Source organism: Haliotis rufescens, unplaced genomic scaffold (genome assembly GCF_023055435.1).
Source record: "Haliotis rufescens isolate VD_foot unplaced genomic scaffold, xgHalRufe1.0.p SCAF_8, whole genome shotgun sequence".
NCBI classification, from domain to species: Eukaryota; Metazoa; Mollusca; class Gastropoda; order Lepetellida; family Haliotidae; genus Haliotis; species Haliotis rufescens.
The window spans coordinates 44,726,312-44,798,400 of record NW_025964372.1 but is presented as its reverse complement, the minus strand read 5'-3'; the positions used below and the strand labels follow the sequence as shown (position 1 = coordinate 44,798,400).

The 72,089-nt window shown below is 42.1% G+C and overlaps 5 protein-coding genes across 5 annotated transcripts in view; all 5 read left to right on the top strand.

Moving 5' to 3' along the window:
* The window catches only part of LOC124143597, an 18,596-nt gene extending 18,175 nt beyond the window's left edge, over window positions 1–421 (top strand). The window contains exon 4 of the mRNA XM_046512623.2: window positions 1–421. This exon is cut by the window's left edge and continues 194 nt beyond it. The gene's annotated coding sequence lies outside the window, so the exon portion shown is untranslated.
* Window positions 422–16,090: 15,669 nt separating this feature from the next.
* LOC124143541 lies at window positions 16,091–19,670 on the top strand. The gene is made up of 2 exons (XM_046512540.2): window positions 16,091–16,303; window positions 17,981–19,670. Exons 1-2 carry the CDS (start codon window positions 16,210–16,212, stop codon window positions 18,367–18,369), a joined length of 483 nt encoding a protein of 160 aa, XP_046368496.2. The 5' UTR covers window positions 16,091–16,209; the 3' UTR covers window positions 18,370–19,670.
* A 33,064-nt stretch (window positions 19,671–52,734) lies between these two features.
* On the top strand, window positions 52,735–55,422 carry LOC124143539 (tripartite motif-containing protein 3-like). Its single transcript, XM_048388979.1, has one exon. It carries the CDS (start codon window positions 53,163–53,165, stop codon window positions 54,150–54,152), a length of 990 nt encoding a protein of 329 aa, XP_048244936.1. The 5' UTR covers window positions 52,735–53,162; the 3' UTR covers window positions 54,153–55,422.
* Window positions 55,423–61,183: 5,761 nt separating this feature from the next.
* On the top strand, window positions 61,184–64,750 carry LOC124143538 (E3 ubiquitin-protein ligase TRIM13-like). Its single transcript, XM_046512537.2, has one exon. It carries the CDS (start codon window positions 63,297–63,299, stop codon window positions 64,332–64,334), a length of 1,038 nt encoding a protein of 345 aa, XP_046368493.2. The 5' UTR covers window positions 61,184–63,296; the 3' UTR covers window positions 64,335–64,750.
* A 2,712-nt stretch (window positions 64,751–67,462) lies between these two features.
* On the top strand, window positions 67,463–69,257 carry LOC124143540 (tripartite motif-containing protein 10-like). Its single transcript, XM_046512539.2, has one exon. The coding sequence runs from the start codon at window positions 67,496–67,498 to the stop codon at window positions 68,444–68,446; it is 951 nt and encodes a 316-aa protein (XP_046368495.2). The 5' UTR covers window positions 67,463–67,495; the 3' UTR covers window positions 68,447–69,257.
* Window positions 69,258–72,089: the final 2,832 nt, after the last annotated feature.

Below are 72,089 nucleotides of genomic sequence, written 5' to 3'. Positions count from 1 at the left end.
CACACTTGTAGTCCAGAGAAGGCCGTCTTGAGTGACATGGAAAAGCTTTCTGCATGGTCCGGACGGACGAATCTGTATATGGGGAAAATGCCATTTTGATATGAATCAATGTTTTGGAATAAATATTTTTTGCTCTTTGAATAATGTCTATGGATTAATCTGTGTGGGCGTTGTTGTAGGAAGATGAATGAAGACTTTTGTTTGGCTTACTGTTAGATATAAACCGCTCTAACCTGGCGAATTATTACAATCATCAAAGGGAAAGTGCTTTATAATGAACGCGCCTTTCTTGACAATGCCCTCATAATGTATGACTTTGTAATATAAAGTATTGTGCAATTTAAACTCGTTCTGCCTCTGTAATAATTCATGCGCCGCTGGTAAAGTCGGGAGGGCCAATAAAGATGTGACGTTTTGTCAATGTGTTTCGTGTTCACATTTTTAACATCCATAATTTGTAACTGTTTTTCTGTGTAGTTGCCTGGGAGTATTGATATTGAAATCAGACAGTTGTGTTTGAATACCAGTGTGTGATCGCCGTCTTTATTTGATTTCATGGTTGTGATGTCTACCTTTGTTGAACATTTTTGAGAGAGATGTCGATTTGTTTGGGAAAGAAAACTGTTAACGCAGTGAATCTAATTAAAGAGTGATATGCTGGGAGTAAAGAAGGACTAGGAGATTACGAAAATATTTGAATAAAATAGAGTTTGAGTGTGAGAGATAGAGTGTGTGGGTGTTGGGTGGAGGTGTGACTGTGAGTGAGAGAGAGAGAGAGTGGGTGTGGGTGTTGGGTGGAGGTGTGACTGTGAGTGAGAGAGAGAGAGAGAGTGTGTGTGTGGGTGTTGGGTGGAGGTGTGACTGTGAGTGAGAGAGAGTGAGAGAGAGAGAGAGAGTGTGTGTGGGTGTTGGGTGGAGGTGTGACTATGAGTGAGAGAGAGAGAGAGAGAGTGTGTGTGTGGGTGTTGGGTGGAGGTGTGACTGTGAGTGAGTGAGAGAGAGAGAGAGTGTGTGTGGGTGTTGGGTGGAGGTGTGACTGTGAGTGAGAGAGAGAGTGAGAGAGAGAGAAAGAGAGAGAGTGTGTGTGGGTGTTGGGTGGAGGTGTGACTGTGAGTGAGAGAGAGAGAGAGAGAGAGTGTGTGGGTGTTGGGTGGAGGTGTGACTGTGAGTGAGAGAGAGAGAGAGAGAGAGAGAGAGAGAGAGTGGGTGTTGAGTGGAGGTGTGACTGTGAGTGAGAGAGAGAGAGATAGAGTGTGTGGGTGTTGGGTGGAGGTGTGACTGTGAGTGAGAGAGAGGGAGAGAGAGAGAGTGTGTGTGGGTGTTGGGTGGAGGTGTGACTGTGAGTGAGAGAGAGAGAGAGAGAGAGAGAGAGAGAGAGAGAGAGAGAGAGAGAGAGAGTGGGTGTGGGTGTTGGGTGGAGGTGTGACTGTGAGTGAGAGAGAGAGAGATAGAGTGTGTGGGTATTGGGTGGAGGTGTGACTGTGTGTGTTAGAGGGAGAGAGTGTGGGTGTTGGGTGAGTGAGTGTCGGACTTTGTTCTTTTAAAACAACTGGCTAATTAGAACAAGCTGGAAAATATTTCTTGTCACGTTTTACACACAAATATCGTGCACTGGACATGCTTGACGTTTTAAAAACATAATGCGTTGTGGGTAGAAAAAAAGGTCTGGCTCTATCTCGTCCCGGACCTTCTGAACATTACGTGGTTGGTCCTTTTGTATATTATATGTTTAGTTGACTAATCAACCTTTATAATCATACTTCCAATTATACAGTAAACTAGAAATACATTTCGCTTGGGTATAACAGTTAACAAGACACATTGGCTCGGGTGTTTATACCATGCTAAATAAGTACGGCATAGTGGAAATCACCAAGACGTATCTTCTGATCTATATGGTATTGGCAAATGGAAGTGTTATGATAATATCTGCGTGGAAATAGGCGATCAGATCTAATGGGTTCTAATGGTTGGAGTGATGAGATGGTGGTGCAAGAGGTCGTTAAATAGGTCGGGGTCGAAATCGAAATTTTCATTTTGCAGCTCACGTCACTAATATCGGGTAAAACCATCTCTGTTGGTGTGAAATGCGCGAATTCTTCGAGCCATGCTTCTGATGAGTCGAACAATGTCTGCTGGACAAATGTTTTCCCACTCACCAGTGATCGCAACAGCGAGTTGATTGAGTGTGGTGGGTGGATATTGAAGTTGACGTGTAAGGTCTGCCAATGTCGCCCAAGCCATGTTCAATGGCGTTAACAGAGGACATATTCAGCTGAGTTATACATCATACCACACTTAACACAGGGAATATTCAGACGAGTTATACATACTAACACACTTAACACAGGACATATTCAACCGAGTTATACATACATCATACCACACTTAACACAGGAAATATTCAGCTGAGTTATACATATGTCACAACATACTTAACACAGGACATTTTCAACCGAGTTATACATCCACCATACCGAATTAAAACAGGACATATCCAACCGAGATATACATCCACCATACCACACTTAACACAGGACATATTCCGCCGAGTTATACATCCATCATACCACACTTAACACAGGACATATTCAACCGAGTTATACATCCACCATACCACACTTAACACAGGACATATTCAACCGAGTTATACATCCACCATACCCAGTTAAAACAGGACATATTCAACCGAGTCATAGATCCACCATACCCAGTTAAAACAGGACATATTCAGCTGAGTTATACATCCATCATACCACACTTAACACAGGACATATTCAGACGAGTTATATATCCACCATACCACACTTTTCACAGGACATATTCAACCGAGTTATACATACATCATACCACACTTAACACAGGAAATATTCAGCTGAGTTATACATATGTCACAACATACTTAACACAGGACATTTTCAACCGAGTTATACATCCATCATACCACACTTAACACAGGTTATATTCCGCCGTGTTATAAATCTGTCACAACATACTTAACACAGGACATATTCAACCGAGTTATACATCCACCATACCCAGTTAAAACAGGACATATTCCGCCGAGTTATACATCTGTCACAACACATTTAACACAGGACATATTCAACCGAGTTATACATGTATGATACCCAGTTAAAACAGGACATTTTCAACCGAGTTATACATCCACCATACCCAGTTAAAACAGGACATATTCAACCGAGATATACATTCACCATACCACACTTAACACAGGACATATTCCGCCGAGTTATACATCCATCATACCACACTTAACACAGGACATATTCAACCGAGTTATACATCCACCATAGCACACTTAACACAGGACATATTCAACCGAGTTATACATCCACCATACCCAGTTAAAACAGGGCATTTTCAACCGAGTTATACATCCACCATACCACACTTAACACAGGACATATTCAACCGAGTTATACATCCACCATACCCAGTTAAAACAGGACATATTCAACCGAGTTATACATCCACCATACCTAGTTAAAACAGGACATTTTCAACCGAGTAATACATCAACCATACCACACTTACCACAGGACATTTTTAACCGAGTTACACATCCATCATACCACACTTGACACAGGACATATTCAACCGAGTTATACATCCACCATACCACACTTAACACAGGACATATTCAACCGAGTTATACATCCACCATACCACACTTAACACAGGACATATTCAACCGAGTTATACATCCACCATAGCCAGTTAAAACAGGACATATTCAACCGAGTCATAGATCCACCATACCAAGTTAAAACAGGACATATTCAGCTGAGTTATACATCCATCATACCACACTTAACACAGGACATATTCAACCGAGTTATACATCCACCATAGCCAGTTAAAACAGGACATATTCAACCGAGTCATAGATCCACCATACCAAGTTAAAACAGGACATATTCAGCTGAGTTATACATCCATCATACCACACTTAACACAGGACATATTCCGCTGAGTTATACATCCATCATACCACACTTAAAACAGGAAATATTCAGCTGAGTTGTACATCTGTCACAACACACTTAACACAGGACATATTCCGCCGTGTTATACATCCACCATACCACACTTAACACAGGACATATTCCGCCGTGTTATACATCCACCATACCACACTTAACACAGGACATATTCCGCCGTGTTATACATCCACCATACCACACTTAACACAGGACATATTCCGCCGTGTTATACATCCACCATACCACACTTAACACAGGACATATTCCTCCGAGTTATGCATCTGTCACAACACACTTAACACAGGACATATTCAACCGAGTTATACATCCATTTGACCACTTGCACACACCCCTAACCCTAACCCTAACCCTAATCCAACCCTAACCATTATCTACCACGAGGCACAGAAACGATCAGCGTCATATTAAACGTGTGTTTTTGCAATCTCGGAACCACCTATTTATGCATGTGCAGATGGATGTGACCCTGCATCAGCTTGACAAAGCTTTCCTGGCAAGCTACTTATACACTGAGGTTATTAGCCCAGTGCATTTCTGTGTTGTAAATATCCTGCATAAACTATTTTTTTCTCTTTATTATATAATGTCATTACTAAGATAGTGGATGTTTTTCATGGAAATACTGTTCAAGAAGACCTGAGTCATGTGTGACCAAGTCCTCTGAGGCGCTGCAATTCGCTGTGCAGAGTTGCGGCCCTTATATACACCAGACACCTATGATTGTGTTTTCAAATCCAATTTCGATCCGATTATGTTTCTAGGTTTGTCAGCACCATACCCGTGCTCGTGAGTTTCACTGAAGTGGTAAACATCTAAGACCTGCATCACTTCGGGCTTTCCGCCCACATTAATAAGCTGGCACGCCGTCATATAACTGGAATACCGTTGAAAGGGTCTTTAAACCCAACCCACTCACTCAAAGTGGTGTTAAACCAAACTCTATAATAGCTCTATAATAGAAGTTGAGAAGATGAGAACTTAAGATGTCCTTTATCTGTACATTCAGAATGTAAGTTCAACACTTAGAGTTCTACTGAACTTGTATAACGGCACACCACCTTCTCCTAGGAACATGTTCAACAAATGCCACAACTGAAAGCTAATTTCCGTACACATACATATCTACTTTACGCGTAACATTTCACTTATTGAACTACTTCGGATGTTATACATGAATGAACGTGTCCGTTGACCTGTATTATATAGTGGCTATATTTCACAATTTACATGTCAATGCCAAACACCAGTGGCCTAAAACACGATCAGTTATAGACATTTCCGATGACGCCCCGACGTCGTTGAATCATGGCACTCAACATTGCAGACCTCAGTGAGTTAAAATGTTCCGATATATTCCACTGGACTTCAACAACAGATGGAAGGACAATAATCAATGGGGAAAACAACGTCATTGTATGACCCCCTTGAAGTTGACTTCTGGTTATGGTTCGTTGTGAATAACAAAGACCTACTCGGGTAGACATTAAGGCAATTATTTTCACATTGTAGACCGACAGTGACTCCTAACAAGCAATGTAAATATAATATCAATAAATCAATGTTATCGAGTCTCAGGAACAGATACCATTGTATCGTGACAAACGCTCCATGCGCATTACCACTGAATTGTCAACTACACACCATGAAGCATGGAGATGGGACATGTGGTTATTGTGTGAGAATGTGTACGACCCAGTTCATGTTGCGGTCACAAGCTCAACCGCCTACGATGCCTCAATTCGATGTGCAGAGTTGCATCCCCTAGGCGCACCAGAAACCTATGAACGTGGTTTCGATTCCCGGTTCGCCCTGATTATTTTTCTAGGTTTATGAGCACCATACCAGTGTTCTTTGGTTTAATATAAGGAAAACCTTCATTCCATGATACATGGAGCATTTGTCACGAAACGTGGTGACCAGAGATATAGTTACATCACTACCAGCTTCCTGACAATGCCATCTGCAGTTTACTGCGAAAACAATAGGTGAAGGGCTGAACTTTGACAACAGAACATTTAGGCAAGACGTAGGCATCCCCATAGGCACTCAGGTATCAGGGAAACATGTATTTGCCTTTGCATGTGTTTGTGACGGGTGGGGCAGGATACGCTCACTGTTTCGCGAACAACACCTGATATCATCACTAATTGACAGTGATTCATAAGCACGTGCAGCACACATGCTTTACCAGAGATTTCAGATGATTACGGAAATGGTTTGGTCGCTTTTTATTTCCCTCAAATGTGAAAATCTAAGACCTGCATCACTTCGGATTTTTCTCAAACTAAATAGCTACGCCACTTTTAAAAATATTCTTCGTCTTCAAAACTCCAAAACTTGCATCTTTGTTTTGGGCTGCTTACCCAGTACTATTAGTTCAATATCAACTGGTTTGTCACAAATCCAGAATCAATGTCACGCACATGATGCTGACCATGGTTGATGCTCTCTGACATGGATTAGTTGGCTCTGGTACAGCGGTCTTCTCTGCTGTTTTGTTCTACTTAATAACCACTGAACTCATTTTAAAACCAGGCAATGCAGTTATCGTGTAATCTGAGAGATGTGACCATGGCTGACTTGTCAGCTCGGGATTATTACTTGGTTTTATGGCTGATGTCCTTATATTGTCCTTAAGCTGTCCGTATATGTCCGTATGACACGTTCCACACTCATGTTTGGGTATTATCCAAATGGAAAGCCGATCTTGATAAACGAATGGTGCGTTTAAGCGTCTACGTCAACACATTATTACAAAGCGTACGAATTAGGTTATGATGTTTGTATTTCGAATCGATACCAGGTATTAATGTGATTACATATGGATCAGCTTTTTTATTGGAATATGCAAAGATTATGTGTATCTGTAAACAGTCAGTTTTGTGGAAATGAGGTGCATTATCGGCCAGCCGTCAATTAGTTGTACAGAGTTACGTCCCTTAGTCGTGTCAGGAACCTAAAGTATGATCTTGTGTTCGAGTTCATGCATTATCTCCAATAACATTAATGAGTTCACGTGTAGTTTTATATTGTTTTGTTTCGTTTATTCGTTGTTTATAGCCGCACTCAGCAATAATCCAATGTATTATTGTTATCATGTAAGCTAGAAATAAACGCTATGTTTTCACTGCGGAGCTGCGCATTTGGTTCCAAATTTACTTTAACGCGGTTACCTAGCTGTACATTGAAACACAGTATTTCCATCTCTTAACTCATCCAGTAACTATCAGTGACCCATTTCTAGGTTCCCTGCTGAAAGCGGCGTAAAGTATGTGTGTGACCCGTGAAGATCCAGGTTAGAAACCAAAAAGTATGTATGTGTGTGCGTGTTTGTAGTTTTACGCCGCACTCAGCAATATTCAAGCTCTATGACGGCGGTCTGTAAATAATCGCGACTGGACCAGACAATCCAGTGTTTGACATCATGATCATCTATCTACGCTGGGATACGACCAAGTCAGCGAGCCTGAACACCCGATCAATATATTCCCCTCTTACGACAAGCATGGGTTGCTGTAGACCTGGGGGCACGGGTGGCCCAGTCGTCTAAAGCGCCGCGATTCGCTGTGCAGAGTTGCCTCCCTTGGGCACGCCAGAAAACTATGATTGTGGGTTCGAATCCCGGTTCGCCCCGATTATGTTTCTAGGTTTGTCAGCACCATACCCGTGCTCGTGGGTTTCACCGAAGTGGTAAACGCCTGAGACCTGCATCACTTCGGGCTTTCCTCCCACATTAAGCTGACACACCGCGATATGACTGGAATACTGTTAAAAGCGGCGTTAAACCCTACTCACTCACTCACGCTGTAGGCCTATTCTAACCCGCATCTTCACGGTTTCCAACTCTTACTAGCAGTGATACACATGTTGTTATTCAAGTACATCCACCCCTGTTGGGCACGAACAGGGCACGAAAATGCAGAATCATGCCCATATAAACAGCCACACAAAGGAAAGTATACACCAGAAATACAAACGTTACAGAAGGTTATTGAAAACAATCGGCGAAACACTGCAAACCTACTGTCCAAAACACAACTTTGACACCCGTATCAAATACACCCTCGAATAACCATTTCTTCTTTGTTCAATACATCAGGCGTGGTGCCATTGTTTGAATCAAACTGCCCTCGTTATCCCACATGCCAGTAAGTATGGCGGCAGCCATCTTCATATTCTAATTACAGTGAAAGGACTTATCATATTGGTATTGTCCTTATAGATAGAACCAATTTCCTGCTGCCCGGACATTGCAAGACTGTGCCCAATGCGTTTGAGGACTTGGACTAAATATAGTCCTTTCATTTGTAAATCATATCACTTGTATCCGATCCTGCTCGGTTTTCTTCTCGATCTCAGAGTAATTGCATCTAGACAACATGCTGGGAACTCAACGATACGACGTTAACGTCGCTTTTTATCTATGACGTCGTTGCTGGACGTTGCAGAGTTTTACTTGATGTAGGTGGGCTCAAGGATACGCCTACGACTTTGACTCCATCCTTCGCCACGGGAACATGACCTCATCCGGAATCTTGCATGTCAACGGCTAGGATGAGAGTAGAATGTTTTTTGCAAAGAAAATCAAAAGCCTGTGTTGTTATAAGTTACTAATTTGACACGCTTGGCACGTTAGTCATTTAGTACGCTGTCATTTATTTCAGAAAATCTGCTCGACCCCCATGTTTTTTAGATATAAACGACGAGTGGAAGTTGTTTATTGTACAATAAAACCCGGCAGGGAGAATAAACCATGAGGGGCGAAACCCCGAGAGAGCCTCTTTAAGGATGTTGTTAAAATGTACAAGCTTTAAAAATATTTGACCAAATTTTAATAACGATGACTCCCTGAACAGAATCTGGCCTTGGAAATGTCGGACAAGTCATTTTACGAACAGGTGGGTTAAGTTTGGTATTTGCAGCATATTCTCACAATCCTCACGTAGATTATCTGTACCTTTTCTCCAAATACCGATTGTCATATCACTCCCACTTTTGGATGAGATCGTTCGGCCACTGCGTTTTGTCTCCGTAGCATAGCTACATCTATAGGGAAGAACTTACTTGACACTTCCCTCTCAAAGATAACGTCGTCCAAGTTACGAGGGCATGTTCGAATATCCGGAAGTGACGTCATGATAGAACAATGTTTTATCGTGAAATACACTACGCTTCGTTCTTCATTGTTCTTTGTGATTATCGCGTAGCTATCTTATATAGTCTAATAAGATCAGTTTGGCCCTGAACTATTATAGTTGGCCCTGAACAATTATAGTTGGCCCTGAACAATTATAGTTGGCCCTGAACTATTATAGTTGGCCCTGAACTATTATAGTTAAGCACGAAGACGCTTGCGGGGCAAAACTATACGTTACTGCGCTATACATGAGGGTAGAGAAAACTTTATTACTTTCTAAGATGCCGAATTTTAGATTAACCTTGTGTTTATTGGAACTGACTTTAAAAACAAACCTGTAATGAGCGGTGCCTTAAATTGAAAATCCACGAACGGGGCAAACTGACAGGTTGGTCCACCTTATTGCCTGTACCCTTACGTCAAGAGACAAAGGACGTTTTGAAGATAATAAAACACGACTAAAATTGGTAGTTTATGGTTTAACAAAGTCACATTTTATTATCCTTTCAGTGTGTGATTATCCATAACCCCAAGCAGCAATAAGAAGAATTTATATTTACGTTTTCATAATAATTTGCTCAGTTTAATCACGTGACTAGAAACATTCCACAAGTGCATTGTGGGATCGAGCTAACACATGTAAACATACCTGACGTTCGGTGTCGCTGGTTATTGTGAGTTAACGTATTTTCTGTCGTAAATAATGCAACTCTGTTTCCGCCACTAATGTTAGCAGTCTACAAGCCATGAAATACTGCGTGTACCGAGTTTGTTGCTCTACATGCTATCGTAACCGACGTGAATCGACGGCCTGGGACGTGATATGGCGTCGCCGTGGGGCGAGCATGACAGAGGTAGACCAACAGCGGTCGTTCTGTTCGACTGCTGTATGTTGCTAAATGCCCTACACTGAACAACAGATGTACGTACATGTGTTATAAAATCCTTCAAGTGTCCACGGGACCGCCTCCGTGGTCTACTGGTAGAGCGTCCGCCCGGAGAGCGGAAGGTCCGGGGTTCGATCCCCGACCGCGTCATACAAAAAGACGTTAAAAGATGGTACTTGTTGTTACCCTGTCTGGCTCTCGGCATTAAGGGGCTAAAACAAGGACTGGTCGGCTCGGAGTCAGTATACTGTGTCTGAGTAGGGTACTCATGTTAAACTGTGGCATGGTATCTCAGTGGGCTAGCACTATAAATCGGCATCAGTCCGGACTAGTACAAGCAGCCACACAAACACACACACGTACATGCAGGTCGCTATATAAGTGCAATAATCTTGGACGCGACGTTAAACCTCATTACACCTCACCTCAAGTGTTCACACACGTGTTCATAGACAGCGATAATGCCTAGGGCAAACACGCCCGCCTCGGACATCTTTGTGGCTGCTGTGGCACGGACGCTGTGGTTTAAATATATTTGGAATAATCCCGCGGCATGGGGGATGGTTGGCATCATCTTGCCACATTTCTTCCCAGGTAAAAACATTAAAATATTCTACAAGTTTAAAGAAACTATTCACCGATAGTGTGGTGTGGCTGCGCCATCTTGCTTGACAGTAATAAATGAACGATCTTACGAAGGATACGTGTGATAATGGGGGAGGTAATTTCAACAGCGTCAGCCGATTATGACGTAACTCAAAAAGTGTACTTTATCGCAGGTTAAAGTACAGTCGGCGTTTTTGAACTTATAGCGAAGCATCTTCATTTAAATAAAACAAACAGTATGTTATTTCCAAAACTGAACTGGACGTCAAACAAACCCTATGAATGCAACAGCTACTTTGAATGAGCATTGTTTTTCGTCGCCTTTTGCAATATTCCAGCTTCATAAAAAATATGGCTCACACATTGCATGTATGTACGGAATCGAACCCAGGCCAGTTGTGTGACGATCAAACAGTGGATAAACCAAAAGCATTTATTATGTCCACACAATCCACTATCCACAGAGCTGTACTATATCTCTGATTTATTTTCATGTTTTCATAGACAAAGGGTTAATCTGTCACAAAAAGTGATAATTATCACATCACCTGACTCGGCCGCTACACGTAACACTTCCTGAATACTCTTCATCCTTCTCAACAAACGCAAAGGTAAAGCGACAACTGGACATTTGGCATCCTATCGACCACGTCTTTCGCACAATTGGCACGAACCAGTGTATTTCTGAACAAATACTGTTAATTGAATACATGTAAGTTTGTGTTAGTGTCCATTGCTTACTAATCAATGACTTAACACTCGGGGACATTGAAGTTCAAACTCTCCACAAAGCTTGCCAGATTTACATAGTGTATTGATCTATGCATTAAGAACATGGAGGTGTCGTCTGTCCCTGCGTGGAGTATATTAGCAAGTATTGACCTGCGCAAAGGCATTACTAATGGAGCTTACTTCCGGTTTACCGCCCACGACTGAATTCAGAAAAGGCCAGTCTCGCTGACGGCTGTGTGGTTATCATAAATCTATAATGAATCCTTTACTTCATATTGCACTGACACATCCGAGAGCGAGTTGTTGTCGTCAAACAACACGTCGGGAACATACAAGGGGAGACAACTTCGTATGCCTTAGGGTCAAGGTATTGAATTCATTGAAGTAAAATCTTGCTTAGGTGACAGAATGTTTTCTTTCTGATACCGATTGTTTGTTTGTTTGTTTGTTTGTTTCCTGGTTGTTGTTTAACGCCACAGAATTGATATTCCACCCTGTCGGATGCCCGTATGTTTCTGGTGGTAAGTTGTTACCATGTTATGATTAAATTTGGTTGGTTGGTTTGTTGTTTTACGCCGCAAACAGAAATATTCCAGCTATATGAGGGCGGTCTGTAAATAATAGAGTCAGTGATCGACATCATGAGCATCGATCCACGCGATTGGGATCGATGACATGCTTCAACCATGTCAGCAAGCCTGACCACCCGATCCTGTTAGTCGCCTCTTACGACAAGCATAGTCGCATTTTACGGCAGGCATAGGTTGCTGAATACCTGTTCTACTTTTACGGGTCCCATTATTAAAGAATACCATGTTAATATGGTCGCATTGAATATTGAGGCAAATGCAAGCAAAGAAGATGCTGGACATCCATGTCTTCAGTTGATGCAGATAAAGACACAACACCATCCTGTCCATGGCGTTTGTAGCAACAACAGAACACCTTCGTCTGTCGCCAGTGGGCATGTTGACCAGTCGTTTAAAGCTTTCGAATTGCAGAGTTTCGTCCCTTTGGCGCTCCAGAATCCTATGATCTTAACTCGATTCACGCTGATTATGTTTCCAGGTCTGTCAGCTCCATGATGACTTCAAGGCCTAAATGATATTGCTTCCAGGTTCTGTCCACAAACAACAATAAATCAATCAGCTATCCGTGTGTACAAATTATTCTTTGTTGACCTTCACCTTGCATTCTACGCGTTTGTTTTACACGTAGCTCCTGCAGGTACTGTATATGTAATCGACAAATACGCTGACACACGATGGACCAAGTGGGCGACCTCTGACCACACCATTCATGGGTTTCTGGTGCCCAATTCGAAACTGAAATCCCAACAGGATTTGCATTCAAGGTCTGTAGAAGAGGATCAGGGCGAGGGGCAAGGTGTCGGTATTGTTGGTAAGACTGTTGGTGAAAATGTCGGTATTGGTGGTCAGACTGTTGGTGAAAATGTCGGTATTGGTGGTAAGACTGTTGGTGAAAATGGGGGGATGATTAGTAGGCAGGAATTTTAATCATTATTATTGTTGATGGTGTATGGCCCTATTCATGACCTTATATCGCAGCCATGACGTTGTTCTGTACGTGTGTGTGTGTGTACAGAACGCTACATAAATGTTAACTGACATTGGGAGTGTAGCCGGGTGTGCTGCCAGGACAACAGCCCTTCTGACAAACTGGGTAATACAGAAACCTACACAGTTGGGGAGTCATCACATTCTTCGAAAAGTTCTCAGTGCGTTCGGTAAAAGTTCTCGGTAAGCAGCCTGATTATGCCTGCTCTCCCAAACACTCTTTGATGCATTTATTTATTTTAATATGTATATAGAAATAATAATAATGATTCCCAGCTCCCCAGGGAGTATACAGCCAAAGTTTCTGTGAGGCGCTAGAAGGTTAACAGTTACCATCTTATACTACCGGGTACCCACTCACTTCTGGGTGAAGAGCTGACATATTTCAAACAAAGCCACTTGCTTAAGGAGACATTATATGTAACATGTTTTAGTGAGGGACAGGGCCGAAGCACCAGACACTCAGAACGCCAACCGAAACGTCGGACAAATATTATGTTCCAAACATTGAATACGCCAAATTTCAATTCACTATGGTCCAGAGAATGTTTTATCAGCTCCATATTGACATATTACATGAGGGGCGGTGGGGTAGCCCAGTGGTTAAAGCGTTCGCTCGTCAAGCCGAAGACCCGGGTTCGATTCCCCACATGGGTACAATGTGTAAAGCCCATTTCTGGTGGCCCCCGTCGTGATGTTTCTGGAATATTGCTAAAGGTGGAGTAACTTACTCACTCTTGTCTTACAAATTATTTTTAATTGAAACTCCCTGTTATAACAGTGACTATGTAAGTCATTTATAGACTCGTTATAACATATATGTAAGTCTGATTTAGATCTCATTATGAAAGGTGAGGTGAGGTGAGGTGAAATTGGGTTTAACGTCGCGTCCAAGATTATTGCACTTATATAGCGACGTGCATGCACGTGTATGTGTGTGTGTGGCTGCTTGTACTAGTCCGGACTGATGCCGATTTATAGTGCTAGCTCACTGAGATACCATGCCGCAGTTTAACATGAATACCCCACTCAGACACAGTATACTGACTCCGAGCCGATCAGTCCTTGTTTTAGCCCCTTAATGCCGAGCGCCAGACAGGGTAACAACAAGTACAATCTTTTAACGTCTTTTTGTATGACGCGTTCCGGGATCGAACCCTGGACCTTCCGCTCTCCGGGCGGACGCTCTACCACAAGACCACGGAGGCGGTCTCATTATGAAAGAGAGACTATGTACGTGTTATAGAGACTCCACGTGATTCAGTCCAAAAACGAACAGTGCACATTGTTTCAATCGGTATCAGACCCGTGAAGATTCCGGGGTAGAATAGGTCTTCAGCAACCCATGCTTGCCGTAACAGGCGACTATGCTTGTCGTAAGAGGCGACTAACGTGATCGGGTGGTCAGGATGGCTGATTTGGTTGATGCATCTCATCGATCCCAATTGCGTGGATCGATGTTCACCACACGACACACGACACCACATCTTCCCGAGGCAAGAGAGTTAACTGACTATCAAAGTCCAGTTTCCACCCTTGCCGAACTAGGCTGGTATTATGGAGTTAGATTTTGGCTGGACTAACGAGTCTATGCACAGTCCAATTAAAATCGCGCACCGAAATCGAAATCCGGTTCGTAAAGTGTCATGCAGATTTCGGTCGACTGCAGGATTTGCAAAGCATGTGCACCGCTAACTCGTTGTCAACCGATATTTTCTGATTTTTTTCATGTTTTTAATCAAGGGGCTCACGTGATTTGATGCACTTCGCGATGTAAGACTTGTTTTATCACAATATAGATCTTGATTATCGATCAGATTGTCTTGACTGGGCGTCACCGTTTTGTTTGAAGCAAATGCAAGTGATACGAGAGGTTAAACCTGATTGGTCAATAGGAGAGGCATAGAAAGGACATAACTCGTAATAGCCACTGGTGGCGCTACGATCGAGCCCAGGAATTCCAGCCTAGTTCGACGAGTTTGGAATCTGGACTTTTAAAGTCAGTTAACTCTCTTGCCTCGGGAAGATGCCGAGCGCCAGGTTCAACTTGTAAATACCGAGCGCCAGGTTCAACTTGTAAATTCTTGATATGACGCGGGCGGGGATCGAACCAACGACCCTACGCTCTCCGGGCAAACGTTAACGCTCTTCCCGGTTTGGATGATAAGAGTGAATGAGTTACGCCACTTTTAGCAATATTCCAGCACCAGAAATGGGCTGAACACAAAGTACCCATATGCGGAATCGAACACGGACCTTCCGTGTGACGAGCGAACGCTTTAACCACTAAGCTTCACCGCCGTCCCTTATGACACAAGAACAACTGTCGCACTTGTTATCTGACATCCAGAACATTTTATTGCTATACAATCCCGTTTTGGGGCAAGGAAATCAAATTGTGTATGTCTGAACATGAATTAATATCAGACTGTGGTTTACACCTGACTCAGGTCAGTGGGACAACAGTGATTGCCATTATCGTAAATATTGCTTGGATACACTGTTCGATATAAAGTACAGGTTAGGGCGAAAACAGTGACGCTCAGGAGCGTTGCACTAACGAGAACCATGTACCATATAGGTTTCTCCATCTACCCCTCCCACATAACTCGAATATCGAGATTTGTGGTTGAAATTGATCATCTTCGATTATATTTTAATTCAAGTCAAAACCTGATGATTTATATATATTTATGGTCCCAATGATATTCGCTTTAAACGAGTGCGTCCCGGGCTTCGTTACGTGGGGTTCCGACTAATGGGGATTGTGTTGCCACAATGTCGTGCGTGTACTTCGTGGGTCGTTGTTCAAGCGATCATCCACCGGTTTGCCGGTAAAAACTTATCCTTATAAAAAGTATCCTTATACTAAGCTACCCCATCGCCGCCCTCTTCAGTGATACAGATTATCGCATCCAAATCAGCTGTTACATTAGATTATCGCAAAAGCAGGATTATCCGAAATATCACCAAACGGCGTCCCTGTTTGCTCGCGCTGGGTGATTGTCATATACATATCTAAAGTATTGAAAATGTTCTTAAATTCACAATCAGTCCCAAGTGGTACATGTTATTGCTTCGGACTGTAATTGTGGACTTCAAGCTTAGAGCATCCTCGATGTGATACTTCGATATGATTGGTGATGTTGTTGTTCTATGCTGTACATAAAGGTGTGAAGCTCTCATTGTCCAGGAAACGGTGACCGCTTCTTATCTCCCTGTGTCCTGCCTGTCCCTCCACGATGACCACTGTCCAGCTGGTTGCGATTGCCTTAATTCTCATTTCTGGGAATACTTCATCCTCACCCGTGAAAACAAGGGTAGAACTTAATGACGGTGAGTATTCGCCTCTCAAACTTTCACATACTTTCTGTGTTAGAAATCCTCGCAGAATGAGATACGTCTTTGTGATTTGATCTGCAAATACAGTTTTTTCGAATCTTTAAAAAAAAAAATCATTTGTAGTTAATGTCACCTTGTATGATTAACCCCTGGATTCCGGCACAGAAAAGGTCACAGCAACCAATGCTCGTCGTGAGAGGCGACTTCATGTACAGTAAACTACGGTTATAACGAACACGCTTATAACGAACTGTCGGATATAACGAACTACTTATTTTGTCCCGACTATTTGCTGTAGTTATGCTGTATATATGCTTATAACGAACTACGGTTATAACGAACTAAAATTAGTCCCTCAAGTCCCTTTGAGTTCGTTATAACCGTACTTTACTGTATTTAGGGTGATGCTCAGGTACTTGGTTGATTGTGTGTCTTCGTACCCGGACGGCGTGGATCGTTGCTCACAATATCAATCACTGGATTGTCTGGTCATAGACCGCCGCCACAGAGGAATTTTGCGTTTGGCGTTAAACATGAATATACAGTAAAGTACGGTTATAACGAACTCAAGGGGACTACTAATTTTAGTTTGTTATAACCGTAGTTCGTTATAACCATATATATATACAGCACAACTACAGGAAATAGTTGGGACCAAAAAGGTAAGTTCGTTATATCCGTCAGTTCGTTATAAGCGTGTTCGTTATAACCGTAGTTTACTGTATATGTTTAAAATTGTAAAAGCAAAGAATACAAATACATTACCCATGTCACGTGTGTAGATGTTGGTTGGTTGGTTGGTTTGTTGTTTAATGCCGCACTCAGCAATATTCCAGCTATTTGACGGCGGTCTGTAAATAATCGAGTCTGGACCAGACAATCCAGTGATTAATATCATCAGCATCGATCCATTAAAAACTGCAAATGATGTCAATCCTGTTATGTGAGAAATGTCTGTAGCACCAACTGCAGAGATACTTTACCTTTTATTCAAATATATTTCAAAAGTAAATAATGTTACGTCAGTTTGAAAACAAAGCGTTCTGCGTTGCATCAATACAACGCTATTGAAGGATTTTCTTAAATTGTAGCGCATATCATGGTAAACGTAATGAAATGTTTTCTTCGCTATTATTTACACCAAAGTGGTACAATCTAAACTCGGATCACTTCGGCGTTTCCTTCCAAAACAAACTGACACGCCGTGATATATCTAGAATACTGTTCGAAAAGGCGGTAGACTCAACTCACTCACTCATATCCTATGACAATAACGCACAACACCCCACGGAAAACAAATGCTCGTATTATACCAGGCATTTCACTAAAATCAGTTCCAATTAATAACATGTTAGTATACAATGATATTGATATTAGATTCATACAAAAGTTTAAAATACATTAATTGTCCATTCAACAATTAAAACCTCGTAGAACAATGTAATTTTGAAGCAATCTGCTGTACCAATCATTTATGAATCTGAAACGGGTGGTGAGGTAGCTTAGTAAATCGGTCGCTCATAACACCAAAGACCCGGGTTCGATTCCACACAAGGCAACAATGTGTGAAACCCGTCGTGATATTGCTAAAATATTGCTAAAAAAGACGCAAAACCATTGTCACTCACTCGCCGACTTAATCTTAAACATAAATTGTATTACATTTCTTAGGAGCAGATACGCTGCCCCAGTCATCCAAAGATGCGGTTCCTCGACGCACCGATTCCTTTTTTCTTCAAAATGGCAACAGCGACCACAAACGACACTTTGATGACGAACTCACCACAAAGCGACCGACCTCGCCCTCAACTACTACGATAAGTGCACTCAGGTTGTTCCTGATTCGGCAAATCAAGAGTTACCAAAGCGCCATTGATTCAGCCCTGAGGAAACCTCACACTGGTGTAACCACAAATCCAAAATGGCGAAATGAGAATCTTCAAGCCACCGACACAGAACTGAATAACATGTCGGAATCCGAGCTCCACGCCATGCTTGTGAGTATCAGGAATGTATTTAGTGCCACCGTGGGTGACCTGTGCTGCCCCCTAGGGAAGTAACCTGGCGATGTGTCCTTTACAAAACACACTAACATTGGAGGTAGATCTTGGAAGGAGGACGGCATAACGTATTCCTATTTGTTAAAGGAGTTGAGGACGAGAAATGACAGCATCAGTTTCACTGTTAGATGACTGACAAGAACCACTGACATCCTTCTCCCTGTGAATATTACTTTTGTTCTATGAGAAGTTTAAACGATGTGATAACTGAGTATGCAGTCATAGTAACACACTCGAAGTCGCGTTTTGGTTGATATTCTTCATCAGCAACTTAACATCTGTATGTGAATATCGTGTTGGCAAGCCAACAGGTGGTTGAAATAATGAGCATCGCTCAACGCCAACGGGGTTCGAGGACATGCAATCAAACAAGACATCAAGCATGCGCACCCGAGCCGATCCACTAAGTCTCCCGAATAACAAATCATAACTCATATATCATTTTGGTATATGCATTTGTATCCATGACGTTTCCTTGGTGAACATTATACATCCCATGGTAACCCCTGGTAACCATACGATGTCGTGTTATAGTTCCTTTGGTAACTTCATTAAACCGTTGCTATCCTCGTGGTGACGGATTCATGATGTCCACTTTATGAAGACTTTGAATGACATTTAGAAGTGACACACATGAGAAAGAGAATTATGGATGTCAACTTCTATATCGTGAGGAATACAACGTTTCGTAGTATATACTTACTCCTTCAACAGGTGAAGAATGTATGGATGTCAACACCTTTATGATGAGGAACAGAACGTTTCGGAGTGTATACTTACACCTTGAAGGAGTAACTGTACACTCCGAAACGTTGTGTTTCTCATAAAAAAGAAGTTGACATACATAAAGTCTCTTCCTTATCCATTTTGTTGACATTTTTTAATTCAGCATTGTTCCTCAGTTAGCAGACTCGAAAAATGATGTCCATTTGGAGAATATTGTTATTCGTAAACATGGTTTAACAGATGTCTCCAATGGTGACCTCATGAATACAATTTGTGAACATTATAATTTTTAAATCCAACGTTCTTTTGTTGACAAAAGGTTACCGTCAGTGAACATGTTTAGCTCTCAGTGCAAAAGTGGGTGTGGCCAATAAGATGTCCATAACAAAATTAGATATTTGAACTCGCATTTGACCACAAGCGCAACTGTTTGACAAATATCTGTTTTCATCCTGTTGAAACAGTATAACTGTCTGCTTGAGAACGCATAGGGTGCGTGGACAGTAAACTCATTATGTGAGTGACTATGATGTTTTTGTGAATAAAAATGAAATAGACTATTTCTGTTGTTTTGATATAACTGTTCGATTTCTTATTCGATGTGTGCTCAGTTAGAACCCGCATGTATAGTCATATAGCTGGTAAAGATTACAGAGTCAACTGGAGTGGGAGTCCATGTGTCCATGTGATCTGTTTTAAAACCACATAAATATTATATACCCATACATCTCCATGCATGCGAGGAATTAAAAAATACACCCGATCAAAGGATTATTATATATTTCCACAAAAAATAACAATTCATAAAATTGTGTGTTGTGTTGACAATGCTTGCTTCATATCATGTGACTTGCTTTGTTTGTTTGTTTGTTTGTTGTTTAACGCCGCACTCAGCAATATTATAGCTATGTGGCGGCGGTCTGTAAATAACGAGTCTGGACCAGACAATCCAGTGATTGACATCATGAGTATCGATCCACGCAATTGGGATACGTTGACATACATCAACCAAGTCAGCGAGTCTGACCACACGATCCCGTTAGTCGCTTCTTACGACAAGCATGGTCTCCTTTTACGGCAAGCATGGGTTGCTGAAGAGATATTCTACCCCGGATCTTAAAGGGTCCATGTGACTTGCGACCACATGGAGAACATACGTGTGCAGTGCTCTTGAAGCAACTTTTCAGCAGGGATTGGTGATATGTTAGTGAAATAGAAACATGAGATCAATATATTCTGTAGATATTTCGAAAGATGCATGGAATTTGGAGTGGCCGAGTGAAAAGAAGGTTTGGTACTTTACTTGTTTGTCGGGTTTAACTGCTGTAGGCTCTTTGAGGAATCTTGCAGTGGACATCCCGATGCCGAAACACTTGCACACTACTATAATGACGGCACAACGTTCAGCTTGTACAACCTTACACAACGTTCTATAGTTATTTCTTATTATTGTCACACCTTATATAATAACATCATTGAAATACTAAAGACGACGCGACTTACTGTTTTGCAATTTATATAAATGTTGGGCATTGCTTACCGACAAGGTTTGAAAGAGATGTACATGTTATAGGGATGCTATTGTGATTTGAACCCTCTGAATTACTAAACAGATGCGGGCAGGGTAGAAATAATAATAATACAAAATTCTTTGGAATAGGCCCATAAGAGCCTCAGACCTACCCAGGCTAACACATCTGATCTTGTCCTTTTTGATGAATCCAATGCAATCATATATAGTATTGTATTCAATTCTCGTCCCTTTCGACACTAATGTGATGAACAAGATTCAGGAAAAACATGGCAAATATGCGGACCTCGCTTTCGAAATGCCACGCTTCATACCCAAGCACCATTTGTTCTCGGTGCCTTAGGTTTGGTACCTCCCAGTCTGTTGACTGACGTTGGGAGAGTACCCGGGTTTGCTTCCAGGAACACAGCCCTTCTGACAATCTGGGTAATGCAGAAGGCAACAGTGTTGGGGAGTCTTCACATTCTCCTGAAGGTTCTGGTGGGTTCGACTAGGCAACGCTTCCTGGGAGAAGTCCCATTCGCTATCTGGGCTGCGTGTAGAGGGGGCTAGGGCCCTGAGCTGATGGTGAGCCTAACCAGCCTAACTGTGCCAGGATCACCCAAACCCTCTTTGCTGCATTTATTTTATTTAATCTGTGTATAATAATAATAATAATAATAATAATAATAATATAATAATAATAATAATAATGTTAAAGTTGTCTACCTTAAAATTGAATCAGAATGAAAAGAAGAATTTTAAGTTGAAAACAGAATGAAAAGTTAAGATGACACGCCAGACCACAAAAGGGTTTCATTGATAAGTAAGGCACTTCGCCATATCGTTTAGTATACTCGATAATGACTTTGATAACAGATAATGCTTACACAGAAGAGACCTCAAGCTATGGTGACATAATGACGTCATACGATCTGTCCTTGGTACACAAAAAGAGAAACGCACGTGTAGAATTTTATTAAATTTTTGTACCTAATAAAGTCGATATGGCCCCCACACCATGACACTACCGCCACTGAAATGTCGAATTCACGTACACAATGTGGGGCAAAACGCTCACTTCGACGACGATAAACTCGTTGTCTTCCATCTCGCCGATGAAGAAGAAATCGTGATTCATTGATAAACCACACTCGTTTCCAGTTTCTCAAATTCCAAGGCTGTTAGGTATGGCACCAACGCAAGCGTCGCTGTCGATAGATCTGTTGCAAAACAGGGACGATAACTGGTCTTCTGGGGCGGATTCCAGCCTAGCGGAGATGGTTTGCGACAGCCTGGTCCGTTATCCTCCTCAAACCAGAGATGCGTCCTGCTGTCTCTGTGGCATTGCGATGACGTAGGTGGAACAGTCAAATGAAGCAATTCTGTGCAGGGGTGGAAACTCTTGGTCGGCCGGTTCTCGGACGGTCTGCAGTGGAATTGAACTGTGTATATCGGTCCCAAAGGCGGCAAATGGTGTTGTGGCGACGTTGAAGTGGCGTACAACAGAAGACCGCGATTCCCCTCTTTGGATACGTCCTTTGGCGATGTTCCGATCGGCAGAGCTGAGTCTCGGCATTTTCGAACTTGAATGACAAATTATTGGCTTAAGCTTGCCTTTATATTGTCACTACCACGAGTTACGAATGCCATTACTTGCACGTGCATTATGCCTTACTGTTTTCCTCCATGACATTTTTGAACAAGGGTGAAAACAATGCCGTTTAAGACACTGCAAATCGACAATGGCTGCATTTTGACGCACCGTTTGTCGAATGTCAGGCCACACCAACATTTTTTCAATAACACATATCCAATTTATAAAGCGGATGTTTTGTGTAGTCAGGTTCAATGAACTACAAACTACCTGTGCGTTTCGTTTTTGAAGAGTGTAGGTCTTTTATACTCAGGTATTGGAGTGTATAAATCTCGAGGGCATAAAACATGTTGCATTTGTAGCATAGCGAGTGAGTGAGTGAGTGAGTGAGTGAGTGAGTGAGTGAGTCAGTCAGTCAGTCAGTCAGTCAGTCAGCAGCAAACACACCACAATGGACTTAACACATTGTACTGGTCTGTCATACAGATCCTGAAACAAATATATCCAATACAGCCCATGCAAGTCTAGATTACTGAAGTATCAGAAAATGAAGAAAGGCTCTGGACTCCTTCTTATTACAATTTAGAACTATAATTTAACAACTGTTTTTGCTGTAAAAATATGTTCGCATCAGAGACGAGATGTTAGTCTAACATTGTGCATGTGAGTGAGATCGAACCTTGGTCATCAAGTTACACGCCAACGCATCAAGCTACATCGCCCGTGGACCATGAAACAGAAAGGAGAAATGGGAGTTTGTGTTCAGAAAGAATGTTCTGATGATGACAAGCAACGAGGGCCATAATTATGGACATAGCACAGTACTTCTGAACTGGTGTTGAATAACCTGATACCACACTCAGCCTGAAACGAGGACTTTGTTCCAAATGGCCCCACACCGAGATAACTCATATCACGAACCAGTGTCTCAGTTCCCTCAGCGCAGCACAACAGGGAACGTTGTATTTGATGACACGGTAAAATACAATCACAAGTTTCAAAGTCAAACATGTTCGGTAGCGGGACAGAAGTAAACATTAATTTTGCACTCTAATGTGTCTGATAACAGTCAATTGGTACATTGTAGTACTACTTGTGATTATCATAATACTAACCATAATAATCATTTTTGTGCAGGATAAAAGATGAGATATAACTTAATCTATTTATTTTAATAGACCCATGATGATAATGGTTATTATTATTATTATCATCATCATCATCATAGTTAAGGGATTGGGGGTTGGATAGCTTAATCGTTAAAGCGTCCGCTTGTCACACTAAAGACCCGGGTTCGATTCCCCATATGAATACAATGTATAAAACCCATTCCCTTTGTCTCCGCCGGGGTAGAACAGGTCTTCAGCAACCCATACTTGCCGTAAAAGGCGACTATGCTTGTCGTAAAAGGCGACTAACGGGATCGGGTGGTCTGGCTCGCTGACTTGGTTGATACATGTCATCTATCCCAATTGCGTGGATCGATGCTCATGCTGTCAATCACTGGATTGTCTGGTCCAGACTCGATCATTTACAGACCGACGTCATATAGCTGGGATATTGCTGAGTGCGGCGTTAAACAGCAACCAACCAACCAACCAACCTTTGTCTCCGTCATAAGTTGGGAATAATCTCAAAAGCGACGTAAACCTCACTCACTCACCTAGTACATTGAAGGATAAAAAATACCGTCTATTTCTGTTTAATCTTGCTAAAAGCAACGCATCAAGTACATGTGTTCTTTAACGCGTGCGCACTAACAACACAGTGGGGCTATTGTTGTTTATATCTCTGTATCAGACACAACATCTGCTTGTTGAATGAAAGCCAACAACAGGCGAGTCCTGATATGCAAGGTCAAGGTGCAACGCGTGTTGGCAATGACCTCTACCTCACTGTGTGCTATCTAGCCATCTTGGTCATGATGTATATTGCCATATCACACACAGTCACGTTGAATTACCTGTCCACGACATCTCATCAGAACATGTTGTCTGGAATGGCAGCATCACCTGGGCCTGTGCGCAGCGTTAACGTCTGAAAATCAGGCGAAATTAAGCAACGTCGGTGGCGTCTCTCTGGGCAAGTGACTTTGTTCGAAATGTGCCTCTGATCACCCAGCAGTAAATGGGTACTCGGTAGGATGAGATGACAATGTGGTTGTTTCTTCCAGTGCCTAACAGCAGCTTGTATACTCCCTAGGGCGCTGAGAATGATTCTTGAGTGCACACCGATCCACTGACAGGGGTAATAGTAGCGCTACGAGCATGCCCATCAGTGGTGTAGAAATATACGCAATATTATTTTTACCTGTCCAAGACATCTCACACTTTCATGTTGCCCGTTCAATACAAACAGCAACTTCGAACCCCGGGATTTGAGATCAAATTGATTAGATTTCTACGGTGGCCCATAAGGGACATGGAGTCTGTTTTTTCCATATTTTGATATTTCACTCACTTTTGTCGTTACCGTTTGCAAATTAACACGAAAACGAAAATGTCAAAAACTAAAATCAAAATGTCAAAAACAAAAGCGAAAATGTCAAAAACTAAAATGAAAATACAGAAAACTATTTCCACCGAAAATGTCAAAACCTAAAATGAAAATACAGAACACTATTTAGTCTCGACATACATATCTTGATTTTTGCTGATATCTTGACACATGTGTTTAATCTCGACATACCCGGATATATTGAAATACTTGAGCATGTCGATACGTCTAGATATCTCGACACACATGGATATCGCGACACACATTGATATCTCGACATACAACACTATCAAGACTGACATGGATATTTCGACATATACGCATATCTCGACATACACGGATATTGCGAAATATGAGGATATATCTCTCTGGACGTAATGAGTTCATAAGGTCAGCAAGGATCAGATGGTTCATGGTTGTTTGAAACCTGATTCCATATTGTTTGTTTTCTTCAACAGTTTTGAATTTTGGTATTGCTGTGTAAGATGGTGTTATCTAATGTACCATAAGCTATTGGCTAAAGGTTATAGCGGGTAATCAGATATGTACTCGTTCTGTCGAACTTCGACCAACACGGGATTCCACGGCAGCTGCAGATGAGAATTGAAGTTGTTATGCAAGGGAGATAAGTCTGCTATATTTACAGAAGCGGTAGTAAAATGCGTGTGCTTCAGCTCTTCGCTTCGTGGCGGTACAGACGGCGGTATAATTGTTATAGATTTACGTAGATTTGCACAAACACCGCAGACGAAGTACTGGGTCACAGGCATCATAGGATACATCAACACGCATGACAACATCCACAACATCACATCCACACACGCCACTCCCAAACCCACACACACAGCGGCACCCGCAACCGCACCGAGACCCACGCAAACACCCACAACCACACCTACACCCGCACCAGCACCCCTTCCCCACCCCACCCCCACCAACATGCACGCAACATCCACACCAACAACCACGCCCACGCCCACGTCCCACCCACATCCACACACACACACACACACACACACACACACACACACACACACACACACACACACACACACACAAACTAGGGCATCTAGTTCCAAGGTATATTCCTAAATGCTGCTGAGATGATACTGTGTTGTTTACGTGAGCCGATTGCTTGTTAAACATTCGGAACATTCCCGGGTTGGAACGAGATATTACGGGACAAATCAATGGATTTGTATGTTACGTCAATACACAAAGATGTTTGTGTCAAGCATGTCGTCACACACACTTGCGGTCTTCGTATGAGCCTTGATATATTTGATATTGTGAATGAGTGAGTGAGTATGGTTTTACGCCGCTTTAGCAATATTCCAGCAATATCGCTGCAGGGGACACCAGAAATGGGCTTCACACATTGTACCCATGTGGGGAATAGAACCCGGGTCTTCGGCGTGACAAGCGGACGCTTTAACCACTAGGCTACCCGACCACCCCATGTTGTAGATGGAATTATAAACATCAACCAGAACATTATGAAATAACTCATAACACCCAAAATGGATTCAGCGATTCCAGTATAAATGGAACTTCTTTCAAATGACCAACAAAATGCATGAGAAAAAACGTTCTTGTGTTTTGTGTAAAAAACATATCTGTAATGTGTTCAAGCCATAATGACTTCTTGAGTACCTCTTCAACACAACGACACTTGTCCCAGGCAATCAGCACAACTGGTAGTCAAGTGATATTGCTCACATTTTCAACAACACTTAGCACCCAAGGAGGTGCCAAACGCTATTTGTGCATGACGTCATCAGCACCATCAGTTGCCATGGTAATTACTAAAACAGTTGTTATGACGTGGTTTGGGATAGAGGTGTTATAGGCTAATGAAAAGAATATCACCACTTTTCGAGGACACGAGTACTGTACAATACATGTGGGATTCTGGAAATATCTTTTTTTTACATTTATGAGGAGATGTTTTCCTAGCCGAACCCAGGGCTACGGCAGGTTACAAGTGAACTGGGTTTTTTGCTCGACGCGACGACATTGATTAGTTTTGTGTAGGTGTCGGTTGTATGTTGTTTGGTACGACAGAATATTTTAATGGATATCTTTATGTGTAAAATATAACGTCACGTGGTCCTGTGAACTACACCCTGGTCACAAAACAGGCGAAGCTAAGACATATGAATCTACAGTAAACTACGGTTATAACGAACACGCTTATAACGAACTGACCGATATAACGAACTTTTTTTAGTCCCGGCCATTTGATGTATATATGCTGTTTATATGCTTATAACGAACTACGGTTATAACGAACTAAAATTAGTGGTCCCTTTGAGTTCGTTATAACCGTAGTTTACTGTATATGCGTCTTTGGGGGAAGGTTAGTAGTGTTGATGCGGAGAGTAGGTGGCCATGCTCGCAAACTGGACCTCGTGCGTCTGTCAACGCGTATGTTGACGGGGACATTAGCTCAGATCGAAGGCGAAGAATACGTTGAGTCCAAACCTCTTTAGTCGGCAAAAAAACAAACAAATACAATTACTAATAGAAATATGTCGAGCGGAGATTCCAACTCTACAACTACAAGTCAAGTCCAGCAAGCAGGCGTATCCTACTCGCGGCTTTACATACAGGTGCTGTCGGAATACCACACGAACTAACAGTAAAGATGTAAACATATATATACAGTATTGGACAACACTAGACAGACAAAGGGACGATGGCGTTACCCTGGACATGGGACTAATGGGTGTGATGACAGACACGGCCCCGGGGAAAATGGATTAAGGCTACAAATGTCATAAGGTGAAATGCTGTGTTAGACAATGGTATAACTGACCGCTGTTACACATGGATTACAGAAGAAGAAGAAGAAGAAGAAGTAGTAGTAGTAGTAGTAGTAGTAGTAGTAGTAGTAGTAGTAGTAGTAGTTTATTTAAGTGTCACATATCGCTATACACGTTAAAACAGACATAAAAGCATAAAATATGCAAGCAATATCCGGCTATACAGGCCTATAAGACACCAAGTTCCTTAAAATATCAAAGAATTTAGATATATAATATTGAACATATAATGATCGCCCATAGTTATGTTATGATATACGGTATATACATTCTGCGTTGAAACATCACTAACACCATCGCGGCTAGGGCTTTCTGCTAAATAGTCCAGGTTTCCTAAACGATATGTACTCAACACTGTACAAAAGGGAAGTAGTTAAGAACATGTAATTCTTTAAATATAATGCGTTGTCCAGAGTGCTGTTAAGTCACTCTGTGACACGTCCATAGGCAAGATACTCTGTTCGAAATATGCTTCTGTCCACCCCGTAGTGAATGGGTACCCGGTAGGATGTGGTGATACGTAATGTGAGTGTAAACCTTCTAGTGCTTCATAATGCAGCTAATACGTGTATGATTCCCAGGGAGCTGATAATGAAATTTGAAAACACACTGGTCAAATGACGGGTTTTATGATATTGCAACGCCATGCGCATACATCAATGAATGGAATAACAAAGTATAAATTGACCTATTGTTATTATTCCAATAATTAATTACGTGATTACTGTACAATGAATAAAAACCCTCTATAGTATTATGTTTGTGGTGAGTAGGTATCGGGTGGCTGTTGTAATTCACTTTTGAAACGTCTGCACTCGTTATCAGATGCTCTGAAAGTGAGTGTGTCAGTGAATGCTGGGTAGCGTTACAGCAAGCTATGTATCAGCTAAATGTATATCACTGTAAACTGTTCATTACGGTGTCATCGCAAGCAATATTGAATCGGGGCATAACCATCTTGTTGATTTCTGTATTATTCACTAAACATCTTGTTTCGTGTCGATTCCCAAATTGATTCAATACGTCAACCCAGAAATCTCTACGTAAAGGAACTTAGTGTGAAACCAACTAACAACCAACAAATGTGGTAAACAATTAATATTTGTATTACAAAATTTACTCGGTTTACAAATCAACACAAATTACTGCCCAGCAATTACAATGGCAGAACGCAATAGAGTGGTAGTAAAATATTCAAAGGCAGTGGTCAGTGCCAAATCCAAAATACAGTGGTGATAGCAAAAGTGATATTTATATATATTCACCCAGCGGCGACAGTGGTCAAGCTTCCGAGATGTGCTGAGCAGAGAATCAGGGATGATGAGCGATCCTGAAATGAAAGTTGGTCCCGAAGCGATGAAATACGTTAACACTCTACTGTCCCTTTACATACAACCTATCCAGCCACTGGAATGTTCCACACAGTGCCCTCACCAGTCCATCGGCACTGGAACATTATAAAAGTTTCCATAACATACTATCACCGTCCGCGGTATACCGGAACCGAGGTTTACACACCATACCTGCATCTAAATATATTAATTTCCTGACGACTGGTCACTGTCCAAACACAATGCAACGAGCGTCTACCGAGTCCCAACAGAAACAATGCAACACAGCTACAATCCCTGTTAAACAATAAAATACACTGTCATATAAAAATATAAATATGGTTAATTGTATTGACAAATATAATAACAGAAGGGGTATATTAAACCCTGGATAATCGAGGATCATGTAACTGAAACATGGGGCAACAGTTCGAACCATGTGGTGAAGGAAGGGCAATTACTCTTCCCCGACTATTCGCCATTGACACCCAGCAAAACTGTGCTTACAGCGCTCATCAATGCAAATTCTTCTACTGTTATTGAATTTCATGTTTACAACTTTGGTCACATACATGAATGATCATTTATCATTCGACAAATTGTGGTTCCGCTATTGTAGCGACTTGCTGTCCTTATAGGTAAACACTAAAATTCGTTTCTGTATGTGGACATTTTCTTCCGTAAGAAATAGAACATTATATTCGTGGTCATGTCATACTATATTTCCGATACTCGTGCCTAAATAATTTAGACGAATTTAGACACTCGTTTCGTAAACATAGTACAATGTACGACATGAACACGAATATAATATCCACTTTCTATGTAATACAGTCACTGCTGTTAATGTAATACAAATACCACTGTTGACGATTAGAGACACCGCTGCTGACGTAATGCAAATACTATCATTGACGTAATACACTCGAGTAACATTAGACAACGCGGAGGATAACATATGCCTAGGATAACCACCACATTTATTCATAAAGTGCCAAATGATATGCAGATATGTTTGTTTATGTTAGCACTAATACATCGGCAAACCTCTGTCTGAACTTTTAGGGGAACATAACGTAATAGGTTTTGCAAGCAGGCTTTGCATGCATAAAGATGTCATATTTAAAATGGTTCTTGCTAGTGACCTCAGTTGCTTGTTTAGCGGATGATGACACAAGATTATCGGGATGGTTTATCGCGCCGATAACACTACCCATTACATGATAAACCTATTGAAATGTGGCAGATATGTTATGAAACGTATGGCACATTTATGACTGCGATAACGCTGCGATCTATTGCCTACGTTTGATATAAGCGTGTAACGGTATTCAGATCTATTCATACTCATTGGCACGAAGACGCGTGAGGCCATAGTGGGAGATCTTCATGCATGTTTATTTTGGGGTGAATATGTAAAAACGCACGATGCTCAGCACCAAAGGGTCCGTATGACTTTAGACCATCTTATATGATACGAGTATGCCACGGATTATGTTAAAACATTGCATTAGCGATCTTAAAAACAAATAAACAATAGAATTTGGAAATCATATTTTTTGTGAAATATTTTATTTAATGTTTGGTCGGTTAGGTGATATGTAAACAAAGTGAAATATAACTTCGGCTGTTTTTTGTTTGTTTGTGGTTTGTTGTTCAACGCTGTACTCAGCAATATTCCAGCTATATGACGGAAGTCTGTTACTAATCGGGGAGGTCGGGTAGCCTTGTGGTTGAAGCGTTCGCTCGTCACACCGAAGGTCCGTGTTCGATTCCGCACATGGTAACATTGGTGTTCAGCCCATTTCTGGTGCTGGAATATTGCTAAAAGTGGCGTAACTCATTCACTCTTGTCATTCAAACCGGGAAGACCGTCTGCCCGGAGAGCGTAAGGTCGTTGGTTCGATCCCCGCCCGCGTCATACCAAGAATTTACAATGTGTGAAGCCCATTTCTGGTGTCCTCCGCCGTGATATTGCTAAAAGCGGCGTAAAACTATACTCAATCACTGTAACTAATCGAGTCTGGAACAGACAATCCAGTGATTGAGCATCGATCTACGCAATCGGGATACGATGACATGCATGAACCAAGTCACCGACCCTGACCACCTTGGCTGTTTTCAGGTTGTACTGATAAGTAGTCGTAACATTTAGAGAGAATCTGGGCCCAGAAGACACCTATTTGAGCCCAGTTGCCAAGTCCCTTTCACATATTGATTTTGACTTTCTATTACCGGTGGGAAGAAAAGGGTCTTCATCCCGTTTGTCGAAACTTGAGGTTTAGCGGATCTTTAAACCATGTAGTAGAAGAAAAGCGACAGAACCCTTTCCATAATCATAATAAATTATAATCCTAAGTTTTCATAATACGCAATCTCATTAAAATCAGATCTTAGTTCTCGCTACAGCTAAACAACGCTTTTGAGGTTGCATGATTAGAAATCCCGTTCCGACTGCCACTTTCATAATCTGGTAAGCGATGCTTTGATTGGTCGGATGAAAGGTCGTTCTGACGTGACCACTGATGATCTTTGTTTAGCGGAAGCGAGAACTGAGGTCTGATTTTAATGAGATTGTCATAATACGTTTCCGACTACATCATAAGCATGTGCTTATAAACACCATCAAATAGTGATGACACCAGGTGTTCTCGAAAAGGTGAGCGTATCCTGCCCGCTTTGCAAAGGCAAGGCACTGTTCATCTGGAAAATATGAAACAAAACACAATTGGGACATAACAGTTTTTATTGATGCGTCACATTTGGAAATACTCCCCAAATGTCTATAATAAGGTTTTTGAAAGCTTTACTAAATATTCTAACCCTGATCATACAACGTTTGTGCAAGACTGGCTGACAACGACAGGTGCAGCACCACATGTCAATCATACAAGTTAGAACAGGAGTTCGAGTTGGAATCCGTATTGTTTGTAAAACATGAGCGCTGAAGTAAAACGTATTTAGCAACAGAAATAAATGAGTTCATATTTGGACGTATACTTGAAAATAGGTCGGACATCTGTGTGCGTATCCTGTCTCGGTGGTGGCTACCGTCACAAACACATGCAAAGTCAAGTCAATTGTTCACCAATAAACACGGGAACATATGGTACAAGTCAAAACAGGGAATTGCGTCGGACATACATTTTGTCTTTCATGCGTCAAATATTGAAATGTCATCCATATATCAAGCATAAACCTTTTGGACTGAGGCCTTGAATTTCTTGAAAGCAAGAGTTTTATGGGTCTTTGAAATCTCGGTAGAAGGGGCATGCTCGATGGTACCTAAAGAAATGAGACATGTAGACAACAAGGGCTGGAGCGGCAGGAATATTGCTCGACATGAAGGGAAAGTTGACTGTTGGAAAGTTAAAGTCACCCCTCTTGTCATGTCTTGTGGAGAGTGTTTTGTCACCCTGAATCTTTATGCACAGATCTAAATATGAAACAGATGAGGCAGTCTCACTGGTCTCCTTCATTTCTAGTTCAGGTAGGTGAATCAGTGGAAGGGAATTGGCTACGTGATTGTTATTGAACGATATCAGATCATCGATATACCTGAACCTTAAGTTAAACTTCTTGGCCAAATTACCTTGTTTTGACAATCCGATCAGACATTCTTATTCATGTGCATAAGGAAACAGATCCGCAAGAAGAGGATCACAATTGATGCCCATGGATATGCCTACTTCTTGCCTAAATGTCTTACCCCAATTTTTTATCATGATGTTATCCCTGAAGCTGAATTTACACTTCTTGGCCAAATCCCCTTGTTTTGATTTTGCCAATCAGAGAAGAAATGTTTCCTCGTATGCGCACAGAAACAGATCAACAAGACGGGGAGCATAATTCGGGCCTCTGGGAAAATGTCCTTTACTCAAATTTCACAGAACTGTTATCTGTGTGGAAGTCCAGCATTACAAATATTGTTTTCTCAGTAAACTTCAGATGGCATTGTTTTCATTTTTGATAAATTGACCTGAACCTCTGAAGACAAACCACGGTTTGAAACACAATCCCCATGGATCAAGGCATGAGGTTTTTACTTTAGTTTGTCACGTGGGATAGTGGTGTACAAAGTTGAAAAATCAAATGTTTTGACAAGATTGAACCTGGTTTTGAGAATCCACATGGTTTTAATTCCACTTGTCTCAAATAATTTCTGTGAATATAAAGAAAGTCCTTCCTTGATTGTATCAAGGATTATGGTTAATCTTTGAGACAGGGATTTAGAAGTACGTTTACTGGGCCCATTAATATATCTCGCTTTGTAAGGATTTTTGTGGAGCTTTGGAAACCATTACAAAAGAGGACTGGACATGTCTTCAGGTTTTAGAGTCAAGTCAAAAGTTAATAGTATTGATGCAGGGTTTTGTCAGATTTCTTCCTCAGGTAACATACTGGCTTTACGCTGCAAATAAAAGAAACGCAAAGTGATTTTAGATGTATATTTCATGTATGGTATTAATGTCAACAGATGGTAATCGATTGTTCATTGTCCCAGATTCAATATGGCACACATGGAACAGTAGAATGTCAGGATGAAGGTTATCTGTTCTCAATATCTTGTATGACCACCATTAGAGTCCAAAAGTGACTTGGATCGTCGTTCCATGGAAGCAATAAGATCTCGAATTGTGGCCTGGGGAATGTTCACCCACTCTACCTGCAGTGCTTGTGCGAACTGTCGGAGGTTCTGTGGTTGTTGCTGACGTGCTCGCAGTCGTTGATCCAGTGCATTTCATAAATGTTTGATTGGTTTAAATCTGGACGCCTGGAGGGCCATGGCAGGACCTGGATGTTGTGATTCCTGAAAAAGGCTGTTGTCAGTTTTGCCGTGTGATGTTGGGCGTTGTCTTGAAGTAAAATGACATTTTTAGTTTGTTGCATAATGGGAAGGACGTGTGGCTAAAGAATTTCATCCGTGTAACGTTGTACCGCTAACTTCCTCAGAACTTGCACCAAGTCTCTTCTACCGGTGTAGGAGATGACCGCCCACATCATTACACTACCACCACGCGACTCGTCACTGAACCAAACGTGTCTCCATTGCAGTTGTGGCCATACTCTGCCACCTTCACACCATTGACGTCGCAGTCGACAATCCAGGTCCTTCAAAATAATACCTCGAACTGGTCGTCTAGCGCGAATACCATCAACGCTTTAACGGCTCCTCAATGTCAGGGCTGATGTCCTACGCAATCCTGGTACTGCCGTCGTTGCAGGGGTGGCCGTGGTGGTTCTTTCACATAAGTGACGTAGCCGTATGAATCTGTCCTATGCTCTAGTAGTGATATCTGATCGCCCGGATCTGGGAAGGTCCCGTGTTGTCCCGTGTGTCTGATAACGGTTCCACCGTCTTGTGTCCTTGTGAAAACCTGGCTACAGCTGAAGATGATTCTCTTGTTTGCATTCGGCCGATGGCGTTATTCCGTCAGTCGTGGCATGTTTTCGCTGTTCACTTGCTGTAAGATTTCATGGCATGCAAATGAAAACCCAAAAGTTTCTTTTAATAGCCAAACAAGTGATGTTGCACGTGCATGTTACGTTGGTGTGTTTCGGCGCCAGGCTCTCACATGTTGTGTTTTTGTGATTTTTCCATCTTGTCACCAAATTTCTGCAGTACCTCATTCTTCCCACACAAATCAATCCCGATCCTTGCGGAAATTATCAATTCATTCTTGGCATTAATTTGGTATAGATGTCGGCAATACACTGTCAGATATTCACGATTTTACTACTTTTTCGTTTCAATTTTTATTGTTATATAATGGTTGTTATTGGAGTCCTTGTCAGTAGGAACAACAGACTGTTAACGGAGGACAGCCAGACTTCGGATGACAGCTGGCTTAGACAGAATGGGTTTCTTCAATTTCTGATTCCTCTTTTTCAGTTTGTGCATTCTACCAAGGACAACATCACGCATTGACTTAACCCACTCTGAAAGACATTCAACAGGTTCTTGTTCTCTTTTGGCCCATTTATTGGTATATGCTCCGACAGCATCCACAATGATTTCGAAGTTGTGATCCCAATTGGTAGGAGACTGCTTACGATATTTTGGTCCATGTTTGAATAACTGACGAAGATTGTTATTGTCAATAATAGAGAAGCCACCTGTGTTTATATGACCAACAGGATTGTAGCAGTATGATGAGTCGTGGCAGCCACATGTAGTGGAATTTACACCATGAGCATGGGTAGGACAATTCGTGGGAGTAGAATTCGAAATCGAAAGGTTCCAGAGGTTTTACATGTTGGCAAAAACCACAACCAGAGGTGACAAGGCTCATAATCAGGGCAAATGTGAAATTCGAACACATGATAATAATATCCTAGCACCTCTAAGGGACGCAACTCTGCACCTGGACCACCAGTAACCCTAGCTTAAATACAGAAGATTGTGACGAGCGTAGTCCATACATTACCGGACCCTGTTGGGAAGAGTGAGTGAGTGAGTGAGTGAGGTTTTACGCCGCTTTTAGCAATATTCCAGCAATATCATGGCGGGGGACACCAGAAATGGGCTTCACACATTGTACCCATGTCGGGAATCGAACCCGGGTCTTCGGCGTGACGAGCTAACGCTTTAACCACTAGGCTACCCGACCGCCCCCTGTTGGGAAGAATGATACTTTCTTGATTTTCGACTCTTATAATTATATTATAGGAATCATCGAGCTAGTGCATACTTGATGTAAATCATTCTGAACAAATATGATGTCAGGTTTCATTTCTACTGTTGAACGGCCCTAATATTACTACTTAGTGTTCATAAGATAGCAGAGTTTATCGCAAATAAGGCGTGATAGATAAGAATCAAGTCTATCTTGAAATCGTGTGAGGAAATCGTGTATCATTATATTATGCTGCAGTCGACATTACACGCCTCGCAAAAAGTTCGATGTTCGTGCATCAGGAACAACTGTTCGTCTTGCAAGTGCAACATTATGAAAACACCGCGGGGTCATCACTGCTAATCAGAGGACTCGCACGCCAAACAAACCGCAACTCTCGCTTTAATCACCGCGCCATGTGTTGCTCATCCCATCACAGCTTCATAAACAGCTGCTGAGAATGAAGTCCGCGTTTGGTTGAGGAGTTCTCCGAGTGGGCTGAACATTCCTGCCACTTAGGGCAAACATTTATTCTTGCTTACCCAATGCAAATTACCTTCTTTGAACCGCAAACAGTTTTAAAGCTACGCGACTCGTCTTGACTACATACACAGGTCCCCTGACCCTTAGTGACCAATTGCTGACCGGGGTCGGTGTTTGTCCAGTAACCGTAATGCGGCCATGCGACCGCGCATTAAGATAAAAGCTCCAGTTGAGTCTATCGTTATCATTCGCCAACATCCGTGCAAGTTCGGCATACCGGAATTGTACGAGTTATTACGAATGCGACTGAGCGAACATAACGTCGACCTGGCACCTGTCATTAGCGATATATGTTAGTCTGATGGAGCAGGCGGTGGCGCATTTGAAAGGCGAAACTTGTAAATGGGTAATAAGTCAGCACAAGGTACGGGAATGATGTCCGAATGTGTGGGGGCATCAGGACAGGGGTGAAAGGTTTGCGAGGAGCCTCTGAGCGATACATGAGAAGTGTAGAATTACATTACCGTTTCGGCCGGGCTGGGATGCTGGCAGATGGCGAGAGCGGGGGAGGAGAGGTGATCTGTATCTATACATCTATCTACAGAAGGCATGGCTGGCCAATCGCTTCCCCTGCGTTACACAGCCGGCGATATGCATCTCACGTGCTAATTCGAGCATAAGAAGGATACATATCGGTATTATATGATGTATAATCGAATCCCGGTTCGCCTGGTTTTGTTTCTAGGCTTGTCTTCACCATACCTGTGCTCTTGGGTTCAAAGTGGTAAAGGGGGCACGAGTGGCCCAGTCGTCTGAGGCGCAGCGATTCGCTGTGCAGAAACCTATGATTGTGGGTTCGAATCCCGGTTCGCCCCGATTATTGTTCAAGGTTTATCAGCACCATACCCGTGCTCGTGGGTTTCACCGAAGTGGTAAACATCTGAGACTTGCATCACTTCGGACTTTCCTCCCACATTAACATTAAACTGACTCGTCGTGATATAACTGCGTTAAACGCGGCGTTAAACCCAACTCATTCACTCACTCAATGTGGTAAACGTCTAAGACTAGTCCTGCACCATGACTGTGGAATATATTTATTTTATGAAGAAAAAAACAATCTAGATATGTATACAAAAGCAAGTCTAGCCAGCTCTACCTGGCCCTATTCCACATATGAATCAGCATCGGGGAAAATTATTTTCTTTTCTTATACATGTAATTTAGAAATAAAGCTGTTAATTAATTGCTCTTCAAAAAAGTCATTCTCTCAAAGAGGAGATGTAATACTCGCTTTCTGGCGACAAGTTGGATAACGTAATGCTAGTGACGTTGGTGACGTCATGTTTCATAACGTCACAGCTCATTGTCGACGTCATGATGATATTGTAAGATTCTCCTAGCGGTTTTCAAAGTAACCACTTCTTCATTTGTAAAATTTAACTCTTAAATATTCATGAAAAAGATGTTATTACAATTGTGTGTATACCTCTCACTCACGCATGCATAGAGACGTCTCTTTTCAAATCAGTCAGGGGCGGGTGGGTAGCCCAGTGGTAAAGCGTTTTCTCGTCACGCTGAAGGCCCGGGTTCGATTTCCCACGTGGGTACAATGTGTGAAGTCCATTTAATGCCCCGCCGGGCCGTAAGGCATCAGAAATCACCATGAACTAAATCATCCAAGTATGACTGCACGGATGTTGAGTTTCTTGTTGAAATGATCGTCTGTTCGCCCACATGACCTTGTTATTGATCAGTATTCGACAATATCGAAAAACGTTAACAAAAATAATGATTTTGTTTCTAAATAATGGTTCATTGTATGCATATGTACGAATGTCCATGAACGGCTACAGTCTTGAGTCATATAGCTGGAATATTGCTGAGTGTGGCGTTAAACAACAAACATTCAAACATAATTTACGGACCAGCGCTGTAAAACGTGAACACTGCTAACTTTGACGTAAAATAACATTCACTCGTTTCACCCAACGAGAAACGTGATTTATGAGCATCCTACAAGTGGGTTTCACCAAAGCGGTTCACACATGCCTCACATTGGACATTCCTCCAACATCAAGCTGACACACCAGTTATATAACTTTATAACTTATATAACTGAAAGGATATCAAGAAGTTCACGTTTACGATTTTCCCATGGGATTTGTTTGTTTGTTTGTTGATTAACGCCGCACTCACCAATATTCCAGCTATATGACGGCGGTCTGTAAATAATCGAATATGGACCAGACAATCCAGTGATTGACATCACGAGCATCGATCCACGCAATTGGGGAGCGATGACAGGCATCAACCAAGTAAGCGAGCCTGACAACCCAATCCCGTTAGTCGCCCTTTACGACAAGCATAGTCGACTTTTACGGCAAACATGGGTTGCTGAAGACCTATTCTACCCCGGATCTTCACGGGTTCCTTATATAACTGAAACACTCCTCAAAGCTCCTGTAACCAGACTCACTATCACCGGACAGTGATCATAGAGAATGACACCGGCGGTGTAAGTAACACAACGTCAGCGGGTGTTTGAAACCAATTGTGAAAGGATGCCCGTTGACATTTCAAACAACACCTTGTTAACGTCATTAAACAATTTGCACGTCGCTTTAAAATAAACGGTTATTGAAACGTTATTGAGTTCAGCTCCAGTCGCGCTCCGACATCTCACGACGAGCCGGATTATGGATATTGCCATGCTATCATATTGGAATGAAAAGGGTAATTGTTATCAGGGATGTATATAGATCTTTTAAATCTTGGGACACAACAACCAAGAAACAGTACTGGCGCGAAGATAAGAAATATTGCGTTATTCACAGATTCAAAATGGCGGAGTACTTTTTTGCAGTGGGATGTGAATTTCCGGAGTTTTTGTGATAATTTGAATTCGGTCATAGTGAATACAATTGACATGTTTTGGTTTGTCTCGCCTGCTATATGTCGGATTATTAAATAACACCCATGGACCGGTTAAGTGTTATGGGAAAAGCATCTTTCATTACAAAAATACATGTGTAGCTCTGCTTGAATATCATTACAACCGTGAACATGTATAGTGAATTTTGTTTCTGAACTCATATTCCCAACATTGACTACAACCGACAGCATAAACCTATTTTGCTGTTCGATCAGGGCTAGACTTTGTGGTCGGTTGGCCCTAAATGAGTTTCGGCGTACAAAGAAACATATCTGTGGGCGACACTTTGAGATGATACTGCGTTGTTAAACGAAGAGGTGGCATAACATAATGACGTGGTAAGCGATCGAGGTTCCACAGTCACAAATAGCTCTTCACCGCCGTGGATGTTGCATCATGAAGGAGACGGCGGCGTCTGGTATGACTATTGTTTACTCGTATTTTGATTTATATTTCTCTATCATGTCTAGTACACATCTTCTTTCCCTGACCTCAGTTGACCTGATTTAGCTTGTCCACAGGACTTGTCGGAGTCATTTTACGACAATATTCGAAGTTGAGAACAGTCGTAAAAGATGTAACCTAGTTTTATGGTTACGGCAGTTGGAGAAGATTCGACATTTTAATTATGGTGAATCGGTTTGCGGTAGTTTTATGGATAGTCGTAACAATGTCAGAGAAGAAATTGTACGTGGTTCAGAAGCGGTTACTGCAGCTGGTGAAGATTCTCGTGACGATTTTCAACAACAAATGCTGTGATTGATGATAATCGTCATATGACACAAAAAGGGATCATCTTTCAAACTAAAACTATTTGTACATCAACATTCCTAATGTGGGACCAGCTTCGCAACATGACCCCCACCCCCGACCGCCATTATCACCAACACCATCGCAAGGGGTATTCAGCACAGATAATCCGATAAGGTTTTCCATTAGCCACACCGGGGGACGAATACTCATCTTCTATCGTCTGCCTTTTCCCGCGCTTTCTGTGCCGGAAACGAGAGCATCTTCTGCCGCTGCAACAGACGCGCGTGGATCTTAGTGGAACGGTTTCACTGCAGAGACGCTGAGAATGCAAGTCATGTGACACAGTACTCACGCGCTGAGCTCGCGCAGTGATGTGGAGTTTCCGATATGCACAGGCGTCGGCCGGTGCGGCCACGGACTAACGACAGGCTCTGCCCAAGGTAGGTTCGCCATTCTTTCCTATTCTTCCAAACCGGCATCCCTAACTCAAACAGGTCGGCTGGTACAATCGTGATAGATAAGACACGTTGTATATACTTGTAAATGCGAAGAGGGTGAAATGATGATATATACAGAACACACAGAAAGAATGTGGTAAAGTTTCAACTGCTCGTTTTAACGTGTATATTGCAGTGAGTTGACGTGCATTCTGGATCGCGTTATAACGGGTAGGGTAGGGATGTCGTATTTGAATGCACAGGTGGATTATATTCTGCATAATCAAGATCGGGCTCAAGGTTGTGATGGATCTGAGTCTGTTGCTGATGCCGGGGAGAGGGAACACTGACTCAGCCCCCTAGACTGTGCTTCGTGATCTATTTTAAGCCGAAGATGCTCTCTATTTTGAGTGTGAAGCGATCGGTTCCACACAGCCGTGCTCGTCGGATCACTCCGCCCGTTTGTGTTCTTCATTAGAAAGATACTTTAGTCGAAAGGAAAATATTTGGTAAAAGATTGCCTCGCTATTCGCTAGGCTTCCTCTTGGTGGGTGTCAAAGTTTATTACTCTACAATCCCCGTCGCTTGAGCGTTTGGATTGTACAATGCTGTGCGCCACATCTGGGTTTCATTTGACCTTGACATTGTCAAGGACCGGTGGGGGGAAATCTGACGTTGATGATGGTATTTGTTTGTTTATTTATCACACCTCCTGCTGTCAATGACGAGCGCACCTGTGTAATTGCATCGCTGCGTGGCGGTAATCGATAACCAATTTAGCGTTGTTTGAAGTGGAGATGTTGAGGAGGGCACTGTTTACCATTAATGGTTTTGAAAAACTATACACACGACAATGGCTATCCGGCTCACAGGTTTCCGTAGTAACATTGATACGTGGAACATTGGCGTATAACGTTCTGCACATGTAATGACAAATCATGAGGAATGGGTTATAATATTGGAGATATTGACACAGAAACTGGGCCCTTGTTAATGTGTCGGAGGGCGTTGGGACAGATTTAGTCCTGCACCATGACCGTGGAATATATTTATTTTATGAAAAAAAACATAATCTAGAAATGCATACAAAAGCAAGTCTAGCCAGCTCAAGCTAGCTCTATCCAAATCAGCATAGGGAATTTTATTTTTATTTTTAGAGTCAAGAAGGATATTGTGTAATATAAGATTTCAGAGACTAAATGTTAGTCTAGGACAGATTTGGCCAGATTTGAAAGCAATGACATAACCATTGTGAACGTAAAGGCACGATTAATTCAATCCTTGTGACATCCCTACGCTATTACTACCTAAAGTACGTACATGTATCATTACCGTGTGAAGATCCGGGGTAGAATAGGTCTTCAGTAACCCATGCTTGCTCTAAAAGGCGACTGTGCTTGTCGTAAGAGACGACTAACGGGATCGGTTGGTCAGGCTTGCTGACTTGGTTGATGCATGTCATCGTATCCCAATTGCATGGATCGATGCTCATGATGTCAATCACTAGATTGTCTGGTCCAGACTCGATTATTTACAGGCCGTCATATAGGTGGAATATTGGTGAGTGCGGCGTTAAACAACAAACAAACAAACAAACCATTACCGTGTGTACACATGGATTTACCATATACTTATTCTTGAAACCATCCACGATTTTGCATCCTATATGCACAACAATTCCGATTGCGTGGAACGATGCTCATGATGTCAATCACTGGATGCCCTGTCCAGACTCGATTTTACAGACCGCCGTGACGCAGCTGGAATGTTGCTGAATGCGGCATTGAAAACAAACATTACAATTAAGAATGGGCGTAAAAGATATCCACTTCACGTACTATTGGATTTAAACGAATCTGGGTAGTGTCCAGTCATTTGTGTCCTACTTTCTTTACTCAAACATTACGTTTCGATTCAAGTCATGAAATGTCCATCTAATATAAGCATAGGTGAGGGCAGGCCAAAATCTAATACCGACTGTCCCCCAGAAATCGCTGCAGAGCAGATTTAAAAAATCGGGTATTAGAAAACATTGACCATGTGCACTCGAGAATGAACTTCTATGTATCTTCCCATAAAAACAACCCGTGAAGATCCGGGGTAGAATAGGTCTTCAGCAACCCATGCGTGTCGTGGAAGGCGACTATGCTTGTCGTAAGAGGCCACTAACGGGATCGGGTGGTCAGGCTCGCTTACTTGGTTGATGCATGTCATCGTATCCCAATTGAGTGTATCGGTGCTCATGATGCAATCACTTGATTTTCTGTTCTAGACTCGATTATTTACATATAGCTCGAATATATTGCTGAGTACGGCGTTAAACAACAAACAAATCCCATGGGAAAATCGTAAACGTGAACTTCTGGATATCCTTTCAAGGTGTATTTCTCCACAATGAAATTATTTGTTTATAGCGGTTGTTGATGTATAATCCATAGTTAATTTTGTTGCCCATCTGCATCTAGTCCCATGTATGATTCCATAAAATTGTATATATTCGTAAACGTGGCATTTTGTAAACTGTCTATTGACATCCGTGAAGATCCCGTTAGAATTGGTCTTCAGCAACCCATGCTTGTACGAGACGACTAACGGAATCGGGGGTCAGGCTCACTGATTGGGTGGAAGCACGTCATCGTAAACGAATAAAATAGATCGATGCTCATGATATCAATCACTGAATTGTCTGGTCCAGACTCGATTATTTACAGACCGCTGCCATATACCTGGAATATTGTTGAGGGTGTCGTTAAGCAACAAGCAAACTGTCCGTTGAGCGCTGATAAGGACCAACGTATTACATCCCCAGCCGTTTTAACCATGAGATGAGAGTGGTGTATATAGAACTGAAATGTCTCAGCTGACAAGACAATAGTGCAAGACAGACATGATGCCAGTTCCCCCGCCAACCTCGTGCATAGAGTCCAGATGTGGTACGCGGAAGCAGGTCGAGTTTTACCACGTGTTGCACGTGGAATTACTGCCGGCAGCCGTTCAGGCATGCTGTGGAATAACTAGCGCTAGATGGATAAAAGTGACCCTGCACTTATTTGAGTTGATCTTTCACAACTTTATATGCAGTGATCTTGTCCATTGATGCCGTTGAAGCCATTGCGTGGTAGGTACATACAAAGGCTTGAAATATGAAATATGTATGAAATATGTGGAAAATAAATGGCCGTGTAAATAATGTCAAAGCATAAACAATAATATATATAGATATATATCCAGAAACATGAGATGGAATGTATTGACAAGGCGGATCGATTAATCCAGACTTGCATTGTCGAACTGTCATTAACGTGCAATATTTCCAGTTGTGTTGTAATGGTTAGCCATGCAGGTGGCAATTACGCGAAATTAGATAGAAATCTTCTCGAGTAGGTAATTTATGAAATACGATACACTGGTTTTAGTATTAATCCTTGGACAGTTTGGATTGCAGTACTTACACAATAATTACCAGATGATAATGACATTACATTAGTACGTAATTAACACCCTACTCCCCATAATCAACTGTTTACCGTTTTTCTGATGGTTTGGACTGGCACAATGAAATTATGAATTTTGTTTTTCTTTATGGAAATGAAGTTGGATATTTAACTTGTAATAAAACGTAGCTTATAAAACAATTCTTCTGTCATCGTGTATTTAATATTGTTCCCTTAATGTTAAGTATCACCACAAGATATGAATATGGCAGTTAATCTTTGATAACTCTCAAATTGATATCCTTAATCTCCGAAATGGAAAGTTACAGAAATGCTGAATTAATTGACCGAAATAGATTACGACAACCAATGAAAGAAGCCTTTGTTGTGGCAACAACCCCAGCGTATAGGGAGTGTAGTTTCTCTATTAACGTGTAATTTCACTGTTCAAAGTTCACCCACGCAGACATGTTCGTGTTGAATGCAAGTGCAGATTGGTGTTAGCTCTCGGAATCATTAGAATTGTTTATTCTGTTGCGTAGCAACGTAATCCGGAACATAGGATGTACAGCTCTGTTAGAAAGACGGCAATTATTTGTAGTGGTAATTTAAGACCTCTATGACGTATGCGGCGCAAGGATTTCAAGGTGAATGAGCTTGCTGGTCAGGAGACCACACAACACAGCACAATGGCTGTTGTTTATATAATGCAGGACTCGGTTTAACAGCTTTTGAAATAAATATCAGGGTTCATTTTTTCTGGCCGCACATTATGTTATAATATTTGTTCTGAAACACATGGTACAGAAGCCGACACTAATCATCATATTGCCACTAAGTGAGTGAGTGAATGAGTTTGGTTTTAGTAATATTCTAGCAATCACACGGCGGGGGACACCAGGAAAGGGTTTCACTCATTGTACCCATGTGGGGAATAGAGAATTAATTTATTTATTTTATTTATCAAATCGCTAAAAATAGTGTACGAATTTTGGTTCAATGAAATGTTCATGGCAGCTTGGTCGCCATAGTTAAAGTTCGGCACCAATAATTTAAGTAGGACGCCAATACTCAAAGTGGGTCACCGATAGTTTAAGTAGGTCGCCAGTAGTCAAAGTTTGTCACCAATAGATTTAGGGGTCCACTAGTTTAAGTAGGACGCCAATGCTCAAAGTGGGTCACCGAAAGTTTAAGGAGGGCTCCAATAGTTTGAGTAGGACGTCGTTTATGGTTAAATTAGGACGATACTAGTTTGAGGAGGGTACCAGTAGTATACGTAGGACGCCAATATTAAAAGTAGGTCACCGATATGTTAAGCAGACCAATAGTAGGAACGACCTTTTACCCTTGACCCTTGCTTGCATCTATTTCGAAGGTTGGTTCGTTGGTTCGTTGGTTGTTTTACGCCGCACTCAGCAATATTCGAGCTATATGACGGCGGTCTGTAAATAATCGAGTCTGGACCAGACAATCCAGTGATTAATATCATGAGCATCGATCCACGCAATTGAGATCGATGACATGCGCTCAACCAAGTCAGCGAGCCTGACCACCCGATCCCGTTAGTCGCCTTTTACGACAAGCATAGTCACCTTTTACGGCAAGCATGGGTTGCTGAAGACCTATTCTACCCCGGAATCTTCACGGGTCCTATTTTGAAGGAGTTGCTAGGGACGCCAAATGGAACTGATAGCTATTTACATATAAAGGACAAAGGACAATTATACCTTTCACGTCCACGCGATATTCCAAGGACAACTGAAGTACATTTCCAATACAATGTTTTATAAGGACTATATAGTTCCCACACAGAAACCCCGTGATTTCTCCTCATTTTGCAACTCTTGAAACATTTTTTTGGTCATTCACGAATTGATAAAAAAACAACAACGCAAACCCTAACCCACAATATGTTACATATGGCAAGCAAAACAATGAGTTACATTTCTTTAACAATCGATCTCACCCAACTCCCGCCCATATATTGTTGACCCACACAACACGGGTGATAGTCATTGCTCGTTTTCACAATGAAAATATAATTCCGCGGCAAATACCGCGTGAGGTTCACTAAGTAGCGTAATGTGATCGACCACGAAGTTCAGCCGTCTCGCACTGAGAGGGATAATCAACTATCGGCATTCCTCGTCAGGGAAACATTATGTCATCGACCTCTGGCCGAGGTTGTGGTTTCACACTGCAAGACGACATGTTTACAATTTCAAGCCTGTTACGTCTGTTGTTTTTGTGACCTCGTGCCGACCTGGAAACGATCTTGTTCATGGGAATTACGTGCATGTGTAGGGCTATGATTTGGTCCTGTGAGAATGTGGAAACAAATACCATTTTACCTGATTTTGTTTAATATGGATAAGCACCTTCATCTGGGACAACGTTAATACGGACACCCTGGCTTCTGGACGGTCATGTTAAAGCGTACACGTGCTTGCAGTATTAAATGTTGATTCGATATCCCGGATGTGTGAATTTGGATGATTTTCCTGGGACGATACCGTTCAGATTACAATGGTTACTGTTCATTGTTTATTTCTCGCGATATGTAGACAAACATTTTGTCCCTAAAATTGCGACTATGCCTGTCGTAAGAGGCGACTAACGGGATCGGGTGGTCAGGCTCGTTGACATGGCTGATGCATGTCATCGTATCCCAGTTGCGTCGAACGATGCTCATGATGTCAATCACTGGATTTTCTGGCCCAGACTCGATTATTTACAGACCGCCTTAGGGGCGGTCGGGTAGCCTAGTGGTTAAAGCGTTAGCTCGTCACGCCGAAGACCCGGGTTCGATTCTCGACATGGGTACAATATTTGAAACCCATTTCTGGTGTCCCCCGCCGTGATATAGCTGAAATATTGCTGAGTGTGGCGTTAAACAACAAACAACGACCCTAAAATGAAAATATTTAAAGATGTGAAATTGGCTTAGAATGTATAATAGAAAGGAACCAGAGACTCTCTGAAGAAATTAGACTTGCTGGAGTTTTGGAGAATATTGCTTGGGGTGTGTGTTTCAGGACCTGTGTGATAGACTATCACTGTACGAAACACGATACATACAAATCCACACGTTTCGCGTTAGGTGGTACGTGCCATCGTCAAGGGACTGGTGAAGATCCGGGTTGAATAGGTCTTCAGCAACCCATGCTTGCCTTAAAAGGCGACTAACAGGATCGGCTGGTCGGGCTCGCTGACTTGTTAAAGCATGTCATCGTATCCCAATTGCGTGGATCGTTGCTCATGGTGTCAATCACAGAATTGTCTGTTCCAGACTCGATTATGTACAGATCGCTGTCATATAGCTGGAATATTGCTGTGTGCGACGTTAAACAACAAACAAACAAACAAACAGTAGCCCAAAATAATAAAACAGTGGCCGGAGAAATTTTTACATCTACTTACGTTGTTTTGACCCACGATTCGATACCTGTGTCACATCGTATCACGATGTACCTACACGTTTATACAATTCGTGAGTTACAATGGAGTTGTCTCCTTGATAACACCTCACCTCTGAGGTATCAAAATTCCCACTCGCCTACAATTTGACCAAATATTTTCTTATCGATGCGGTATATAATAATATATTTTTTTGTGTAATGTGTTATGACCTGTTGATGAAGCTTGTTAAACCAGTGGTCGATAGTGGTAAGACCCATGTCAAAGTCATAGTTGTGCCATTTCACATCATGGAGTTTGTCCCGGCAGAGTTGATAACCCCTGGGTGGTCAAGCTCGCTGACGTGGTTAATGCACGTAATCGTATCCCAGTTGCGTGGATCGATGCTCACGATGTCAATCACTGGCTTGTCTGGTCCAGACTAACTAATAGACCGCCATCATATAGCTTGAATATTGAATGCGGCATTGACCAGCAAGCAGAAAAACACGCACGCACGCACGCACGCACGCACACGCACCACACTGAAAGCTTACCAGCTGACTGAAATCCGTTGAATGCAGAAACGAAACATTCACTTACGTAACCGTTGAATGAGCACATTCACTTCATCGCATGTCGTTTTCTTTATTTTGCACGTACGACAAGAGAAATCAACTCGCAACATGTGGCAATCTGCATATCGTATTCCGATATAAATTTCAACAAAAATCACCCTCGAGCCAAACGGTTTCCATGGAAACAAAATGATGTTCTGCGAAGCCGCTTTTATATCACTAGAGAGATCGGCCTTGGTGGAAGAATGGCAGCTATTTGTAGCATCGTGCACTTTTTCTTATGTGTGTAGTCTTCGGCGATATTAGTGGCTGTCGTTTCCAGTACCAGACGAAGTATCGTCAAATATAACAGTACACCGGGATGTAACCGTGACTTTCATCATTAGATGCTGCTTTGCGTCTATATTTCTTTGTGGAGTTTGCTCTTTTCAACGATTTGATACACATATGTACGTGCGGTACATTATAACGTGTGCTGTGTGGTCCATTCAGGTATTTTTCGGCCTTTATACGCTTACAAACTAAGAATGGACGGAAATACCATTGACCTCCAATGAAAATGGATGTTGGAATGAGTGGAGCCAATTTAATTGCAGCATGTGGGTAAGATTTCTGTGATATTTCTGTTCTCTAAGGAAATACGATCAACGTTCGGCCAATCAATCATTGACAGACCATTTGATATTTTAGGCGTGGTGGTGGTGGTCTGTGATTTCATCGAAAAAAATATTTATTAATCCAGAACAACTATCTAATCCCATCTATTGGTGAGTGATTATGTTCTTTCGCCGATTTAGCAATATTCGAGCAATGTCACCGCGGAGGACACCAGAAATGGGCTTCAAACATTGTACCCATGTGGGGAATCGAACCCGGGTCTTCGGCGTGACGAGCGTACGCTTTGATCACTAGGCTACCCCATCGTATCATAGTGGATACTCGTGATGCCTATCACTGGATTGTCTGGTCCAGACTCGATTATCACAGACCGCCGTCATATAGCTCGACTATTGCCAAGTGCGACGTTAAACAACGAACAAACATACTCAATATCTTCACCCAAAAAATTAAATCTAAATCGTATGGTTGAAGCGTCGTTTCCTTTTGGGCATTAGCAAACAGCTTACAATAACTCAATGAGACGAGACATATGAAATATAAGAGTAGGTCTCTACATGTTATCATGATAGTGAAACGGAAGTGATTGAATGTTGTTTTACACAATCAGTTTTACAGCTTTGCCACAGCGTGTTAGGAAGGAGTTTCAGGTGTGTGTAGGGTTGGGTGGGGTGGGGTGGGGAGGGTGTGTAACAGGGCATGTCTGACATCGAACCTTTGAACTGCTGCAGACATACAGATGACGGGCAGATGACCACAGAGTACGCTGGACACTGTGTCTGATTAACGAGACTGATTAATGAGTGATTTCAGCAATTCGTTTTAAAGTAGGTGTGTCGGAGTCGGAGTGCGAGACTGTCGGATTAACGGGTCTTAATAGCACTGATTTAATCGGTTCCAATTATTTGTGTCGGATAAAGCCGATTGTCGGATTAACTAGTGTCGAATCAATGAGACTTGACTGTATGTATATTTTTGGGGGGTGGCGGGTCATGTGAAGAGTAGGTCTCTAACTCGGGATTCAACTATTTATGTAGGCATGTGACCACAATCATGAATACCCATGAAACCACTAAGGCGAAACACACAATGTCATACATACCATTATAGAGAGGCGTGCCTCCTGTAGATCTAATTAGCCGGCTTGCGTTCACTAATTACAGTTCAGGATAGACGTGACCTGCAATACCAATCGTGAATGATTCATGTACCAAACAGACTTGACCTACAGCGACGGCGGCCATGACTACAGGCCTAGCCTTGTGAGCGACGGCGACAGGTACAGCACGTCTCACTGGTGATACGTTGGGCCTGCAATTCATCTGTGTATGTAACGGTGACATTCATGGAGGCACATGAGTGAAGTACATGCCATTGATGTCAAATTTAATTATCAACGATACGATACGACTTGTGTATGGCGACCCGTAGAGGTCCGGGGTAGAATTGGTCTTCAGCAACCCATGCTTGCCGTAAAAAGCGACTATGCCTGTCGTAAAAGGCGACTAACGGGATCGGGTGGTCAGGCTCGCTGACTTGGTTGATGCATGTCATCGATCCCAGTTGCGTGGATCGATGCTCATGATGTCAATCACTGGATTGTCTGGTCCAGACTCGATTATTTACAGACCGCCGTCATATAGCTTGAATATTGCTGAGTGCGGCGTAAAACAACAAACCAAAACCAAAACTGTGTATGTCGGTACTAAATGCATGTCATCGATCCCAGTTGTGTGGATGGATGCTCATGATGTCAATCACTGGATTGTCTGGTCCAAACTCGATTATTTACAGACCGCCGTCATATAGCTTGAATATTGCTGAGTGCGGCGTAAAACAACAAACCAAAACCAAAACTGTGTTTGTCGGTACTAAATGCATGTCATCGATCCCAGTTGTGTGGTTGTATGCTCATGATGTCAATCACTGGATTGTCTGGTCCAAACTCGATTATTTACAGACCGCCGCCATATAGCTGGAATATTGCTGAGTGCGGCTTTAAACAACAAACCAACCAACTGTGGGCCTCAGGATCAGGGTTAGAATTGGTCTTCAGCAAGCCATGCTTGTCGCAAGAGGCGACTAACGGGATCGGGTGTCAGGCTTGTTGACGTGTTTGATTGCATGTCATCGTATCCCAATTGTGTAGATCGATGCTCATCACGTCAATCACCGGATTGTCTGGTCCAGTCTCGATAATTTACAGACCGACGTCATATTGCCTGAATATTGCGAGTGCCTGAATATTGCCTGAGTGCGACGTTAAACAACACACAACAACTTTATTTTCCCAATTAGCCCTAACCTGATTTCCCCAAACGAGCATACAAACTGCATGACGCTCCATGCTAGGCCAAACCAAATGACCCGAAAATATCACTTTTTTGGCCTTCCGATGTTGTGGATACAATATGAGTCATTGCACCAAATTGTGTCCGCACTGCGCATGTCTGGAGAGCTATTCAAAGGTTCGATGTAAGTCATAATATTTATTCGTATAAAATGTTCAATAGGAAAGGTATCAAACCAGCAACTTCGTCATTGTGAATCTGGTGTATTGACAACACTGCCATATATACTCGAATTTTCTTTAAGGTACGACCAAAATTTCTTATTTTGAGCGTACCATTATATTTTACCATCTTATTAATACACTATTTTATAAATATCATATCGGCGTGATTATTTTATCTTGACCAGCAGTGGTATTATGCGCGAGTGCTATATACACAAATTGGCTTGCGATGCACCGTGTCATGTTTCAGTCAGCAGGGATAACAAGCTGTCAATCATGTTTTCCTAATCAGTTCAGTCACATTCCTTCCTTTGATGTGTCATGTTGCATTTCCATTTCCGTGTACATGCATTGGAGTATTGATGTGGTTGTATGACGAGCTATGAGTTGTCGGTTATAACCACCAGGGCTCATAACGTAAATGTGATACAGCATCGTAACCAGACGGAGGTGGACTTCGTAGGGTATTACGGGGGCACGGGTGGCCCAGTCGTCTGAGGCGCCGCGATTCGCTGAGCAGAGTTGCGTCCCTTGGGCACGCCAGAAAACTATGATTGTGGGTTCGAATCCCGGTTCGCCCCGATTATGTTTCTAGGTTTGTCAGCACCATGCCCGTGCTCGTGGGTTTCACCGAAGTGGTAAACGTCTGAGACCTGCATCACTTCGGGCTTTCCTCCCACATTAAGCTGACACGCCGTGATATAACTGGAATACTGTTAAAAGCGGCGTTAAACCAAACTCACTCACTCACTCACTCGTAGGGTATAACGTTGAAAAATGATTAGCACACACTCCATCAACGCTGTCCATCATTGTTTGGCTCAGAACTTTTCAGCCATCCCTCGTACTGCATGTACTGTATGTGATTGATATCATGAGCTGCTATCCTCGCAATTGGGGAGTGAGTGAGTATGGTTTTACGCCGCTTTTAGCAATATTCCAGCAATATCACGACGGGGGACACCAGAAATGGGCTTCACACATTGTACCCATGTCGGGAATCGAACCCGGGTCTTCAGCGTGACGAGCGAACGCGTTAACCACTAGGCTACCCGACCGCCCCCTCCTCGCAATTGGGATACGATGACATGCTTCAGGCCGTGGGAGCCGTGCCAATTTACACTTGTCAGAGGGGTATACAAAGTACGTGATCTAGACTACCAGTTGTCAGACTTTAATTTTTGTTGAAGCCTCGGTGGCTAAGTGGGTTGATCGCTGACTTTGTGTGCTGGCGATTAGGTGCCACACTCTGGCAAGTGTGGGTTCCAATCTGGTTCTGACCTGGTTGATGTATGTTATCGATACTCATGATGTCAATCACTGGATTATCTGGTCCAGACTTGATTATTTACATACCGTGGTCATATAGCTGGAATATTCTGTGTGCTGCGTTTACCAACAAACAAACAAACATTACGATACGAATAATATCGCCAGCGCTCTGTCTGTGCCATGTACCTGTGTAAAGGGAGGCAACTGTCTGTGCCTTGTACCTTTGTAAATGGGGACAACTGTCTGTGCCTTGTACCTCAAGCTCCTTCCCAGCGCGTGACACCTTCGTTACACTCTCGGTAACATCGCTGCCACCAGTGTGGGCGCGGCCATTTCAAGTATCTTGAAATTTGCCCTCCAACCCCATATGTAGTAACGTTTATACTTTTGTTTATGTCTTTGGGAATGCCATCATATTTCAATTTGAAAAGGTTTACGACTGACCATGTTTTCCAGATGAATTTACTTTGTTGTTTTGATAATCAGATTGGTTCGAGATTGCAGACAAACGGAAAATCAACCAACTTCTCCCTTACATTCTTACTATATCAATAACACGATAGTTTTAATGAAACAGAAATTCAAATTGACAAACGAAGAAAGTAATTTAGCAGCGATAAGTGTATTCGGCGTCACGACAGTCGTCACTTGTTTGTAAACATAACGGTCATTCGGTTGCGAGTTTAACTCCAAGCATGGTTGTGGCCACCTATTCACAGTGGGGAGTTTTGACTGGTGGCAGCGATAGTATAGAGAGCTCCGGGAAAGTACTATCGCTGTGAGGAGCTTGCTTGTACCTGTGCAAAGGGAGGCAACTGTTGCCCAGTTGCTTTGTCGTGGAATGTCCGATGATTGACAGTTCGTGCAATACCGGTTTAGTCATGCTGATAATCCTTGTTATTGTATATGTGCACAACACCAGAAATGGGCTTCACACATTGTACCCATGTCGGGAACGAGCGAACGCTTTAACCACAAGGCTACCCGACCACCCCTCAGTATGGCAGTAAAAGCTGTATTCAAATGAAGATTATAAATAGTTTACCTGTAGTGACGCGCAACTTATTTGAGCTTGTGGTATTAATTAAGGACAATACCTGGATGGTGAAAAAAGCTATGGTGCATCTCGAGGAAAACGATTTTGGTCATCGGCTCCAGATAATGATTGGTCCGGAAACCGGAAACACACATTTCATTGGATTGGGCCTAATCACAATGATTTATCGATAGACGTAAGCACTATTAATAGATAGGACATACTAAACTGAAAATGGCGGACGTGGTTTCAAAGCTGAGAGAGCAAGTTACTTGCTCAATCTGTCACGAATATTTTGATACACCAAAAATATTGCCATGTCTTCATAGGTTTTGCAAAGCCTGTCTCGCCGACTACATCAAGTCAAAGGATGTGACGATGTTCGGTTTGACGTGTCCAGAGTGTCGACACCCGAGCAAGCCCCAGAACTGGACGCTCTCTATGACGACGGAGAAATGGGCAGACAATTTTCCAACAGATTTTGTAATTGCCTCAATCTGTGAGGAGTTACGCGAAGGTGTAGACACCTGTCCGAAACACCCCCAACAACAGGTGCTCGCGTACTGCCGTGCCTGTGAACTGTGCATCTGTTTTGTCTGTGCGGCAGTCGAGCACCGGAGGTGTGAAAGAGTTGTCTCCCTTGAAGAGGCAGCCGATGGCAGACGACGTAGGTATGACAAACGAGTTGAAAGATTGAATGAAGGAATAAGGAAAGCCGAGGAACGAGTTGATCTTATAGAAAACGAACAAAGTGCATTAAGGCAAATGCAAGAGGACACAGAAAATAGCGTTAAAAAGGAATTTGATAAAGTGAGAAGTCGCGTGGATCAGGAGGAAAAGAAAATATATTGCCGACTTGCAACTGAGTTCGCCAACAGGCGCAAACCACTAGATAGAAAAGAAACGGTTGAAAGAAGGCACATCAACGGATCCTCTTCAGCTGAAATGGAATTAACGAGACTGATCAATATGAGGTCAGATGTGGATTTCATGGAAACATCACAACGACAAGCACGAAAGCGTACATACATGTATCTCGAAGAATTATCCGACACGGCTATTATTCCCGGGACCTATACGAGTCAGATACACTGTGTGGTCAAGATGGCGAAACTGGATGAAGTAGGGAAACACCTGGAGAATATTCTGCCCAGGGAACTGGTCCAGACGCAAACCAGAAATAAGGATGTGATTTCATTTATCCATAAGATCATGGACCCGTGAAGATCTGGGTAAGAATAGGTCTTCAGAAACTCATGTATGCCGTAAAAGGCGACTCTGCTTGTCGTAACAGGCGACTAACGGGATCGGGTAGTCAGACTCGCTGATTTGGTTGATGCATGTCATCGTATCCCAATTGTGTGGATCTATGCGCATGATGTCAATCACTGGATTGACTGTCCCGGACTTGATTATTTGCAGACCGCCGTCATACAGCTGGAATATTGCTGAGTGCGTTGTTAAACAACAACCAACAAACATTAAGATCACGAAGTTGTACATATTATATATGCAAATGTACTATCTATTTTGTATTAATGTTTTTCCGTGTATCGTAAGCTTTATCGCTGGATGTAAGCGGCGACTGTCATTCTCATTCTCGCTGACTTGGTTGGTGCATGCCATCGTATCCCCATGTCAATCACTGGATTGTCTGGTCCAGACTCGATTATTTACAGACCGCCCTCACATAGCTGGAATATTGCTGAGTGCGGCGTAAAACAACAAACAAACAATCTTTTAATTTTGCTACAAATTAAAATTAAATAAAACTGACAGAAAATATACACATAGTAAACAGTTGAAAACTTGGAGAACCAGTGAAATATGGTTTACACTTGTCTTCTGGACTAGTCTTAAAACATAGTGTCTAAGGCTGACTATACCACTCTTGCCTCAATAATTCCAAGACATTTATGGACTCTAAACGGATAGTAAGCATCCTCAAGATGCCAAGACATTTCCGTCGCCATGGTGATGTGATAATAAACCAGAATCTTCTATTTACACGCATGGTGAGCCTGGTTCGGAAACACTGCTTCATTGATGCTTTTTCTCACATGGGGAAATATTTGAATGGCAACTATGAACCAACGTGTACGTGTGTTCAGAGAAACATGATTCGTGGTTTATGTTATATGCATGTGACGATGTATGTCACACTGTCTGCACTCTTGTAGGTAAGCTCTCTCACCAACCCAAGAGCATTATGTATTATTAAACAATCATCCCCCGTTCCAATTCTACCCCTATCCAAGCTCTAGCAGCCTGTTCTCACGTTCGTTTCAGCTCCTTAATTTAAGTGTTCTTATTAGAATTATTCATTCATATTTATTATTTAATCTTATACATAACTATACTGCGGGGACTAAATGTTAGTTCATCTTGTCTTGACAGTCCTCGGTTAGTTTTCCAGATCAGCAATCCAATCTTAGATTCTGGTTGAAATGTAATCTATGGGTGTATATAAAATTAAAGACTGTGTGTTTTTCTAGTGTATGTGTTGTTTGTTTGTTGTTAAACGCCGCACTCAGCAATATTCCAGCTATATGACGGCGGTCTGTAAATAACCGTGTCTGGACCAGACAATCCAATGATTGGCATCATGAGCATCGATCCACGCAATTGGGACACGATGACATGCATCAACCAAGTCAGCGAGCCTGACCACCCGATCCCGTTAGTCGCCTTTTACGGCAAGCATGAGTTGCTGAAGACCAATCCATCCCGGATCTTCACGGGTCTGTGTGTTGTTTTAATCGTATCTATTGCGAACATTGGTTGGTTTGACTTGCACACCAGAAATGTTATGTGATTTACTTAAAGTTGGTACAGAAGGAAACACTATCTTAATGTTCAGATAATATCATCGTCAAATCAGTGTATTTCAAACTACGGGTGCGGTCGGGGAGCCTATAGGTTAAAGCGAAGACGTGGGATCGATTCCCGACATGGGTATAATGTGTGAAACCCATTTCTGGTGTCCACCGCCGTGATATTGCTGGAATATTGCTAAAAGCGGCGTAAAACAATACTTACTCACTCAAACCACATGTTTGTTCTAGGTGAGTGAATGATTTTACGACGTTTTCGACAATATTCCAACAATATAACGACGCTTTTGACACATTGTACTCATGTGGGGAATCAAACGCGGGCCTTTGACAAATATGGCAAATTGTCTCTTGTATTATTGTCAAGAATCAGATATGTGTGATTGATAATGGATATAAGAAAATTCACCTGATAAGGATACGCATGATTGTGTGTCGACAACAAACTTCTGTTCCAGAACGCTGTAAAGGCCATGAAAGTATCCCAAGCGTCGGTGATGGAAATAGCTCATTGTGTTTAATAAGAACGACGTTATGCTCGGAATACCTGAGAGCCGTACTCATTTGTGAAGGGGGGACAGTTCATTAAATTATTGTATTCGGTGAAATATTTTTATAACAAAACCTTATAGAAACGTCAATGCATCATTGGTTAAGGTAAGAGCAGAGAGATTTTAAATAAATTCGAATCATATTGACTGTTTAGCTCTGTTTTATCCTTTTGGCAAGATTACGTGATAACTTAGACTTACATCTAGTCTCTGAAACGATTTTTACTGAAAAAAACAGTTGTTATATTTTCTTAATAAAATGTAATATAAAAGAGCCCAGAGAGTCTTCATTTTCCTACTATTAAGTTTGCCTAATTGGATATATTTGTTTTAGGAGTGTATGACAGACTGTATAACCCTCCACCCAAACATGTGAGTCTACCTATTTCCGAGACATGTGCATAAACACCTCGGTTATTTACAGCCAAAGGTCCTGCTGTGTCATTTTGTCCCATTTTAACTCGTCATGGTAGAACGGAGATAAACATTCTGTCATATCAATGTCTTGCTATGATATGAATCCAGCAGCGAGTTTGTTCAGTGAACACACAAGGCGTATGACATAACAAATAGTTCACAGCTTATGTGCTATGTATGTGCCTTGCCCAGTGCAGTTGGCTATTAGGTTTTCATCTATTCGCGTCTTATGACAAGCAATTTACTTGCTGGGTATCTATTTTTACCCTGATTCCCGGAAACGCCTGTCTGCACTTTCGTTCTACAAACAAAGATGGCCGGCCAGGAAGACCCGCTCGACGAGGACCTAACCTGTTCGATCTGTAGCGACATATTTACCGTTGGTTGGTTGGTTTGTTGTTTAACGCCGCACTCAGCAATATTCCAGCTATATGATGGCGGTCTGTAAATAATCGAGTCTGGACCAGACAATCCAGTGATTGATATCATGAGCATTGATCCACGCAATTGGGATCGATGACATGCATCAACCAAGTAAGCGAGCCTGACCACCCGATCCCGTTAGTCGCCTTTTACGGCAGGCATGGGTTGCATTAGTCACCTTTTACGGCAGGCATGGGTTGCTGAAGACCTATTCTACCCCGGAATCTTCACGGGTTGACATATTTACCGACCCGAAGATGCTGGATTGCACGATTACATGCAAAGGCAGACAAAGTGGGGCATAGTTATGTGTCCGGTGTGTCGTCACGAAAGTCAAAGAGCTAACAAGTTTGTCCTTCATGTTGATTTTCCTTCTGACTTTGTGATGAAACATATCATTCAAACTCTGGAAGAAAGAATGGGGATACTATTCACTGTGAGAACCACGCAGATGAACGAGCCGTTCTGTATTGTAGAGGATTAAGGTGAAGATGTGTCATGTGTGTTGCGGGAACCATCACCACAGGTGTGAAGGAGTTGTCTCCCTTCAATCAGAAGCCGCTGAAGAGAGAAGGCGTGTGACAGATCACTTCAAACGAATCACAGACTGGAAGCTATATACGGAAAAGATGGACAGTGACGTGAAGGTTAAAATGGAGAATTTGGTTAAATGTTGCGACAAAGCTAAGCAGTCGACAGTGCATCAGTACCAACGCGTTCATATCCTGAGAGATGGTGAAGAAACGTTCAAGAGAGAACTTGAGAGGGAGTTGGAAATAGCGAGGGACAAGCTCCAGCCACATCAGGTGGTAATCCCTAACAGACTTGATACTTTGACAGCCTTTGAGAGGTGTGTCGAACATTCCCTCAACACCAAAACAGATGAAGCACTTTTGATATCAGACTGCGGGGGATCTATCCCTGAAATGACAGGGCGGTCGGGTAGCCTTGTGGTTCAAGCGTTCGCTCGTCACGCCGAAGACCCGGGTTCGATTCCCGACATGGGTACAATGTGTGAAGCCCATTTGTGGTGCCCCCCCGCCGTGTTATTGCTGGAATATTGCTTAAAGCGGCGTAAAACCGTACTCACTCCCAGGACATAGTAATTTGCCCCCCCCCCCCCCCCCCAAAAAAAAATCAAAAAATAAATAAAAAGAAATAAATAAAAAATAAAATGTAATAGGAACACACATGACAAGAGTAATCAAGATGATAGAGCATGGTACTTTTCGTGAGTTCCCTTGGGGCACGGGTGGCCCAGTCGTCTAAGGCGCCGCGGTTCGCTGTGCAGAGTTGCGTCCCTTGGGCACGCCAGAAACCTATGATTGTGGGTTCGAATCCCGGTTCGCCCCGATTATGTTTCTAGGTTCGTCAGCACCATTCCCGTGTTCGTGGGTTTCACCGAAGTGGTAAACGTCTGAGACCTGCATCACTTCAGGCTTTCCTCCCACATTAAGCTGACACGCCGTGATATAACTGGAATACTGTTAAAAGTGGCGTTAAACCCAACTCACTCACTCGTGAGTTACCTGGGTTTATGTGCAATACGTTCAGTCACTCTGAAAAACATGTAAGGGCAATGCGTCATCGGCAAAGGTGTTTTACTATTAACTTTCTAGCTAAACAAATGAGTTATAAACTCGACCAAACACAAGCATGCCTTAAAAAGGATATTGTCTGCTGTGATTGGTATGTAACGGAGTGTAAATTAGCGTACAGCTGTGGTATTTCAAAGGCAAATGTATTGCTAACCAGCTTAACTGGTATATTGTTCAAAATTTTATTTTTTATGTTTCCATGGAAACAATTTGGACTCAGTCTCAAATCAGAGTAGGATTTGTTTCTGGGCCAACGTACTTTAACGAAACTTGGCATGTGCATTGCTCATGAACCTAACTGGTGTCTTTTGCTATGTTGATTTTTTCTGAATTATTTTTTGTTGCGTTTCAATGGAAACAATTTGGTCTTAGTCTAAAAAAACACACATTCTAGGTCTTATTCACAAAACGATGCGTTCTTTGCCTTTTTGACGATATTATGATTCATGAGTCTCTTTTCCACCGAAGTGGTAAACGTCTAAGACCTGCATCATGTAAGTCTTAGTGTTGTCGGTACGTTTTCAATTTTTTCAAAGCAAAATTATTTGAATTGATTCTCGTGAACAGTATATGCTCACATTTAGCGGTAAAAGTCTGTCTTTGATCCAAACTGCCTTGAAAGTTTGAATTGATGATAATATTACAAAGGTTATCGAAAAGTCACCGGGCTGAAAACAGTCATCGAAACTGTTCTTGTTTGTTTTTATTTTAGCCACCATCAAATATGGGTGTATACTTTCTTTTGCCCGATAGTGTAGCATATGTGTCTAAACCGGTAATCGATTGACTAAATATATATTTCGTGTCACTGCGAGCTGACTGTCAAATTGTCCAATACTTGCTTATTTATTTTAATTCATAATTATTTTCATGTGTGGCACGTGGTCCTGTGCACAGTGCACAGGTAAACAATCAGGTGAAAATAGGCAACTTTGGTTGCGGAGAGATCTTGGATGGGTGACCGCGGTTCGGTAGCTTGGCTCCTGAGAGTTACACAGACAATAGTTTATTAACGTCTTAACGTACACATGTGGCATCTCTTTGGGCAAGTGCCACTGTTCACCCAGCAGTGAATGGGCCTAGCAGTCGGCTTGGGTTGTATACTCCCCAGGGAGTTGAGAATGATTTTTGAGTGCACACTGATCCAGTGACCGGGGTAATAAGAGCGTGCATGGGCCTCAGTGACGTCTCAACATGCGCAATACAAATGGCATATTATTATTATAAAATTTAAATAATAAGAATGGAAAAAATTACCAGAAGCGTCAGATTCCTGATTCATCATGGTGGTATAATGAATCGCTAGTCAGCCCAGACCAGACAAATCAATATAAAAGTCATGTGAACTCATTCCATTGTTGGGTGCTCGGCCGTCGTCGGTGTCGTTTGTAAACGTCGTTCCGTCAGAAACCACAGAACTGATCATGATAAAGCTGAAAACCTGCACGTGCTTGTCCTTACCAAGGATGGCCGTGAATCTGTTGACATCAAAGAGGCTTTGGTAATAACTCATGCTTATGATAGTCGGAATCGTACATGGACAGATCTCTTACTATGGTTAACAAAAGACGTTAAAAGATGGCACTTGTTTTCACCCTGCCTGGCACTCGGTATTAAGGGTCTAAAACAAGGACTGGTCGGCTCGGAGTCCGTATACTGTGTCTGAGTGGGGTATTCATGTTAAACTGCGGCATGGTATCTCAGTGGGCTAGCACCATAAAATCGGCATTAGTCTGGACTAGTACAAGCAGCCACGCGCACACACGCGTACACACACGTGCATCACGTGGCTATGTAAGTGCAATAATCTTGAACGCGACGTTAAACCCATTTTTTTCTAATCTCTTATTACAAAAAAGGTTTTGTCGCTTTGTATTCAAATTCAAATGTTTATGTTGCAGCCATTGACACACTTGTACTGAAAACAATGTTTCAGAATAAAATGCAATTTGACATGTGTGTAGTATTGGGGTATGTTCTATTCATATGTGTTATGTCAAATATTGACCTTAATTATACTACCCGTGAAGATCCGGGGTAGAATAGTTCTTCAGCAACCCATGCTTGTCGTAAGAGGCGACTAAAGGGATGGGGTGGTCAGGGTCGCTGACTTGGTTCATGTATGTCAAGGGGGCACGGGTGGCCCAGTCGTCTGAGGCGCCGCGATTCGCTGTGCAGAGTTGCGTCCCCTTGACACGCCAGAGACCTATGATTGTGGGTTCGAATCCCGGTTCACCCCGATTATGTTTCTAGGTTTGTTAGCAACATACCCGTGCTCGTGGGTTTCACCGAAGGGGTAAACGTCTGAGACCTGCGTCACTTCGGGCTTTCCTCCCACATTAGGCTGACACGCCGTGATATAACGGGAATACTGTTAAAAGCGGCGTTAAACCCAACTCACTCACTCATGTATGTCACCGTATCCCAATTGCGTGGATCGATGCTCATGATGTCAATCCAGTGCCGCAGCAAGCCGGGGGCAGGGGGGCAGTTGATCTACTGCAGTTACTGATATTATACTTTGTTGTTAATTATATGCTGGCTCCTCTCTTCTCATGAGAGATACTCAGGTAAATACATTGTAACAACATAACAAGATCAGAGAGTAACAAGTTTTATCTTGAAGTGTTGTTACAGTATTTTTGTTTGAAATTTTTAACCTGTAACGAGATAGTGAGTGGACTAATCCATTTGTCAGTTAGGGATGTATTATTATTATTATTGTAGGCAAACTACCACACCATGCTACAATGTATGTAGGCGTGACTGTAGGCAAAGTGCACTGTAGGCGATAGTAGACTCCACCCTGAAATATTGTTGAGAGCGGCGTTAAACAACAAACAAACAAACTTGATTTGACCATTGCGACTTGATTATGCTCTGAACGTCTCTGAAAAGCAATTTTTCTTTGTCAAGATCCTTTCTGAAACACAGTGGCCTATATGTGTTTTATTTTAATTACAAATAATAATTTATTCAGTTAATTGAGTTTATTGTTCTGGTGGTTGTGTTTATTTACATTGTTACAAAATGCCACTTTTGTAACTCTCAAGAACAAGACGTGTGCATGCTAATGGCTACGATAGATTCATCAAAGAATGACACGTATGGTTGCTTGTCGACAATGCAATACACAGCTGTACGTTTCAAAGGCTGTAAATGGTATGAAAGTCTCCCTTATCGTGACGGCGATATTGACCGTGTTGAAAATAGCTCATGTGGTCCAAATAAGGAAGTAATTCTCGGAATCCCTTTGGGCAGTAACCATTTTTGTGTAGGGGCGACAGTGTATATATAATAGTAATCGTTGAATTATGAAAAAAAAACACATTCAGAAACCACAGTTCATAATAAGTTAAGGTAAGGGAAGACAGATTTGTAGCCTGGCTCCAAGGCTGTACTGAATGATAAGTCCATGGATGTATAGTAAATGCTATCCTTATAATAGGCTAGTCTAGATAAGCGGACGCCATTCTCTCAAAGGGGCAACTTGTTCTTATTATTTATATAAACTAGAAATTATGATTTAAACTAATACTTTTTGCCTGAGAAACTTGTGTAAGTCGAACAAGTTTGAAATAATTACAAATCACATCGACTGATTATGTGTGTTATTTCGTTGTGGCAAGAATACTTGATAATATTCCAGCCTATGGGCGAGTCTACCTATTTTCACAGAAATGTGCATAATCTACCCGTGTGTTGCTATGCTATGAATCTGTCCGCGACACATGTACAGGTAACGTAACGTTACACTGAAAACACGTGTTTACACAAAGGACAAGGCATTTTAATGATCTCAGGATCAAGGTTGACGAAAATCATCCTAAAAGGTATCAGATGTATTAAATTATTGGCACTTGTGACAGCTCTGAAAACATATAAGCTGGTTTTGTGGGTTTTCATAAAAAAAAGCGTTTGCTAATCTATGAAAGAGAGGAAGTCTTTGACCAAGTCTTATAAGTCCCAAACATTTCAGAATTGTAGGCAACTTTACAATTTGATATTCCAAACTGTGGCTAGAAAGGACCCTTGTTATCCTGTGCGAGTGGACCCTGGTCTAGGGTTAGCCATCGCAGTATACAAGGACCTGATGCTACAACGTTCAGTGTCTTTGCAGGTCGGGTGCCCCGCCCTCCAGAATAGGCTCGGGCACATCAACAGACACTTGTACATCAATTCCAATAATTCCACATCAAGAAAATAAAGATTTGCACATCAAGACAATAGACTCTTGCGCATCAAGAAAATAGATACTTGGCACTTACACAATAGACGCTTTCACATCACGACAATAGACTGTTGTCCATCAAAACAATAGAGTCTAGCACACCAAGACAATAGATTCTTGACCATCAAGACAATGGACTTAGGTAAAATAGTACCTATTTGTATTCTGTTTCAGTAGAGATGCCCTTTTATCAATTTTGTTTAACCCCTCTTGCAGTCGACTGCTCGCCGTCATTTCTATGAATAGAAAACAAAAGTAGAAATACACCTGACACGTTGGATGGTGGGGCACTATGATGTAGATATATATGCAAGATGGCGGATCATGAAGACCCACTCGTCGAGGACTTAACGTGCCCAATCTGTATGGACTTGTTGACTGACCCAAAGGCACTTCACTGCCTTCACAGATTTTGTCGGGAATGCTTGAATAGACACATCCAAATTCGGACGGTCTCTGGATCTAGTTCGGTGTCCTGCCCCGTATGTCGCTGGGAAAGTCGACCAAGTCACGCTGGCCCCATCAATGTTGATAGTTTCGCTACTGATGTTGGGGTGAGGAATCTCGTCCAAGCTCTGAAGAAGAAGAGTGAGGATACTGTTCTTTGTGAGTCTCACACAGGTAACCCAGTCGTGTTGTACTGCAGGGGATGCAAGGTGAAGATATGTCACGTTTGTGCAGGGATCGATCACCGCGGGTGTGAAGGAGTTGTCTCCCTTCAGTCAGAAGCCGCTGAAGAGAGGAAACGTGTGACGGGTCTCTTGGGAAAACTGAAAACCACAAGGGTATCTCTAGATGTGGCGGGACAAGAGTTGAAGTCCGGCATCGAGTCGCTGGAAAAGAGTCGCGACAAAGCTGTGGAGTCAACAATAGAGCGTTTTCAAGAAGTTCGTCAAAAATTGAACGAACTCCAAGATACGTATAAAAATGAAATTGACAGCGAGTTCGCAATCGCTCGGAAAGGATACGAGTCGGAGCAAAAGCTTCTTAGTGTCGAGTATAAAACAGTGACTGACGCTGTAAAGGATATCGAGAATTCTCTCAACAAAACAGATATACAACTTTTGAACGAAAACTGTACAGGTCGTAATTGTCTAAATACGTTCACGTTCGACCAAACGATCAACAAAAGGTTCGACATGAAAGTAGCCTTCTTGATGAAAAAGAATACCAAATTATCGGACATTAAAAAACTCCTTCTCACACAAACGGAACCCATTCGACCTAAAGCTACCCCATCCATCTCCAGAAAAGGACCATATCCCTCCCCATCATCCACACCCTCCCCCACTGACTTCTGCTGCCGAAAACATATAAAAGAATATTTTTTGCAAAATAAATCCAAATTTTGATCCGGTGTTTATGTTGTAGCCATATCCCTCAGCGTAAACAAGCTTACATTTTCCCATTATTGGTTCGTATGTGTTTAGTTTCGATAGTCTTATAGAGACGTAGTTTCTTACAAAGATATTTTTATACAACAACGTTTTGAAAATATATATTCTTAGATTTGCTTCCCAGGTTTTCCAAAGTTAAAGGTTTTCTTTATAAACATGTCTTTTATTACATACAAAGGATGCTCTTTATACATAGTCTTACTGTAAATATGTGTCCAGTGCTGTCACTTGCATATCTATGATGAGTTATTATTCTTTCGTTTGTTGTTTAATACCGCACTCAGCAATATTCCAGCTATTTGACGGCGATCAGGAAATAATCGAGTCTGGACCAGACAATCCTGTGATTGACATCATGAACATCGATCCACGCACTTGGGGTCGATGACATGCATCAACAAAGTCAGCGAGCCTGACCACCCGATCCGGTTAGTCGCCTCTTACGACAAGCATAGTTTCCTTTTACGGCAGGCATGGGTTGCTGAAGACCTATTCTACCCCGTATCTTCACGGGTGTATCTTTGACAAGTTTGCACTGTGGGACTTTTGTGTAATTGAATGGGAAATGCATGCAATGTCAGTTCTTCTCAAATTGTGTTGTTTCCTTTACATTTAAGGGACTGGTAATTTGCAGGCTTGAACGTCTTCCCGTACGGAGTCTTACATATAAGATACACAAATGGTCCTATCAGTGTGGTAATTCATAGGATAAAAGAGTTCAACGAATTTTTGATAAATATGGACTTTTAGATATTTTAAGATGTTATGAAAAGAGTGCAAGATGGGTTTTATCTAGGATAGAACTTTCATTCAAGTCCAATGATAATGACACCTGGCTTCAATCCTTGGAAACTAAACCGAAAATGAGAACCTACAGAACATTTAAAATAGCTATTTATACAGAGCCTTATGTCCTCCTTCCTCGTTATAAAAGGTCGGTTTTATCATCTTTAAGATGCGGTTCAATGAAGCTCGAGATTGAATTGGGACGTTATTCTAATCCTCCTGTGCCAGTTAACCAACGTTTTTTGTAAATATTTCCCTGGATGTGTAGAAATGAAACTCACTTTCTCCTCCAGTGCTCACTTTATGATGATATCCGTGTTACCCACCTTCCACAAGTATTTAACCCCACAAATGGCAACTTAAATAATAATATTGAGCTTGTATATATTTTAAATGATTATAATATTATTTCAACACTAGGTAGTATGTGCTACAAAATGGCTGTCCGAAGAAAATCTCACTACCAATAACACCATATATATTTATATTGCGTTTTTTCTACGTTTGAACTCAATTTGATTTACTATGTATTATGTATGGTCTCTTATAACCCGTGGGTGGCAGATATACTTTATAGTGTTCTTTTATAATAATGTATGTGCCTATAACCTGTATATCCGATGAGACTAAAATAAACAATTTGTCATTGTCATTGTCATTTATTATTGGATGGGGGTCGGGTGTGTGATATAGGGATGGGTTGTGTGAATGGGAGTATAGGGGTGGGGGTGGGGGTGGGGGTGGGGGGTACATTTATGAGACATTTCGCGAACAACAGTAAGTCCGAGTGTTTTTCTACTCCCACTTCTTGCAAGAAAGTTCACGTACACATTTTGCTGCAATGGTGGACATGACTATCGTAATGTCTGCAGCGATACACGTGACATTGCGATACTACCATTATCTGCAATACTGTGTTATTTGTGTGTTAAGCACTTAGAAGTTGGGAGTATTAAGTAAGTATAAGATGTACGGATGAACAACGTCTTTAATACAATTAGAGCAGAAAACAATACAGTAAGTGAATGAGTCCTTGCTTGCTATTTCTGTATTGTTGATACTATCTTTTTAAACCTTAGAGGCTGGAAATCACTTCTGACAATGTAAAGATATTATGTATTGTTGCCATAATGAGCTTCTGTGCCAAACTATTGCAGTTATTGTATTGTTTTAGGGGCGGTCGGGTAGCCTAGTGGTTAAAGCGTTCGCTCGTCACGCCAAAGACCCGGGTTGGATTCCCGACATGGGTACAATGTGTGGAGCCCATTTCTGGTGTCCCCTGCCGTGATATTGCTGGAATATTGCTAAAAGCGGCGTATTAATCAGACATACTCACTCACTGTATTGTTTTATGCTGTATTGTTTGAGTTGAACTCCCTTTGTGCCCACAGAGATCTTTTTCACATTGTTAATGCCTCGCAAAAGCGTTTTCCTGCTCTGTTTTGTTTGTGTTTTCATGGTAGCATACGGGACTCGCCATAAATCCTCGAATATTGGTATACATTGCGTTTGAATTTATTACATTTATCCGAGGCAGGTCTTGTTTTGTGTCACGCTTTTTTCGTTATCGTTTCAAAAACTTCTCCTCGGTGTCTTTTCATAACGGGGGGCACGGGTGGCCCAGTCGTCTTAGGCTCCGGGATTCGCTGTGCAGAGTTGCGTCCCTTGCGCACGCCAGAAACCTATGATTTTGGGTTCGAATCTCGGTTCGCCACAATTATGTTTCTAGGTTTGTCAGCACCATGCCCGTGCTCGTGGGTTTCATTGAAATTGCAAACGTCTGAGACCTGCGTCACTTCGGGCTTTCCTCCCACACTAAGCTGACACGCCGTGATATAACGGGAATACTGTTAAAATCAGCGTTAAACCCAACTCACTCACTGTTCATAACGTCGGTTGACACGGCGTTTATTCTATGATTCTGTGATGGTAGGTTAAGAAGGCAGGACTGGGATTCGTGACTGGAGTATAAATGTTGGACCTCCATCATGATGTCATGATTATCTTGACTGGATAACATACGGAAGAGAGTAAGACTAACATCTAGTCTCTGAAATGAACACATCGTACAGAAAACCCCAGTTGTTCAGTTATTTTAATAAAAATATAATTAAAGGGAGCCCAGTGACTCTCTTCATTTGCCTGATACTGCAGTAATCTAGACTTGCCAAATATTATAGACATGCATGGGCTGTATTTGATATATATTTGTATCAGGGTCTGTGAGACAGACTAGGAAGAGAGTATTCCCTTATAATTCGGAACAGACTATAGATAGGTTCATAGTAAAGAATAGACTATAACTTGGATTTCCGCAGTTGGAAACAAACATGGCGGACCTTCTAGCAAAACTCGAAGACGACATAACTTGTTCGATATGTCATGATTACTTCCGCACACCAAAGCTTCTAACGTGCCTGCATCGGTACTGTCGGGACTGCTTGCATAATTACATCATCACTAAAGGTTTAAGCGACGGTGTCAGTTGCCCCACGTGCAGGCAGGTCAGCAAGCCGACGACGGTCGGGGGAATTACCCTCGCCCGAACAGAATGGGCAAACAGTTTCAAAACGGACTTTCTTCTAGGATCTTTGGTCGACAGTATAAAGAAAGAGAAGAAAAACGGCGACATCTGCACGCGGCACCCCGGTAACCCGATTGTGTTGTATTGTCGTGATTGTCGGAAAACTATCTGTCATGTTTGTGCGGGTGTTGATCACCGCAAGTGTGATGGAGTTGTCCCCCTTAGAGCAGAGGCGGAGAAAGAGAGGGGTCGTATTGATCAACAACTCGCCAAGATTCGCACAGCTAAGACGATCGCTAACCAAAACTACAACTTCTCTCAACACCAGAGTCTTAAGCTTATGATAGAATTTGAAACCTCTAAGGCTAAGGCCAAAAAGGAATTCAAGAAAATTCACGATCTTGTCCAAAAGCAAGAGACGACATGTTTTAATAATCTCAACAAGGAGTACGAGAGCAGATTCAACGAAGTCGCTACCGCAAAACACAGAAATATACTGCAATCTTTAACCGAGCTTCAGAAAAAAGCTGAAAGAACTGTGAAGGAGAGTTCAGACGTGGAGATATTAAAAGATAACTGCACTAAGCATTTACCTTTTCCACCCGTCGTCACCCCTCTTGGTGTCATGAAGCGTCAGTTCTATGAGAGTGGCCCGACTGCAAAGTTCGATACTGTCATGAAGAAAGCCAAGATCCAAGATACGATAGAAGTGCTGGAAAGTGCCGTATCAACGGATTGCGATGTGCATACTGTTTGACGGGACAGTTATTACGTGTGTTCTTCCCACCTGCGAGTTCCATAGTGCTTGAGGGACTATCCGTGCAGAGGTTCTACCACACGAATTGATGAAACGTTCTGTGAAACGTGAATTTTAATCTTGTCAATATTCCTTATCGACACGAATGTGAAATGAACTAACTGACATGCTACAAGGGTCCACCTTTGTACCTGGAATGATAATTTTGGAAGTGATTGTTGAATCAAGGATTAACGTCAGTACACTTTGCTGTATATTCGCTGCACTTCCAACACGTGACTGTATAATGTATATGACACTGCGTATAGACTAATTGTACATATTGATTGACCAGTTTGTGTACATTGCTTCTTATCAATAGCGTATTCAGACATTCGCGATCATCTTTGTTCATTAAGAAATATTTGTCTTCAAGGTAAATTAATTGTTTCCGATCTATGTATCTGTATAGGCGATGTTTTGCTATTTTGTCTGTACTTCTGTACGATTTTATTCGTCTGGTTTCATAAATTGCTTGTTATTATTTTGTAGCCTCAAAATTTGTTAAGTATCTAATAATATCACCCCATTATCATCAATTATATAGTTACCCCTTCATGCAGTGTTGTGGTAAAGGACCATTTGATTGGCTACACATTAAACAAAAGATGTTTTCAGAAAAATGTATTACTGTATGGCATTCATAACTACGTTTACCTTTCTATAGATGTTTTAATGTATAGATGACAAGAGTGAATACTCCCTTTCTTGGAGTACACTCACAAGAAATGGAATAAATATGACGGAATACATGTCTGTGAATTAATGGTGATATCTTTCTTTGTGATTTGTATTTATACTGGACAAGGGCAAGTTTTCCCCGTCGCCAAGGCACTGCAATTTGTTGTGCTTAGTTGCTTCCGTATGGTGTGCCAGAAACCTATATTTGAGGTTTCGACTCTCAGTTCACCCTGATTTATTTCCAGTTTTGTCAGCCCAATACACACGGTTGTGTGTTTCACTATAGTTGTAGACATCTAAGATCTAAGACTTCGGTAACGGGATCGGGTGGTCAGGCTCGCTGACTTGGTTCATGTATGTCATCGTATCCTAATTGTGTGGATCGATGCTCATGATGTCAATCAGTGGATTGTCTGGTCCAGATTCGATTACTTACAGAACAGACCGTCGTCATGTAGCTGGAATAGTGCTGAGTGTGGCGTTAAACAACAAACAAAAAAGCCAAAAAAATCATTCCTCCCACATTAAGATGACAGGCCGTGATATGACAAATACTGTAAGATGTTTGAAAGCCAACACTGTGATTCAGGCGTGTACATGGTGGACTCAAGGGATAGCTGTCGGTGATTTGTGGGTTGATTATAGTGACGCATGGATCTTGATAAAGTGGCTTTGTGGTTGCGTGGAAGTAAAATTCATTTTGCTTCTCTCGGGAGGTGGTCGCAAAGAGGATCAGTGGACCGCAGGTGTATCAGCGGGGCATGGGTTGCGTCCCATCAGCATGACAGGATCCTATGGTCGGGGTTCGAATCCGATATTTAGCCTGGTTATTTTCCTGCGCCATACCTGTATTCGTGGGTTTCACCAAAGTGGTAAACGTCTCAAACCTGCATCACTTCGGGGTTTCCTCCCACATAAAGCTGACACGTTGGGACAGAATCGGAATATATGCGGTGTAAACACAACCCCTTAACTCACCAAGGCGATAAATGTTCAAGGGCTGCATCACTTCGGGCTTTCCTCCCACATAAAGCTGACACGTTGGGACAGAATCGGAATAAATGCGGTGTAAACACAACTCCTTAACTCAGCAAGTCGATAAATGTTCAAGGCCTACATTACTTCGGGCTTTCCTCCCACATTGAATGGATTCGCCGTTATATAACTGACACTGCTGAAAGCGGCGTCTAGTCCAACTCACTCGCTAACTCGGTTATAACAGGGAGACTTTCCAAAAGGTATATAGACTCCCTGGTTATAATAGGACATCGATATGCACTTGCTCGCTCAGGCTCCAGATTGGTCGATTTTTATTCCCCGCCGCGCGAAAGCGCGAAGCGGGGGATATAGTATTCACGACCGTCCGTACGTCCGTCCGTACGTCCCACCTGTTTGTTGCCGCGATATCTCAAGAACTAAACACTGGATTGTCTTCATATTTGGAACTATGGTGTATATACAGACTCCGCAGACACCAGTCGGTTTTGGTGACCTTGATCCCATTTTCAAGGTCACAGCAGACAAATCTGCTTTTAGAGTTGGAAAACAGTGTTGCCGCGATATCTCAAGAACTAAACACTGGATTGTCTTCATATTTGGAACTATGGTGTATATACAGACTCCGCAGACACCAGTCAGTTTTGGTGACCTTGACCCCATTTTAAAGGTCACAGCAGGCATATCTGCTTTTGGAGTTGGAAAACAGTGTTGCCGCGATATCTCAAGAACTAAACACTGGATTGTCTTCATATTTGGAACTATGGTGTATATACAGACTCTGCAGACACCAGTCGGTTTTGGTGACCTTGATCCCATTTTCAAGGTCACAGCAGACAAATCTGCTTTTAGAGTTGGAAAACGGTGTTGCCGCGATATCTCAAGAACTAAACACTGGATTGTCTTCATATTTGGAACTATGGTGTATATACAGACACCGCAGACACCAGTCGGTTTTGGTGACCTTGACCCCATTTTCAAGGTCACAGCAGGCAAATCTCCTTTTAGAGTTGGAAAATGGTGTTGCCGCAATATCTCAAGAACTAAACACTGGATTGTCTTCATATTTGGAACTATAGTGTATATACAGACTCTGCAGACACCAGTCGGTTTTGGTGACCTTGATCCCATTTTCAAGGTCACAGCAGGCAAATCTGCTTTTAGAGTTGGAAAACGGTGTTGCCGCGATATCTCAAGAACTAAACCTCTCGATTGTCTTCATATTTGGAACTATGGTGTATATACAGACACCGCAGACACCAGTTGGTTTTGGTGACCTTGACCCCATTTTCAAGGTCACAGCAGGCAAATCTGCTTTTGGAGTTAGAAAACGGTGTTGCCGCGATATCTCAAGAACTAATCGCTGGATTGTCTTCATATTTGGAACTATAGTGTATATACAGACACCGCATACACCTGTCAGATTTGGTGACCTTGACCCCATTTTCAAGGTCACAGCAGGCAAATCTGTTTTTGGAGTTGGAAAACGGTTTTGCCACAATATCTCAAGAACTAATCGCTGGATTGTCTTCATATTTGGTACTATGGTGTATATGGCGGGGGATATTTCGTCACTCTGTGACAAATGCTTGTTTAGGTTACTTTATCATGTGTTAGTTTTATCTGTGAACTTATTGTCGTTTTGGACATATCAACTATCACGGGAAAGTGTATTTCGGGGTCAGCGTGACATATATTTACTGCCATGACTGACAGTCCCTTTTTGTGAGAATCCTTGTTGGGATTCAATAATCCTTTTCTTCTTTTAAGACTTGGCAATGTCCCACGATCCCAGCCCCTCCAGTCAAGGCCTACACGGTGTTATCTCCATCGTTGCGACCTCTAAAACAGACCCCGACTCTGAATACTCAATGTAATCGGCTTCTGTCAAAGAGATAAACATCATATCGGGGATCAGTCTGGGAAT

What these genes read in the sequence shown, in the direction of transcription:
- LOC124143541 (XM_046512540.2), top strand. Translation starts at nt 16,210, where the DNA reads ATGACCACTGTCCAGCTGGTTGCGATTGCCTTAATTCTCATTTCTGGG. An exon ending in AAGGGTAGAACTTAATGACG is followed by an intron (nt 16,304 to 17,980) that starts GTGAGTATTCGC and finishes TACATTTCTTAG; the next exon opens with GAGCAGATACGCTGCCCCAG.
- LOC124143539 (XM_048388979.1), top strand. Translation starts at nt 53,163, where the DNA reads ATGGCGGACGTGGTTTCAAAGCTGAGAGAGCAAGTTACTTGCTCAATC.
- LOC124143538 (XM_046512537.2), top strand. Translation starts at nt 63,297, where the DNA reads ATGGCGGATCATGAAGACCCACTCGTCGAGGACTTAACGTGCCCAATC.
- LOC124143540 (XM_046512539.2), top strand. Translation starts at nt 67,496, where the DNA reads ATGGCGGACCTTCTAGCAAAACTCGAAGACGACATAACTTGTTCGATA.